The sequence below is a fragment of the Arachis stenosperma genome, chromosome 6 (genome assembly GCF_014773155.1).
Source record: "Arachis stenosperma cultivar V10309 chromosome 6, arast.V10309.gnm1.PFL2, whole genome shotgun sequence".
NCBI lineage: Eukaryota > Viridiplantae > Streptophyta > Magnoliopsida > Fabales > Fabaceae > Arachis > Arachis stenosperma.
In genome coordinates this window covers 142,704,302-142,776,390 of record NC_080382.1, presented here as the reverse complement: position 1 = coordinate 142,776,390, position 72,089 = coordinate 142,704,302, and the positions used below count along the sequence as shown (strand labels likewise).

Genomic DNA, 72,089 nt, shown 5'->3' with positions numbered 1-72,089 from the left:
AAGGCTGTCTCATCAGCCCTGATAAGAGAAGATGTGGTCGGATAACATCTAGTCTATTTCATCAGTAAGGTTCTACAAGGCCCTGAGCTAAGGTACCACAAACTAGAAAAGTCTGCCTACTCCTTAGTAATAGCCTCACGAAGGCTACGACCTTACTTCCAGGCTCACACAATAAGAGTCTGTACGAACCAACCCATGAAGCAAATCCTCCAAAAAATGGATGTTGCGGGAAGAATGGTCCAATGGGCAATAGAGCTCTCCGAGTTCGACTTAAGATATGAAACTCGGACAGCTATTAAAGCCCAATGCCTCGCCGACTTCGTTGCAGAATACACAGGAGAACAGGAGGAAAAACCAACTACATGGGAACTCTATGTAGATGGATCCTCCAACAAAACAGGAAGCGGCGCAGGCATAATACTGGTAGATGAAAGAGGAACCCAGATAGAGGTTTCTCTAAAATTTGAATTCCCAGCTTCAAATAATCAGGCAGAATATAAAGCCTTGATTGCTGGGCTAAAACTAGCAGAAGAAGTCGGTGCTACAAAGGTGATGATATACAGCGACTCGCAAGTGGTGACCTCCCAGATAAGTGGAGAGTATCAGGCAAAGGACCCAAATATGAAAAGGTACTTGGAGAAAACTTTGGAGCACCTCGGGCACTTTACAGAAACTGAGGTCAAACATATAACTCGGGATCTAAACAGCAGAGCGGACGCCCTATCCAAGTTAGCAAGTACCAAACCAGGAGGGAACAACAGAAGCCTGATCCAAGAAACCCTCCAGGAACCCTCAGTAATAAAAATAGAAGACAAACAAGAAGTACTTGAGGTAGTCGGTTTAAACCTCGGATGGATGAACCCCTTAGTCGAATACATAAAATTCGACATCCTCCCTAAAGAGGAGAAAGAAGCTAAAAAGATCCGAAGGGAAGCACAACACTACACCTTGGTGAGAAATATCCTCTACAGAAGGGGGATATCAACACCATTGTTAAAGTGTGTACCGACCTCAAGAACCGCCGAGGTACTGGAGGAGGTACATAGTGGGATCTGCAAAAATCATCTCGGGGCAAGGTCGCTAGCCAGAAAAGTAATCCGAGCTGGATTCTATTGGCCGACCTTGCAGAAAGATGCCACAGAATTTGTGAGAAAGTGCCAACCATGTCAGATGCATGCAAATTTCCACGTGGCTCCCCCAGAAGAGCTCATCAGTATCACTTCTCCATGGCCTTTTGCAAAATGGGGAATGGATTTGTTAGGTCCTTTTCTCCAAGCGCCAGGACAAGTCAAATACCTGATCGTGGGAATAGATTACTTCACAAAGTGGATAGAAGCAGAACCATTGGCCACCATCACCGCTCAAAGAAGCCGGGAGTTCCTCTACAAAAATATCATCACAAGATATGGGATACCTTATTCCATTACTACAGATAATGGAACCCAATTCACCGATGCTACCTTCCGAAGCTTAGTAGCCAGTATGAAAATCAAACATCAGTTCACCTCGGTGGAGCACCCACAAGCCAATGGGCAAGCCGAGGCAGCCAACAAGGTCATACTGGTAGGGCTAAAGAAAAGATTGCAAGAAGCAAAAGGAGCTTGGGCTGAAGAGCTCCCTCAAGTACTATGGGCTTACAGGACAACGCCCCAATCCGCCACTGGAGAAACGCCCTTCTGACTAGTCTATGGCGTGGAAGCAATGATACCGATAGAGATCAATGAGCAAAGCCCAAGGGTAATTCTCCACGATGAGATCGGAAACATACAGGGGCACAAAGAGGAGCTCGACCTGCTCCCCGAAGTTCGAGAAGATGCCCAGATAAGAGAAGCAGCATTGAAGCAGAGGATAACTACAAGGTACAACAAAAAAGTCATTCGAAGAACATTTGCCCCGGATGACTTAGTACTAATCAGAAACGACATTAGAGTCAACAAATCAGGAGAAGGAAAACTTGCCGCTAATTGGAAGGGACCATACAAAGTCAATGAAGTTTTAGGAAAAGGTTATTATAAAGTAACCTACCTGAACGGCACTGAGTTCCCGAGGTCGTGGCATGCTTGTAATATGAAAAGGTACTATAGCTAAAAGCGAACTCTACTCCCTGATGTACTCTTTTCCCAACTTCATGATTTTTTCCCAAAATCAATGGGTTTTTTCTGGAGAAGGGTTTTTAACGAGGCATCATAGTAGAGGCTAAGGGAAAATAGGCTATTAAAACCCTTAGTAGCAGGAAGGTACCTCCCCAATTAATAAAGATCTTTTTCATCTACATTATCTCTTATAAAATCCTTTTTATTTTTTAAGTCTTTCTACAAAACGCGCCGACTTAAGCTCGACAAAACGTGAAAATCCCATGAACCGACCTAGATGGTCGTCAGGATAAAACGGCGAGGTACAAGTCGGTGTAAAGAGGTTATATGAGTTGATCGTAGAAAACTCGGGAACAATCCGACTCATAAGTCGAAATGAGAACCCGAGTAGAAAAGCTCGGAAATACTTCAACCCGTAAATCGGAGTGAAGGACCGAGTAGAAGAAAAACGCATCGCAAAAATAACCTAAGTCACAAGAACTCACTAAAACAAAGTTGAGTATAAGGGATAAATAAAAAGAGATTGAAAAACCTAGGAAAAAGTTTAAAGGCTGTCCCAAAAATCCTTAAACAAAAGGCTCAGAAAACCAAACAAGCCTAAGCGAAAGGTTTTCAGGAAAAGATCAAAGGGACTTCGAAAAATAAAAAAAGCATACACGCATAAGGTAATCTAAACCCTTATCCAAAAAAGGGTATTCATTTTGTTAACTTAAAAACCCTTATTAAAAAGGGTATTTTTTAAATATTTTGTTTACGGCCTTAAAAGGCCAAAGGAAATTGTTCAAACCACACAACCAACCAAAAATAAATAAAAGAGTTTAAAAATGGGGAGCCCACAGGCCGGGCCCCCAAATAGCCACGAATCATTTTTTAGGAAGAAGAGTAGACGGATCACCACCACCGGAGTCAGGAGGAGCGCCACCAGAGGCATCCATGGGAGATGAGGAGGAAACGGGAGGAACTACTGAAGAACTCGGAGCATCCTTTCCATGAGGAGGAGACTCAATGATCCTTTGCCCTCGAGTCTTCAACTCTGATTCAGAAACGATCACAGGGACAGGAGGATCAACTATGGCCCCGTCGATAACAACTTTGTCAGGATGTAAAGGAGAAAGATCCAAGTCAGGAGCAATAACTCTGACTTGTTCCAGGAAAATCCTCCAAGACTCCTCGGCGCCATCGATAATAGAGTCCTCCAACTCGTCGTATGCCTTCCGAGAATTCAACAGGTCATTCTTCACAGACACAAGATCATTGAATAAACTTTGATAGCTGGCCTGTGCTGTTTTCCTCAAATCCATCTCCATGTTGCATTGGGCCTGCAAAACCTTCCCTTTCTCCCAGAGGGTATCTCTCTCCTCCTTCAGCTTGGCGATTTCCTTCTTCAACTCTCCCTCATGTTCTTGGTATGAACGAAGCCTTCCTTCCAGCTCCTCGACCCTCGAGGTCATCCCCAAAGAGCTGAGAGGAGCCTTCTCAAAAATATCCAAGAGTTTGCCGCAGACCCCCGCCGCCTTAAGGCTCTCCTCAATCATAGTGGTAAGGTGGCTCCGAACAGACATATCATCCATGCTTATACGAGCATGGGGATAGATATTCTTTCGGACGAACGCGAGAGCATCCGCCTTAACATCACCAGAAGAGCCGGACTCTAAGGTCTCACGCTTCTTTGGATCAAGGGAGGGTCGGACGACGGGGGGCGGCTGAGAGGGAGCTGAAGAAGAAATCACAATAGGCTTGGAAAGAGCCCCAACGTTCCGAGGAGGAGGAGGAGGAGAGATAACCATGGAACCACCAGTCCGGGCGCGAGACTTGGCTTTGGCCTCTTGGACCCTCTGGTAAGATTCCTGAGCATTCGTCTTCGCCATTTCTGAAAAAGAAAACGATAGGAATTAAACAAGTCGGAAAAATCAGTTAACAAGTCGGGAATCTAACAAACAAGAGAAAGCTACCTAGCTGTGCTTGAATAAAGGTCGGAGACCCTTGGAGAAACTTTTTAGTATCCAAATATGGGGCCCTCCCCCACACTTCTCGGAGGAACCCCACAATGGCAGCCTCTACTTCATCCAGGTCATCCAGACCATATTTCTCACAAGGAGAAGCCTCCAGCCAGTATAAAGGAAAGCGAGGAGAGGAATTATCATCCAGGAAAAAAGGGTGGTGACCCTCTACAGCTTGCACTTTGAAAAAGTAATTTTTAAAGTCGTGGAAGGATTCGTCAAAAAGGGTAAAACTTCTCCGACCTTGTATGGCTCGGAAGGAAACCCATTGTTGTTTATTGTTTAGCCCATTAAAGGGCTTGGTCATATGAAAAAGATGGAAAAAGATTTTCAGAGAGGTCGGGAACTTCAGAGCATGGCTAATAAATTGATAAATTTTCAAGAAACCCCAAGAATTGGGGTGAAGCTGGGTAGGGGCAACCCGACAATGCTGCAAAACAAACGTCTCAAAATCTGAAAAGGGTAGAAAAACGCCCAGACGGGTGATCATGCACTCATACATAAAGAAGAAATGAAGAGCCATTTCGTTGGCCCTCCCATGGCAAACTCGGTCCTCTGAACATGGGATAAGCAATTCATACTTAGGCTCATCCTCATCCGAAGTACAGAGCCGGTGGTAAGTGCGAAGATGAGTAATAAACTCCGCATCAACCAACGGCTCCTCCCCTAGAACAGTAACATCGACCCAATCTACGGAGGCCATTTTCTTTTTCTAAGGAAAATGAGGAAACCTACAAAGGGAAAAAGAAAAGAAAAAATCAAAAACAAAGGTCTCTAGAGGGGAGAAAAAAGAAACCAAGCAAAAGTCTACAAACCTACTTATCTATAAAGTAAAGGCATACGAAAGTTGTGAAAGATAAAAAGAAACTAACCTCTTTTTGAAAATGAAGGCCGGAAGAAGCAGAAATCCCCGAAGCACAAGAATGCAGCACGAGCAAATGAAGAACGAACGAGGAAAATTTTTTTTTAGAAAAATCGCAGAAAGAAGTTGATGAAAGAGAGGGAAAAGTATTTATAAATACTCCAAGGGCATAATGGTAAAAACGGAGCAGTCATTAATGAGAGTGCACCGTTACCAAAGCCATCAATCCCTAAGTGCATCCCTAACGGACACGACGCTTGAATAGACGTAACTGTCAGAAACAAAAGGTCGCGACAATCACGTCGGTTTAAAAACCCGCGTCTCCTCCAAGAAAGTCGGCTACGAACCCGAGTAAGATACTCGAACCCAAGTCTTATAGAGATCTTGGGCTCAAGTAAGGGCACTGTTCATACCCTGGCCCAATAATAAAGGCTCAGGTCCAAAAGAAAGGCTTAGTCCAGAAGATTGAGCCTTACTACGCACCGACCTGGTGTCAAGAAGTCGGTGTTGACTACGATTTGTCTTAAAGAAGTCGGGCACGAGATTAGTTGGCAGATAAACACTCATTCAAATGAGTAACCGCCCCTAAAATCTCTCTAACTGCTTCATCAAGCCATATCTTAACTTCCCTAAGATAGGGGGATGGTTAACACCCAAAAGATATGGCACTACTCCAACGGTGGTTATTGGCTCACCACTATAAATATATTGACACCCCTCAGGTATCTCTAAGCCCAATACTCTCTAGACCTGCTAATACCCTTGCTAACTTAGGTATCGAAGTGTCTTTGCAGGTACCACCCCCCATTCACTCACGCACACAAGTCGGAAGGAGGCTCCAGCGTGCAAACCAGCTCGGAGACTACCGTCCGTAGACGATTGGGCCAACTAACGCCATCCATTCTATTAATCTCCGGTTACCCACCGTAACAGTATGGATTATGAAAATAAAGTAATATATATACGAGGTACGAGGATAACATGAAAATTAATTAGTTTATATTAATTTATAGTTATATGTAATTAATATTATCTTTTAATTTATATTAATAGTATGATCAATTTTATTTACTTTTACTCCCAAATAATTGTCCCGTTATACTCAAATAATAATAATAATTATTATAATTATACACGGATTAAAAAAAAAGCATCTTGATTTGATATAAATTTAAATAAGTATTCAAAATTATTATTATTAGTTATTAATTAATTATTTTTTTGGTTCTTATAATTTTATAAAATTTTTAATTGGTTACTCATAATTTAAAGATTTATAGTTAGATCTTTATTTTATATTAAATTTTTTAATTAAATTCTTATATTAAAAAAATATAATAATATTAGAATATTTACTTTTAAAATATTATTCTACAATTCATCTTATATTAAGTAAAAAAAAAAATTAACAGAAACTTTAATTGAATTATTTTTATCAAATATAAAGATGTAATTATAATTTTTAATTATAAGATTCTAATTAGAAATTAAGAAAATTATAAAAATTAACATAATAAATAAGATAAATCACCCATTTAAAATAAATTTTGTCTTTTGAATTGACTTTTGTTACTGATATGTCATATATAAATTTTTTGAACTAAAACGATTACTAGTAATTTTTAGTAAATCGTCCTAAGCTAAAACGATTATGTACAAAATAAAGACATAGGTAAATCATTTTAAATGGGTGATTTTTCATAATAAATAACTTTTATTTAGTTATCATATTCTTATACTTACTCTTTTTTTCTAATTCACTTTCTATTCTTCATTTAATAAAATTACTAATAAAAACAATTAATAAATATTTTATAGTTTTTTTTTTCAAAAATATTATGTATAAATATATATATAATTTGTATATTTGTGTATAAATATATATGTTACGGTGGGTAACCGGAGATTAATAGAATGGATGGCGTTGGTTGGCCCAATCGTCTACGGACGGTAGTCTCCGAGCTGGTTTGCACGCTGGAGCCTCCTTCCGACTTGTGTACGTGAGTGAATGGGGGGTGGTACCTGCAAAGACACTCCGATGCCTAAGTTAGCAAGGGTGTTAGCAGGTCTAGAGAGTATTGGGTTTAGAGATACCTGAGGGGTGTCAATGTATTTATAGTGGTGAGCCAATAACCACCGTTGGAGTAGTGCCATATCTTTTGGGTGTTAACCGTCTCCCTATCTTAGGGAGGTTAAGATATGGCTTAATGAAGCGGTTAGAGAGATTTTAGGGGCGGTTACTCATTTTAATGAGTGTTTATCTGCCAGCTAATCTCGTGCCCGACTTGTTTAAGACAAATCGTAGTCAACACCGACTTCTTGACACCAGGTCGGTGCGTAGTAAGGCTCAATCTTCTGGACTAAGCCTTTTTTTGGACCTGGGCCTTTATTATTGGGCCAGGGTATGAACAGTGCCCCCTACTTGAGCCCAAGATCTCTATAAGACTTGGGTTCGAGTATCTTACTCGGGTTCGTAGCCGACTTTCTTGGAGGAGACGCGGGTTTTTAAACCGACGTGATTGTCGCGACCTTTTGTTTCTGACAGTTACGTCTATTCAAGCGTCGTGTCCGTTAGGGATGCACTTGGGGATTGATGGCTTTGGTAACGGTGCACTCTCATTAATGACTGCTCCGTTTTTACCATTATGCCCTTGGAGTATTTATAAATACTTTTCCCTCTCTTTCATCAACTTCTTTCTGCGATTTTTCTAAAAAAAATTTTCCTCGTTCGTTTTTCATTTGCTCGTGCTGCATTCTTGTGCTTCGGAGATTTCTGCTTCTTCCGGCCTTCATTTTCAAAAAGAGGTTAGTTTCTTTTTATCTTTCACAACTTTTGTATGCCTTTACTTTGTAGATAAGTAGGTTTGTAGACTTTTGCTTGGTTCCTTTTTTCTCCCCTCTAGAGACCTTTGTTTTTGATTTTTTCTTTTCTTTTTCCCTTTGTAGCTTTCCTCATTTTCCTTAGAAAAAGAAAATGGCCTCCGTAGATTGGGTCGATGTTACTGTTCTAGGGGAGGAGCCGTTGGTTGATGCGGAGTTTATTACTCATCTTTGCACTCACCACCGGCTCTGGACTTCGGATGAGGATGAGCCTAAGTATGAATTGCTTATCCCATGTTCAGAGGACCGAGTTTGCCATGGGAGGGCCAACGAAATGGCTCCTCATTTCTTCTTTATGTATGAGTGCATGATCACCCGTCTGGGCGTTTTTCTACCCTTTTCAGATTTTGAGACGTCTGTTTTGCAGCATTGTCGGGTTGCCCCTACCCAGCTTCACCCCAATTCTTGGGGTTTTTTGAAGATTTATCAATTTATTAGCCATGCTCTGGAGTTCCCGACCTCTCTGAAAATCTTTTTCCATCTTTTTCATATGACCAAGCCCTTTAGTGGGCTAAACAAGAAACAACAATGGGTTTCCTTCCGAGCCATACAAGGTCGGAGAATTTTTACCCTTTTTGATGAATCCTTCCACGACTTTAAAAATTACTTTTTCAAAGTGCAAGCTGTAGAGGGTCACCACCCCTTTTTCCTGGATGATAATTTCTCTCCTCGCTTTCCTTTATACTGGCTGGAGGCTTCTCCTTGTAAGAAATATGGTCTGGATGACCTGGATGAAGTAGAGGCTGCCATTGTGGGGTTCCACCGAGAAGTGTGGGGGAGGGCCCCATATTTGGATACTAAAAAGTTTCTCCAAGGGTCTCCGACCTTTATTCAAGCACAGCTAGGTAGCTTTCTCTTGTTTGTTAGATTCCCGACTTGTTAACTGATTTTTCCGACTTGTTTAATTCCTATCGTTTTCTTTTTCAGAAATGGCGAAGACGAATGCTCAGGAATCTTACCAGAGGGTCCAAGAGGCCAAAGCCAAGTCTCGCGCCCGGACTGGTGGTGCCAGGGTTATCTCTCCTCCTCCTCCTCCTCGGAACGTTGGGACTCTTTCTAAGCCTATTGTGATTTCTTCTTCAGCTCCCTCTCAGCCGCCCCCCGTCGTCCGACCCTCCCCTGATCCAAAGAAGCGCAAGACCTTAGAGTCCGGCTCTTCTTGTGAGGTTAAGGCGGATGCTCTCGCGTTCGTCCGAAAGAATATCTATCCCCATGCTCGTATAAGCATGGATGATATGTCTGTTCGGAGCCACCTTACCACTATGATTGAGGAGAGCCTTAAGGCGGCGGGGGTCTGCGGCAAACTGTTGGATATTTTTGAGAAGGCTCCTCTCAGCTCTTTGGGGATGACCTCGAGGGTCGAGAAGCTGGAAGGAAGGCTTCGTTCATACCAAGAACATGAGGGAGAGTTGAAGAAGGAAATCGCCAAGCTGAAGGAGGAGAGAGATACCCTCCGGGAGAAAGGGAAGGTTTTGCAGGCCCAATGCAACATGGAGATGGATTTGAGGAAAACAGCACAGGCCAGCTATCAAAGTTTATTCAATGATCTTGTGTCTGTGAAGAATGACCTGTTGAATTCTCGGAAGGCATACGACGAGTTGGAGGACTCTATTGCCGATGGCGCCGAGGAGTCTTGGAGGATTTTCCTGGAACAAGTCAGAGTTATTGCTCCCGACTTGGATCTTTCTCCTTTACATCCTGACAAAGTTGTTATCGACGGGGCCATAGTTGATCCTCCTGTCCCTGTGATCGTTTCTGAATCAGAGTTGAAGACTCGAGGGCAAAGGATCATTGAGTCTCCTCCTCATGGAAAGGATGCTCCGAGTTCTTCAGTAGTTCCTCCCGTTTCCTCCTCATCTCCCATGGATGCCTCTGGTGGCGCTCCTCCTGACTCCGGTGGTGGTGATCCGTCTACTCTTCTTCCTAAAAAATGATTCGTGGCTATTTGGGGGCCCGGCCTGTGGGCTCCCCATTTTTAAACTCTTTTATTTATTTTTGGTTGGTTGTGTGGTTTGAACAATTTCCTTTGGCCTTTTAAGGCCGTAAACAAAATATTTAAAAAATACCCTTTTTAATAAGGGTTTTTAAGTTAACAAAATGAATACCCTTTTTTGGATAAGGGTTTAGATTACCTTATGCGTGTATGCTTTTTTGATTTTTCGAAGTCCCCTTGATCTTTTCCTGAAAACCTTTCGTTTAGGCTTGTTTGTTTTTCTGAGCCTTTTGTTTAAGGATTTTTGGGACAGCCTTTAAACTTTTTCCTAGGTTTTTCAATCTCTTTTTATTTATCCCTTATACTCAACTTTGTTTTAGTGAGTTCTTGTGACTTAGGTTATTTTTGCGATGCGTTTTTCTTCTACTCGGTCCTTCACTCCGATTTACGGGTTGAAGTATTTCCGAGCTTTTCTACTCGGGTTCTCATTTCGACTTATGAGTCGGATTGTTCCCGAGTTTTCTACGATCAACTCATATAACCTCTTTACACCGACTTGTACCTCGTCGTTTTATCCTGACGACCATCTAAGTCGATTCATGGGATTTTCACGTTTTGTCGAGCTTAAGTCGGCGCGTTTCGTAGAAAGACTTAAAAAATAAAAAGGATTTTATAAGAGATACTGTAGATGAAAAAGATCTTTATTAATTGGGGAGGTACCTTCCTGCTACTAAGGGTTTTAATAGCCTATTTTCCCTTAGCATCTACTATGATGCCTCGTTAAAAACCCTTCTCCAGAAAAAACCCATTGATTTTGGGAAAAAATCATGAAGTTGGGAAAAGAGTACATCAGGGAGTAGAGTTCGCTTTTAGCTATAGTACCTTTTCATATTACAAGCATGCCACGACCTCGGGAACTCAGTGCCGTTCAGGTCAGTTACTTTATAATAACATTTTCCTAAAACTTCATTGACTTTGTATGGTCCCTTCCAATTAGCGGCAAGTTTTCCTTCTCCTGATTTGTTGACTCCAATGTCGTTTCTGATTAGTACTAAGTCATCCGGGGCAAATGTTCTTCGAATGACTTTTTTGTTGTACCTTGTAGTTATCCTCTGCTTCAATGCTGCTTCTCTTATCTGGGCATCTTCTCGAACTTCGGGGAGCAGGTCGAGCTCCTCTTTGTGCCCCTGTATGTTTCCGATCTCATCGTGGAGAATTACCATTGGGCTTTGCTCAATGATCTCTATCGGTATCATTGCTTCCACGCCATAGACTAGTCGGAAGAGCGTTTCTCCAGTGGCGGATTGGGGCGTTGTCCTGTAAGCCCATAGTACTTGAGGGAGCTCTTCAGCCCAAGCTCCTTTTGCTTCTTGCAATCTTTTCTTTAGCCCTGCCAGTATGACCTTGTTGGCTGCCTCAGCTTGCCCATTGGCTTGTGGGTGCTCCACCGAGGTGAACTGATGTTTGATTTTCATACTGGCTACTAAGCTTCTGAAGGTAGCATCGGTGAATTGGGTTCCATTATCTGTAGTAATGGAATAAGGTATCCCATATCTTGTGATGATATTTTTGTAGAGGAACTTCCGGCTTCTTTGAGCGGTGATGGTGGCCAATGATTCTGCTTCTATCCACTTTGTGAAGTAATCTATTCCCACGATCAGGTATTTGACTTGTCTTGGCGCTTGGGGAAAAGGACCTAACAAATCCATTCCCCATTTTGCAAAAGGCCATGGAGAAGTGATACTGATGAGCTCTTCTGGGGGAGCCACGTGGAAATTTGCATGCATCTGACATGGTTGGCACTTTCTCACAAATTTTGTGGCATCTTTCTGCAAGGTCAGCCAATAGAATCCAGCTCGGATTACTTTCCTGGCTAGCGACCTTGCCCCGAGATGATTTCCGCAGATCCCACTATGTACCTCCTCCAGTACCTCGGCGGTTCTTGAGGTCGGTACACACTTTAAAAATGGTGTTGATATCTCCCTTCAGTAGAGGATATTTCTCACCAAGGTGTAGTGTTGTGCTTCCCTTCGGATCTTTTTAGCTTCTTTCTCCTCTTTAGGGAGGATGTCGAATTTTATGTATTCGACTAAGGGGTTCATCCATCCGAGGTTTAAACCGACTACCTCAAGTACTTCTTGTTTGTCTTCTATTTTTATTACTGAGGGTTCCTGGAGGGTTTCTTGGATCAGGCTTCTGTTGTTCCCTCCTGGTTTGGTACTTGCTAACTTGGATAGGGCGTCCACTCTGCTGTTTAGATCCCGAGTTATATGTTTGACCTCGGTTTCTGCAAAGTACCCGAGGTGCTCCAAAGTTTTCTCCAAGTACCTTTTCATATTTGGGTCCTTTGCCTGATACTCTCCACTTATCTGGGAGGTCACCACTTGCGAGTCGCTGTATATCATCACCTTTGTAGCACCGACTTCTTCTGCTAGTTTTAGCCCAGCAATCAAGGCTTCATATTCTGCCTGACTATTTGAAGCTGGGAATTCAAATTTTAGAGAAATCTCTATCTGGGTTCCTCTTTCATCTACCAGTATTATGCCTGCGCCGCTTCCTGTTTTGTTGGAGGATCCATCTACATAGAGTTCCCATGTAGTTGGTTTTTCCTCCTGTTCTCCTGCGTATTCTGCAACGAAGTCGGCGAGGCATTGGGCTTTAATAGCTGTCCGAGTTTCATATCTTAAGTCGAACTCGGAGAGCTCTATTGCCCATTGGACCATTCTCCCCGCAACATCCGTTTTTTGGAGGATTTGCTTCATGGGTTGGTTCGTACGGACTCTTATTGTGTGAGCCTGGAAGTAAGGTCGTAGCCTTCGTGAGGCTATTACTAAGGAGTAGGCAGACTTTTCTAGTTTGTGGTACCTTAGCTCAGGGCCTTGTAGAACCTTACTGATGAAATAGACTGGATGTTGTCCGACCTCATCTTCTCTTATCAGGGCTGATGAGACAGCCTTGTCTGCTACGGATAAGTACAGGACGAGGTCTTTTCCAGCTACTGGTCGGGTCAGAATAGGAGGTTGGCTTAGAAACTTTTTGAACTCCTGGAACGCCTCCCCGCATTCAGGAGTCCATTCGAACTGGCATCCCTTTCTTAATAAGGAGAATAGTGGAAGGGATTTTAGTGCCGATCCTGCCAAGAATCTGGAAAGGGCTGCAAATCGGCCATTCAGTTGTTGGACTTCTCTCAAACAAGTCGGACTTTTCATTTCTAGGATGGCTCTACACTTGTCGGGATTGGCTTCGATCCCTCTTTGTGTTAGCATAAACCCTAGAAATTTCCCTGCTTCTACCACGAAGGCGCACTTTGCGGGATTTAGTCTCATCCCGTGCAGCCTTATGGTGTCAAAGACTTGAGAGAGGTCTGACAAAAGGTCGACTTCCTTCTTGGTCTTTACCAGCATATCGTCGACGTATACTTCCATTAGACTCCCCAGATGAGGGGAAAACACTTTATTCATCAACCTTTGATATGTGGCTCCCGCATTCTTTAATCCGAATGGCATGACCACGTAGCAGAAGTTAGCTCTAGGTGTGATGAATGATGTTTTCTCCTGGTCTGACTCATACATCGGGATTTGATTATATCCCGAGTAAGCGTCCATAAATGATAAGTATTGGTACCCCGAGCTGGAGTCCACTAGGGTATCAATACTTGGCAGGGGATAAGGGTCCTTGGGACATGCCTTATTTAAGTCGGTATAGTCGACACACATTCTCCATTTGCCATTCTGTTTTTTGACTAGCACTACGTTGGCTAGCCATGTTGGATACTTGACTTCTCTGATGAAGCCAGCTTCCAGGAGCGCCTGCACTTGCTCTTCTACTATTAGGGCTCGTTCTAGACCGAGCTTGCGTCTTTTTTGCTGTACAGGTCGGGACCCTGGATAAACCGAGAGCTTGTGGGACATGAGCTCGGGGTCAATCCCAGGCATATCAGAGGCCTTCCAGGCAAAGAGGTCGGAATTATCTCTTAGGAGCTTAGCCAATCCTTGTTTTAGAGTTTCCCCTAGGTTGGCTCCTATATGAGTATTTTTCCCTTCCTCTTTACCGACCTGTATCTCCTCGGTTTTTCCTCCCGGTTGTGGTCGCAGTTCTTCTCTGGCCCTTGCGCCACCGAGCTCTATTGTGTGAACTTCTCTGCCCCTTCCTCTCAGATTTAGGCTTTCATTGTAGCATTTCCTCGCCAATTTTTGGTCTCCCCTTACCGTTGCTATTCCCGCTGAGGTCGAAAATTTCATGCAGAGGTGGGGAGTGGATACCACTGCTCCGAGCCGATTAAGGGTAGCTCTGCCGATTAAAGCATTATATGCTGACCCCACATCAATGACTATGAAGTCTATACTCAGAGTCTTTGATTTTTCCCCTTTTCCAAAGGTGGTGTGAAGGGGCAAAAATCCTAGTGGTTTTATTGGCGTGTCCCCTAATCCATATAGGGTGTCGGGGAAGGCTCTTAATTCTTTCTCATCTAACCCTAGCTTGTCGAAAGCGGGCTTGAAAAGAATGTCCGCCGAGCTTCCTTGGTCTACTAGGGTTCTGTGGAGATGGGCATTTGCTAGGATCATAGTTATTACTACTGGATCATCGTGTCCAGGGATTATTCCTTGCCCATCTTATTTTGTGAATGAAATGGTAGGGAGATCGGGTGACTCTTCCCCGACCTGATAGACTCTTTTGAGATGTCTTTTGCGAGAGGATTTGGTAAGTCCCTCTCCCGCGAACCCTTCTGAGATCATATGGATATGTCTCTCTGGAGTCTGCGGTGGTGGGTCTCTTCTATCCATATCATCTCGCTTTCTCTTTCCATGACCGTCCGACCTTTCTATGAGATATCTATCAAGCCGACCTTTTCTATCACATTTTTAAGGTCGTAGCAGTCGTTTGTGGAGTGACCATATATTTTATGGTACTCGCAGTAATCGCTGCGGCTCCCCCCTTTTTTATTTTTAATGGGTCTAGGGGGTGGCAATCTCTCTGTGTTACAAATCTCTCTGTATACGTCCACTATAGAAACTTTCAGAGGAGTATAAGAGTGATATTTTCTTGGCCTTTCGAGACCGAGTTCTTCCTTTTTCTTGGTTTCCCTTTCCCTCTCTTTTGTTGAGGGAGGGGGCCCAGGTCGCCAACTCAGGTCTTTTAATTTGGCGTTTTCCTCCATGTTGATGTACTTTTCAGCTCTTTCCTGTACATCACTCAAGGAGATGGGGTGTCTTTTGGATATGGACTGCGAGAAGGGACCTTCTCTAAGCCCATTGACTAACCCCATTATTACTGCCTCAGTGGGCAGGTCTTGAATCTCCAAACATGCTTTGTTGAACCTTTTCATATAGGCTCGTAAAGATTCTCCGACCTCCTGTTTTATTCCTAGGAGGCTCGGTGCATGTTTCGCTTTGTCCTTCTGGATCAAGAACCTCATCAAAAACTTCCTTGAGAGGTCTTCAAAGCTAGTAACCGACCTCGGGGGGAGGCTATCGAACCACTTCATCGCTGCTTTCGATAGAGTGGTCGGGAAGGCTTTGCATCGTGTAGCGTCGGAAGCATCGGCTAGGTACATCCGACTTTTGAAGTTGCTCAGATGATGCTTTGGATCCGTGGTTCCGTCGTAGAGGTCCATATCAGGGCTTTTGAAGTTCCTTGGAACTTTTGCCCTCATTATGTCCTCGCTGAAAGGATCCTCCCCACCTAAGGGCGGCTCTTCTTGTTCGTCACGGGAGTTGCGACTTTTGAGGGATGATTCCAACTTTAAGAGTTTTCTTTCTAACTCTTTTCGTCGTTCCATCTCCTCTTTTAGGCTCTTTTCAGTTTCCTTTTGTCGCTCCCGTTCTTGTTCCAACTGTTCCAGGCGGCTGTGGACTAATCCCATGAGTTCAGTCACATGGGAGGGTCCTTCTTTTTCTGACTCGCGCCCTTCTGAAGAGTTTACCTTCGGGTTTTTTACTCCGGAGGTGCCTTCTCTGTGCTGATTATCAATTTCCTGGTGGAGGGTAAAGTCCGCATCGTTATTGCCTGTGTCCAGATTCTCTTGCTCAGAATCCGTCTCCACATGGCCTTCTTCGTAGGGTCTGTCCGCCATCGATGGATGATCTCTCGGGTCCCCGGCAACGGCGCCAATGTTACGGTGGGTAACCGGAGATTAATAGAATAGATGGCGTTGGTTGGCCCAATCGTCTACGGGCGGTAGTCTCCGAGCTGGTTTGCACGCTGGAGCCTCCTTCCGACTTGTGTGCGTGAGTGAATGGGGGGTGGTACCTGCAAAGACACTCCGATGCCTAAGTTAGCAAGGGTGTTAGCAGGTCTAGAGAGTATTGGGCTTAGAGATACCTAAGGGGTGTCAATGTATTTATAGTGGTGAGCCAATAACCACCGTTGGAGTAGTGCCATATCTTTTGGGTGTTCACCGTCCCCCTATCTTAGGGAGGTTAAGATATGGCTTGATGAAGCGGTTAGAGAGATTTTAGGGGCGGTTACTCATTTGAATGAGTGTTTATCTGCCAGCTAATCTCGTGCCCGACTTCTTTAAAACAAATCGTAGTCAACACCGACTTCTTGACACCAGGTCGGTGCGTAATAAGGCTCAATCTTCTGGACTAAGCCTTTCTTTTGGACCTGGGCCTTTATTATTGGGCCAGGGTATGAACACATACCATATATATAACGATACATGATTATTGATTAATAATAATGTTTAATAAGTTCTTGTTACTTAGCTAAAATTTATTAATATTAAATAGTCAATGTTAAATATAAGCTCCAATAATTGATAACAACAAATTATTTGAAAAGGACAAAAAAACGAAAAATAAAAATTGTTCTTGGACATTTATGATAAGATGACTGATGACATTTTATCATTTTTAACTCTCCAGTAAATATGTAATTTTTCACCACTTGATCGCTGACTTATTCAACTACTATTTTACGTACTATACTTAAATGTTCTTTTAAAAAATATATATATAGGAAAAGAAAAGAAAGACGAATTCCAGACCAAAAAGATAAGATAAAATGATTCCTTAAGATTTGAAAATAATAAATTCCTTTTTTACAATATTTAGAAAATAGTGGTTAATATTAATTCTTTTATACAAATTTCATGCATATATAAAATAATTAATATTACTACTTTAAAATGATTAATATATAATAATGAATTACACTTTAAGAAAATTTTGGGGAATCTTAATTAAAAAAGTTTCTCAATGAAGAGCATTATTGATGAACATATAGCCAATTCAACCACCAACTATAACAAGAAGAATAAAATAATTAGAACCGAAATTTAATTGTACCAAGTATTAATAACTTTACAGGTTTCTCATCATATTATCTATAATCTAATAATCTAATTAAATATTCAATCATACTTCTTGTATATAAAAATTAATTATCAATTACTTATCATATTTAAAAATACATATTGAGTATCTCATAAAAAAATATCATAATATTATAAATAAATTTAATTATTCTAACAGTTAATTATTTAATTAAAAATATTAAATTAATATATATAATAATAATAATAATAATAACTTATTTAATAGTTGATATTTGTCGTATTTTTTTTAGTATTATATTATTTACAATGTCGTGTCCCCAATAGTTGACTGGGTCCCCCTCTAGGGTACCACCACCAACTTTTTATAAGTTATAACCACCTTCACTAGATAGATAGAAGCCTCAAATCAAAGGGTCACTATATTCCTATCATTATTATTATTATTATTTATTATAAATTATTATTGTTATTTCATTTGAGAATAGTATAGTGTTGCGGCCATGGGAAGAGCTCCTTGTTGTGACAAAGCAAATGTGAAGAGAGGACCATGGTCTCCTGATGAGGATGCAACACTCAAGAACTATCTTCACACTCATGGCACTGGAGGCAATTGGATTGCATTGCCAAGAAAAGCTGGTTCTTTTTCTTTTCTTTTCTTTTTCTTAAATTGTGATGTCTCTGTTTGCATAGAATTAGAGTAGATCGTATATTATAAATTAAACTTTTTTTAAGAAAAAAAAAATCATGGGGTATTGTTTTGATCATTAATAATTTTGGTGGTGATCTTCTTTCTTTCGTTCTTGAGAAGGGAAAAAAGTGAAATTTTCTCCCCTATAATGAACATTATGATCAGTGGGGATTGGAAGAATTATTGCTTATTAAGTGTAATTAAGTTAAAGGTTTTCAAATTTGTATCTTTAATTTGTCTCAATATTGTGCTTTGATTGAATCCAGTGTTTTACTTTGTAAATTTCAATTCAAATTGCTGAGGTAGGTGCATTCATCTTCAAACATATTTTTAAATAAATTTGGAATAAATTTTGAACAAATTAAAGACAGATATATATCATATCAAACACTACAAAAATTCCGACAGATAATGGCAATTTTTAAAACGAATATATAGCGGCGGTTTTCGACTAACGCCAAAACGGATAGCACATATACATACATGAGATTGATCATGATGAAACAAATATATGCTTTAATTTGATATTTTCTCCCCCTCCCCCCCTTCTAATTTTGTGTTATGCAAATTAAAATTGGATTATTTGATGATATGATATAATATATGCAGGTCTAAGGAGGTGTGGGAAGAGTTGCCGTCTAAGGTGGCTGAATTATCTAAGGCCAGATATAAAACATGGAGGATTTACTGAACAAGAGGATCAAATCATTTGCACTCTCTATACTCAAATGGGAAGCAGGCAAGTCCATCTATAACTTGTAAATTATTAATTTCATTACTACCACTAGTGGTATATATTTATTAGTAATACTAAGAAGATAACAAAAAATTAGTTCAAACAGCTCAATTTTCTCTTATTTAGCATATATTTATTGTAAGATGTATTAAATAAAATAAAAAATAATAAATTTTTATAGTTTTTAGTTAAAATTTTGTTTTTTCAAAACTTTTCATATATTTAAAGACACTAAACTTGTTTATTAATTCATTTTTTCTAAATCAAAAGTGTGTATTATAATAATAAATATGAGTTCAGTTAAGATGATAAATATTTTAACAGACGATTTATGATATAAAACATGATAATAATGAGACAAAAAATTCTCTCGTTGACTTTATTGTGTATAAAATTTAAAAGAGTATTCATTTTAAGATATTTATTTGAGAAATGTCAGTAGAATTTGTTTTTTTGTTCAGTAATTAGCTAGTAATGTTTAAAGGATTTGAATCTTTTAAAATTTGAATTTTATTTTAAAAAGTAAAGTGTGATTTTCTACTTTTGAATAATTTCTCTTTCATATTTATTCTTGGTCCCAGCTATAAAATCAATGGTGAGAGATTACACTTCACTTTCTAAAGTAAAATTTAAACTTTAAATAATCAAAATTCATGTTTAAAAATGTGGACTAAAAATATATTATTAAATTATTAAATTAAAATAATTGAATTAATTTCTAAAAGTGCGTGCAAAATAAAAACCAATACATTTTGCATGCTCTTGAATATTTTTCTATTTACTTTTCTGTATATATATTATTTATATCTTGACATAATTACCAAATCTATTGTAAAAATATTAATTACTCAACAAATAAAAGAAAAATTTTAAATTTCCATGAGTTGAATGTTCCAAAAGCTTGATACTTTTACTTTTTTTTCAAATGCAAGTATACTAGTAATATATAATTTCATCAGAAATGTTATTTGTATACTAAAATCAGTCACTAAAATCAATTACTAATATATTTGTGTATAAATACATGTGTAATTTAATTTATTTTAAACATGTATTTATATTTCGACATATATTTTATACTGATAGCTGACTTTAGTAGCTAATTTTAATATACACGTAACATAGTCCTAAATTTATTATTGTAATATTGTATGTATATTTATATTCAAATTTATAAAATATATAAAAAAAAAAACTATGGGTATTCACATGAAACTTGTGTGCTTGTCCTAGATGGTCTGCAATAGCATCTCAACTTCCTGGCAGAACAGACAATGATGTCAAAAACTATTGGAACACCAAGCTCAAGAAGAAGCTCATGGCAGCAAAAGTAATTTCCCCTAATAATAACAATAATAAAAAAACATTATTGACTACTCAACAAAACTCAGATTTTCAAGATAATAAAAATTATTGTTCACCACCCTCATCATCATCATTAGTGCATCTTCCAATTTTAAGCAATGATATTACTAATTTTAGTTCTAACATAAGTCTTGACCTAATTCATCAACAACTCTATAGTCCACAATTTATGAATTTACAAATTGGTGGTGCAAATTCAAGGAACAACAAGAATAATGATAGTAGTAGTAATATTGAAGGTTCAACTTCTTCTTCATCACTTGCATTATTGGACTACAAGGGTGGATCATCATCACTTCTAGAAGAAGAAAAACAACATGGTGTTGGTGATAATGATGAATCTAATAAGGAATTCTTGATGGATTTAGGGTTTGATGGTGAGTTTTCTCAAAGTATTAGTAGTTATTGTTACTCTGAGTGGGTTGATTTCAACTGTGCTGAAATTAAGCCACATTGAGTAATTAAATTAAAAATTAATGTTGTATTATTGGATACTCTTCTTTCTATTTTATGTATTTATATATATATATATTTATTTTTGACAAATTGACATATCTAGATATATTCATTTTTTAAAATATATGTTAATTTTGTCTAAAGTGATGCATGTTTTATTTGAAACAAAAAAGAATGTGACTTTGTGGAATTTGTAAAAAGAAAAAAAATTAAAAAACACTAATTATAATTAGGGAATGGAATAACACATGTATTGAAGATTTATGTGCAGTTGATTTCATTTGAAGTTAATAATTGAAAATCGTTAAATAATTTGATAAATTTGATTAAATTATTATTTAACGACTCTTAACTATCAACAACTTTACACGAAATTAACTGCAACTGGATTTTTAAAAGAAAAAAAATTATTAAAGATTATGAAGATGCAATGCATGCATGATGCTCTCTTCTCTTTGTCTTTTCTAAATTAAAGGTTCATCATTGATCATACATGATTCATGCATGGTGGAATGTGGGGTCAATGAGAAAAATAATTAAATTCAGCGCCTATTACATTATATATAGGGAAACAAGTTGTCATATTATTCTGTCTCATTAAAATTTTTCAAAATATAATTATTTATTAATTATTTGTATATTTAAATTATTTGTTATTTGTTCTTGTTAGAAGCTTTTTTGTCTATTAATTTATTCTTCATAACAATATCGAAAAGAATGACTAATATTCATGAAAGTCCGTTTTGCTATCTTATTTTTGTGTCGCATCATGAAAAATTATTTAAAAAAAAATTGTTAAAAAAATTTTATATCAAATTAAAATAACATTTTATCTCTCACCTAAATTATAAGTTTATTAAAGAGAAAAATGAAAATGGAGCCACCATCAAATTTACCATTTAATTAAAGCAGATAAAGAGCTTTTCATGAACTTTTGAAAGAACATTATTTTCAAATATAATAATTAATATAATATAATTCTTAAAGCTTTTGTTAGTTTGAACACATGCATGCACATAGACTTGAACAATAATTTTAATATAATATAATAATTTTAATGACATAAGCATGTTTGTTTGTTTGAATCATAGTGGTCACGAAAGTTGCATGGGATGGTGGCCAATTCAAACCTAATAATATATAAGAATTGAATAATATTTAAATAATTTTAAATATTTATGTGATTATGTCCCTCTCATTCATGAGCCATAAAAGATTCTGTGTCTTTTTCTCTCTTTCCTCGCTTCTCTCGTGAAATAATATTCATTCATGTTGTAAAAAAAATAATATTAAAATGAAAAAGATAAAAGAATCCTAGTACGAGTTTATAATTTAAATTTTAAAATAATTTTAAAAAATTAGTTGGAAAAATTAATTTCTTAATAATATTATTTTATTTTATATAAACGGGTGATTGTGCTATTCTTAATTAGTAATATTTTATTTTTAATAAAAAACTATGAAAAATAAAATAATAAAAATAGGAGTAAATTAAAAAACTACATAAATTTAAAAAAAAAAGAGTGACATTTTTCTATTCTAGCATTGAAAAAATTACTCTACTATCTTATGTTGATTAAAAAAACTAATCTAAACATATACTTAAAATTGAAGATATCAACCGAATCAATCCCTAGCTAGTTTTTAAATTGATCGATTTAGTTTTTTACATTAATTACGGATCAAGTTTGTATTGTTTCAATCAATTTGGTCATTCTAATTCCTAAACATTCAAATTGCTCTCCTCAATTTTTCATCTCAGAATCAAATTGATTAAAATGATTTTTCTGCCGCAGCAACTTATATATAATACATGACAATTTAGAAACTAGAAGATTAACTTAATTTACAATTTGAAATTAGAGACTAATTTTAATTAATTTAAAAATTGAGGGACTATTTTTAGATGATAGAAAATCTCCCAATATAAAATTGTCCACAAACAGAATTTAACTATGAGCTAAGGATTTTGTTATCTAGCTTATGATGTATATATGTAGCCATTTCATATATAAACTATGAACTTTAATGAACTTTAATTTTAATAGCTACTTAGGGTTGTTATTAACAAAATCATTTTTTTATTGTTAGCTATTAAAATGTTGTGATAAATTATATTTGATTTTCTTTCATAAAACTTTCAATTCAATTGTTTAATAGCTAACAATAAAAATAGGTATTTGTCAATAACAAGCTAATAATAGCTATTAAAATTCCAAGTAATAAGTGTCTAATGTACTAAAAAACAGATATCTCACATATTAATTAATTCATTAAAAAAATCAATTTGGATTCATCAAGTATTTAACTCATTATTCGTTTAAATAAGTACGATCAGAAATTTAAATTTTGTCTTGTGTAAATAGTAATTTATCAGCCAATAATAGATCTTTAAATGAAGCTCAGATTTACGATAATTAATCTTTAATTTATCGAATTAATAAATATTATGGACAACAAAAATGAGTTAATTCATTAAAAAAAATACGGTTATAATATAAGTTCATATTAATATCTCATCATTCCTATCCCACTATATGTTGTTGTTTTTGCTCCTAGTCAAGACCACAGTTTATGACTTAAGATCACTACATACATAGTTAATTATTAAATTAGTATTAAGTTTTTGGAATCTTATCTATAAATGGAGAAAATCACTCATAATGGTAATTGTTCATGTGCCAACCAATATAATTGGCAGCCAAACCTTACTAATTGACCATTTTCTTTATTCCTAGTCTTACTTTGATTACACTCTTGACCCATATTAAGGGGGTCATTGTTTACAAATTGGATAAAAATCAAAAGTTGAATTTGGAACTGACTTGTTTAAATTAATTTTATTATGGATTTTTTTTTTATAAAAAAAAGGATGCTTCCAAAGATGGCCAAAACATTTTGTTTGTTCTAATGTTTGGTTATGTCTATTTTGATAAAAAGCTTTGTTACTTTGTTAGTCTTTTAATTTATTATTGTTCTACATTATCTTCTTCCTTTTGGCATTTTATGCATATGAAATTATGGATGAATATTCCTTCACAAATAGCTTTGATAAAAAAGAGACATATTCTTATTTGTTCTCAATAGGGTACACTTGTACATTTTTGCTCACTAAAGAATGCCTAAAGCATGCTTGTACTTTAATTTTATATAAAAAATGGGAAAAAATGTTTAATTAATAACCAGAATAAAAATTATATTATCTCATTGATCTCAACTTTTATTATTATTATTATTATTCCATGTCCTTGTTCAAAAAAGTACATACCTTGATCAGAAGTAAACCAACCCCACAAACCTTGACAATTTGGTTGGGACAAAAGGTTATTATAGACCAAAAAAGTTGTCATTTTTTAATGATGGAGGTGCAATCGACTTCACGTGAAGTTGATACTTGAGAGCTGTTAGATGATTTGACTGATTTGACTAAATTTTTATCTAACGACTCTCATATATAACTTCACGTGAAGTCAACTTCATCTGAATTTTCACCTTTTATAATAGCTTTCTATAAATAAATAAAGTTTGAATGCTTTTTAATTTTACCATTATCACATGCTAGAATAAGACACAGTTTTTATTTTTTATTTTCCATATATGAAGAAGACAAACTACTTGCTTTACTTCAAAGGAATGAAAAACTCTGGAAATGAAGTATTTTTTAATTTTTTGTTTTTTTTTCTCTTCTATTTTTTATTTTTTTTTTCTGTATTAGGAAGTTTTTAAGTTACCTACAATCTATTATTGCTGAATTATAAATGGTTCATGAGATAATGGGACATGACACGAATTGCAATAATTTTTTTTGTTGACAAGGGATTATAAATTTATAATATTATTATTTTTTGGACGGGAGATTATATTATAATATTCTTTTTTTGTTTTTTGTCCACCGGATTATAATATTCTTAAAAAAGAAAAAATGTGAATCAATGGACTTACACTCATGCCATCAGTTTTGGGCTAGTGATCTGTTCAATCATTCTTGGGCCTAACATTTTTGTTCCTCCATCCAATAAATATTTGAACAAATTTTGGAGCATCTTTACATGAACTTTACCGAGAGCTATTTATCCCGCTTAATTTGTGATTATTTTATTTTGATATTTCTGTAGTCCTGTTATAATACCAAAAAATATATATATATATATTGAGAGCTAAATTTCCTTCATAATTATAGACAAGAAAATAAGTGTGAGAATTGGCTAACTAACAAGAATCTTACGTGTTCGGTGGCTAAATATATTATTTCTTAATATATTACATTCGAGTTCAAATTTTAACTGTGATTAAGTAGTAGATAAAATCTTTAAATGTGTGTAGAGCATGTGTTGTATGTAAGTGTGTAATATTTAGAATTAGTGGCTGTTTAATTCGACCAAAAAAAAAAAAAAGTAAAGTATCGTTTTTGTCCTTAACATTTGGGGTAAATTCTATTTGTGTCTCTAACGTTTAAATCGTTCTATTTGTATCCATAACGTTTGTAAAAGTGATTCAATGTTATCCTGCCGTCAATTATGAACGCTTAGAGTTTGAGTTTTAAAAATCTATTTTTGAAGTTAGAATACAAATGTTTGGGATAGAATCGATGATCCACTTCGAAAAATAGCTCATCAAAAGTTGAAACTAATTCTTACAACATTTACATAATTTACCTTTTTAGGGACATAATTGAATCTAAACACAAATAGTGAGTATACTATTAAAATCGAATACATTCAAGTGTGAGACCTAATTGAGAATGAATATATCCAAATGAGAATAATTGAAAAATATAATCTAATTTGTTAGTATAATTAATAGTAGGATAACATTGAATCACTTTTATAAACGTTAAGGATACAAATAGACGATTTAAACGTTAGAGACACAAATAAGACTTATCCCAAACGTTGGGGATAAAAACGATACTTTACTAAAAAAAAGGAGAAAAAAGTCTATATTAATTCTGGGATTGAGTTTTGTTGATCAACAGCAAAGTGTCCTGAGAATGATAGTGAATGATGATTGTAAAGGGAGTATCTTAAAAAAAAAAACTTAAATTAAACAATAAACTTTCCAGAACTTAATAGGAGTCAGTCAAAGCAAATAACGAAACAGTGAGCTAAGTATCATTCACATGTTTTTAACAATTGCCTACTATATCTATACCAATATATAATGGGGATATGGAAGTTTGGTATCCAAATCTTTCTTCCTATTTTACCCCTTTTCTTTTTTGACTCATGACAAAACTAAAAAATTGAACTATTTCTAATAGATGAAACTGACACCACATACTCAAAAGACATAATATATTTTAAAATTAAATTTATTAAATGTATTTTTATCTATAATTATTCATGATAATTTTTAAAAAATTATTAAAAAATAAATAATTAATATAATAACATTATACTACAATCATAATAATATAATAAATAAATTACGTCAATAAAATATTAATTATTTATGATTTTTTATTTATAATTTTTTCATAAGTATTTTTATATATAATAATCCATAATACAATAGTATATAAGTGATCAATATATCATTATAGTACAATAACTGATAGTATATAAAATATATTTATTTTATTAATAGTTATTTCAATGGGACAATAGTATTTAAAGTATCGAAAGAATTCAATTTACAACATGGTTTACATATTTTTTATGTCCAATATTTATTTTTAAACAAAATTACTCATTAATTAAATTTATACCAATATATACAATACAATATTAATGGACTATACCAATGTATAATGGGAATAAAAATTTGGTTCCCAATTTTTTTACTATTTTACCCCTACTTATTTTTTATTTAGACTGAATTCAATATATAAAAAACTGTTACTACGTCATCCATATTTCTTATTTTTTATCAAGGAAAGAATTTACTCCACGATAGAATGTCAAACTGATTCCCATCAACCCACGATATACTGTTTACTTCATCCATATTTCTTATTTTTTATCTGAAATTTACTCCACGATAAATGTCAAACTGATTCCCACAACCCACGATATTTTTAAACTAACGTACAAAACTCGCTAACTCGCTTTAAAAACTAACTCACTTTCAACTCTTAAGAGACTCTTTTCCTTTCAATCGTGCTCTCACAAATGTTTTTTCTCTGCATATTATTCCTATCTTTCTGACAAATAAAAATGGAAACTTCACGAAATCGACAGCCACGTCAACGTCGACCCAGTTGGACAGATTATGCTAGGCGAAGAAGACAGAACATGACCGAAGAACAGAGACAACAATACCTGGCTAGAAGACGTGCAAGTTATCGGCAGATGATTCGACAAGGAAAACAAGTTGCCATATCAACTGATACAACTTCAATGCCAAATACTGGTGGAGGTGCCCGATTAACTACAAACATAGGGGTAGCCAGATTGACTACAATTAGACAAATGGCCAGAGCTACCACTTATCATCAATCTATTACAGGTAACACGATAACATAATTTAAATTTCTTTGTTATAAATTGAATTAGTTCTTAATAATTATTTTTTACTTTTTAAAAATGCAGGAATGGAAGCGCATGGCAATAGAACTGCCACAGGTACAGAAATAAAAATACATAATTGGTTGCTATTTTATCATTAATATTTTGTAACAAAAATAATTAATTAATATTACTATACATGGTTTACCATCCAAGCAGTATCTTTCTTAATCAACAACATATTAATCATATATGAAGTTAAAAGTTAACATTCCAAATTTTTTAGACATCATTCATCTATAAATTTTTTTTTGAAAAAATTAATGGTCGATAACTAATAATAATATTTCTTTAATATATTTCATTCCCGTCGTCCAATATAATATATATCGTAATATATAATTTTTATATATTTATATTAAAAAAATATAAAAAATGATGCCATGTAAGACTAACGACAAAAAGTACTCTTATATTAAAGTTTTTGATAATGATTTTATAATCAAAAATAAAATTTATATATTAAATTAATAAATCAATGTAACATTAAAATTCTTAACAACACTTTAATTTAATTTTTTTTTATTCTTTGTATTCTCAATTGGTAATGATATATAATTCTAAGAAATCAAAAATAAAATTAGGATATATCTCATTTACGTATAAATATAACAGCTAAAAAAATAACAAAAGCTATCTATTTATATCTATACCAATATATAATGGGAAAACACGTGTTCTCATTTTTTTTATCTTTTTTTTTATTAAAAAATGAACTTACCTACGAACAAAATTTAAAAATTGAACCACTTCTAATAAAGAAAACACATACTACGTACTTAGGATAAATGATATTCTGAAATTAAATTTATTAATTATATTTTTATCTTTAACTTTTCATGATAATTAAAATTAATTAATTAATAATATTATTATAATAATAATAATAATAATAATAATAATAATAATAATGATATAAATAAAATTATGTCATCAACAAATACCAACATATAATCGAGATGCACAGGTTTAGTATCCAATTCTTTTTTTAGTATCCAATTCCTTTGTCTCTGTTTCTTTTTTATTAAAAATGGATTTAACAGAATTTAAAAATTGAACCACTTATAATAAAGAAAACTGACACTACGTACTCCATATACATAATATTTTAAAATTAAATTTATTAATTATTTTTATCTTTAATTTTTCATGATATTTTTTAAAAATTATTAATATAAATAATTAATATAAATAACGTTATACTATAATCATAATAATGATATATAAATAAAATTACGTGAACAAATAATAATTATTATTATTTTTTATTAGTATGTTTCATACATAATAGCCTATAATACAATAGTATATAAGTGATCATATATTATTATAGGACGATAACTGATAGTATATAAATATAATTATTTTATTAATAGTTATCCAATGGACAATAGTATTTAAATTATAAAGAAACATAAATCATTATTAACTAAAGTCATTGGAATAATTAAATTCACAACACATGGTTTACATATTTTTTATGTCCAATATTTTTTTTTTTTAAATTACATATAAAAGTGTACTCATTAATCAAATATATATCAATATATAATAAACTATACATAATGATTAAAAAATTACAAGAGTTATTAATTTTTATTTTCTGTGATTAAAATAGCCCTACATAAATAAAGATTAGTTCCTTTTATTTTATAAAGATTAATTTCTTTTATTATCAACATAAACAAAAAAACAAGAATACATTACAGTATAAAAATAAATTATTCTTTAATCATATCTTTGTATTCTTAATTGTCTTAATTGATGAAATACTCATCATATCATCAATTTAAGGTAATAATTAAAAAAATAAGTTAAAATATGTCACGCATTAATGGACGAAATTCAAACCTTTGAGAAAAAGTACTATCAAAAAAATAATAGAAGCATAGAAAAACTATTTATATTATAATAAATAAATCTAGATCAATTCTAAATAATTAAAGTTATGGATATTTATTTCTTGCAAACAAAGTTAACTAATATTATGATAACTAATTCTTTTCTTATGAGTTTAATTATGCTTATTTTATATATTGCTCTTTAAAATATAGGTACCGAAATATATGGTAACGGAGCTGGTCCAAGTAACAGATCCCCTGGTTAGTATCTTAATATGCTTTAAATATGTAAACACATCGATATAAGTTATTTTACCTGCACATTAAATCTTCTTAACGTAGAATTTTATCAAGATTAACCAACTTAATTAACACGCTTTATTTTTGCTAGATACTAATTTGTTATAAATTCTAAAATAATTAAAGTTACCGATATTTGTTTCACACAATCAACGTTAACTAATTCTTCTCTTATTAGTTTAACTTATGCTTATTTTCTATATTGGTCTTTAAAATATAGGTACGGAAATACATAATAACAGAACTGGTCCAAGTAATAGATCATCTGGTTATTTTTATATGCTTTAAACATGTAAATACATCGATATAAGTTAATTTGTCTGCACATCAAATCTTCTTAATGTAGAATATTAACAAAATTAACCAACTTAATTAACACGCTTTATTTTATTGCTAAGCGCTAATATTCTATTTTTTCAAAAGGTAGATAACATATGAATTTTGCATTGTTTTTAAATATAGGTGTAGATCAAGACACCGTTACAACTACTAATTCAATTTCTCAACCAATTGCTTCTTATGACCAACTATAAACAATACTAGAAGCCATGCAAATATAAATGGTGAGTACTCTATTTATATTTTTAATATTTTATCATCATCATCATATAATAATCATTGCTATATAAAATGTGATTAGTTAAACTTATTGTATTATTATGCTTATTAGTTATCGTAATAACAAATGAATTTTTATTATATTTATTATCTGTACTGCTTATTATATATTGTAACCAAAATTTTGAATTTAACAAAAAAATTTTCATAAAATTAAATAGCAATAAAAACACAATAGAATTATATCATTTTAAAAATATTCTTTGTATATTTATATATAACTCAGAATAAAATCTGCTCTATTAAATATATATTTAACTTCATATATTACCTAGAACTTCAAACTTTGACAATCTTATATGAGTTTAGGCAATAGAAAAATAAAAAAAGACACATGTTTAAAAAATACGTTTAATTTTGAAAACACAAACCTCAATTGAAAAGTTGTATATATATTCTTTGTTCACCCTTGATTTCACTATCTAAATAATATGAATAATTAATAAATTCTACCCGAGTACCTAACCATATAATTATTGGCACATGTAGGAAAAGAAATCTATAACATAATATTTTAATATTCCTATGCGAGTGCAGAAATTAGACACCATGTTCGAACATCCCACAATTGTGCTCGAAATTTTCAAGAGAATACAATAGTGCTTCAAACTACACTGCCTCCTACAAGGACATGTACACACTGTAATGCACGTCTGTTTCACCATGAAACATTTGACATGTGTTGCAATGGAGGAAAAGTCTCTTTGCCCCAATAAATGCTCCTCAGGAATTACTAGACATCTTCTTAGACCCTTCTGCAGAAGGAACAATTTTAGGAACACATTCGTGGTTACAATCATGTTTTTTTCATTCACTTCGTGTGGTGTACACATAGACGAACAATTAGCTTCAGCAAGTCATGGTATATATACATTCCGTGCTCAAGGATCAATGTACCACAGTATAGGAGGATTTCATCCGGATCAGGGGGCGCGGCCACGCTTCTTGCAACTATATATACGATACTGATCACGAGTTACAAAATAGGATGCTGGAGAACACACAACTGCATGAAAGTTTGGTTTTGAAGCTACAACAATTGTTACACCGATATAATCCTTTTATCCATGTATTCCGCCAGCTTGCACAACGACTAGATGTGCAAGAGTGTAGTTTGGTGATCAGAGAGCGACCTGCTAATCAACCACAATACAGTCTCCCAACTGCTTCACAAGTAGCAGCCATAATAGTCGGTGATGATATTGAAACAATGGTGCGAGGACGGAATATCAAGGTTCAAACTCATGCTGGTAATCTCAGAAGGATTCAAGAGTTTGTTGGGTATTACGATCCACTACAATATCCTCTTCTTTTTCCATTTGGAACCCATGGATGGGATATAAATACTCGAACCCAACGTGGAAACAAAGTATCATGCCGGACATATTATAGCTATATGCTCCAGGTACAAACTTCTATATTTGTTACATCATTTATAGACTTCCGTAGATGATAGTTTGTACCAATAAATCATTTCACAATTTCTAACAATTTTCTATAATCCTCAATATTCGTAGATCCGCCCCAATGATCACTCAACAGTTTTGCAAGAGGGGCGACTTCTTCAACAATATGTTGTTGATAACTATGTGAAAATGGAAACAGGCAAGTTAAGATGGGTTCGACAAAGACAAAAGGAACTTCGAGCTGAACTGTATCAAGGCTTGCAAGATGCTTTGCACACAGGAGAGAATAATGCTGGTAATTATTCAACTGAACGGCCACATGATTGATCATTACGTGTTCCTAAATTTAAACTTTAAAACTAACAATACTTTTCTCTAAAATCTGTTTTAGAAAATGTTGGCAGAAGAACGATATTACCATCGTCGTTCGTGGGCAGTCGTCGAGACATGACTCAACGGTACGAGGATGGAATGGCTATTGTTCTTAAAGAAGGCAAACCGGATATTTTTCTAACTATGACATGCAATCCATCATGGTCAGAAATAGCTTCGGAACTCAGTCCTACTCAAACTCCACAGGATTGTCCGGATCTAACAACTAGGATTTTCAGAGCCAAGTTCGAACAATTAAAGCAGGATGTTATTACCAAAGGTGTATTGGGAAAGGTGAAAAGTTATATTTATGTCACCGAATTTCAGAAAAGATGATTGCCACACGTACATATGTTGCTAATCTTAGAAAACAATGACAAGTTGAGTGATCCTGACCAATATGATAGTTTGGTCCGAGCGGAAATACCATGTAAAGAAACAGAACCCCACTTACATGAGGCAGTGCTAAGGCATATGGTCCATGGTCCTTGCGGAACACTAAATCAATCTTCACCGTGCATGAAGAACGGTCAATGTAAACGCAACTTCCCAAAAGAGTTCGTACCAAAGACACGACGAGGTGATGACTCATATCCTCAATATAGGAGGCGATTTGATACTCCAATCCATATAAACCAAAATGTCACAATTGACAATAGATGGGTGGTTCCGTACAACCCTTGGCTACTACTGAAGTATGATTGTCATATCAATGTAGAGATATGTAGCAGTATCAAGAGCATAAAATATCTATACAAGTATTGCTATAAGGGACCAGACCGTGTGGCAATGGAGGTTCACAGGAGTTCTCATTATGATGAGGTGCAACAGTTCACTGATGCAAGATGGATTGCCGCTCCAGAGGCATGTTGGAGGATATTTAGATTCAACCTTTACCGAATGTATCCATCAGTTGAAAGGTTGCAAGTTCATTTGCCAAATCAACATCAAGTGAGCTTTTATGAGCACCAAACTATTTCTGAAATAGTTAATAATGACTATTTCTCAAGAACAATGCTCACTGAATTTTTTGCACTTAATCGGGCCGATGACCATCAATCTAGGCATCTTTTGTACAGGAAAATCCCAGAATATTACAGTTGGCACAACAAGGAAAAAGAATGGCGTCGACGCAGGTCACAAAAGAGAGCTATTGGTCGGATCTATACCGTTTCGCCAACAGAAGGTGAAAAATTCTATTTGCGTATTCTGTTGTCAAATGTAAGAGGCCCAACTGGTTGGGATGATTTGCTAACAGTCGATGGTGTCCAATATTCGTCCTTTAAGCAATCCGCTCAGCATCGAGGACTGTTGGAGAGTGATAGTAGTATAAGATCATGTTTGGTTGAGGCATCCATTTTGAGAATGCCATGTGCTCTAAGAAGGTTGTTTGCCACCATTCTAATTTTTTGTGAGCCAACAGATGTAAAAAGTCTGTGGGACGAGTTTCTTTCATGTATGGTGGATGATTACGCATCAACAAGCACTACAACCTGCAATGGGTTGACAAATCGTTTGCTTAGGGATTTAAATGACATCCTCCTACAACATGGAAAACATATTGCACACTACGATTTACCAGCTCTAACCTCGGACAACGACAACGATAACTTCATGCCTAGAATTATTCAAGAAGAAATGTCCATCGAAGTTCCTCAAGAAGACCTGTGTTCTATAGAAAGATTGAATCATGACCAGTCTGCAGCTTTCAGGTGCATTATGAATACAATTGATCGAAGAGAAAGTGGAGTGTTCTTCGTAGATGGACCAGGAGGAGCAGGTAAGACATTTCTTTACAGAGCTATAATTGCAGACTCAAGAAGTAAAGGGCATATTGTCTTGGTAACTGCGTCCTCAGGAATAGCTGCAACTTTACTGCCTGGTGGTCGAACAGCTCATTCTAGATTTAAGATCCCAATCAATGCAGAGCCATCCTCCACGTGCAATATAAGTAAACAATCTGATCTTGCAAAACTGATTAGGCAGACGACTGCGATAATTTGGGATGAAGCGCCAATGACTAATAAAGAGACAATGGAATCACTGGACCGCACATTACGAGACATCTTAGAAAACAATAATCCATTTGGAGGGAAGGTGATGGTTATGGGAGGGGATTTTCGCCAAGTACTACCTGTTGTGCCGAAAGGAAGTAAGTCGCAAATGATTTCAGCTTCTATTGTTAAATCACATTTGTGGGCATTCACCAAAATTCTCCACCTGCGACAAAATATGCGATCTCTTAATGATCGTGATTTTGCGGAGTATCTTATGCGCATAGGGGATGGGATTGAGCCTACCATATGTGAAGACTTGGTACAAATAAAAGTAGGCATGGCAATACCATGGGAAGGTGAGGCATCATTACACAAATTAATAGAAGAAACCTTTCCAAATTTGCAATCTCATGGGTGGGATGCATCTTATATGGTGGAGAGAGCGATATTGACACCCAAGAATCATGATGTGCAACAGCTTAATGATATAGTCATCAACCAATTTCCGGGAGACGAACGAATTTTAGCATCCTTTGATGAAGTAGAAGGAGATACAAATAATGTGTATCAACAAGAATATCTTAACTCGATCTCCACAGGTGGATTGCCACCTCATATGTTGAAGGTAAAAAAAGGTGCTCCTCTGATGTTACTGAGAAACATAGATCCTAAGGCAGGCTTATGCAATGGCACAAGGCTACTGTGTCGAGGAACTTTTCAAAATATGTTAGACGTGGAAATCTTAACAGGCCATCACTCTGGAAAAAGGGCTTTCCTGCCACGGATAAAACACAAAACAACTGAGAACTCAGGACTACCCTTTGTGCTTATTAGAAAACAATTTCCTGTAAGGTTGAGTTTTGCCTTAACGATAAATAAATCACAAGGGCAAACTATCCCTAAGGTAGGGATCTATCTCCCTAAACATGTGTTCAGCCATGGTCAATTATACGTTGCTCTATCTCGAAGTGTTTCTCAGTCAACCACAAAAATCTTAGTCAAAGAAGGAACAGTAGATGGAAAAAGGGGACAATTCACAAAGAATGTGGTGTTCAAAGAAATTTTGTTACCTGCACCTTAGGTAATTTATGTCCTTGGCAAATATGTGAGCCTTTTTACAAGTATAATCCGTGTATTATGTAATTTTATCATTACAATATCAACATTGGAATAGATAGTTTTGTTCACTAATTTTAACAACTAATGACTAAGATTTTTAACAGATAAATTGATATCAGGAGAGCTCATCAGCATAATAAAAGAGATAAGAGAAAGGAACTGGAACCTCTACTTTACCCTACAGATATGCACCAACTACGATTCACATATAAATTATTGGTTTTTAATAAAAACAATAGAAAAGCGGCTGAACAGGCACGTTAGTGCCTGTTGAGCCGCTAGTATATATATAATAAGAATTGAGAAGAGACGTAGTACACAATTTTATTCTCCAAATAACTTTTATCATGTTTTTACTATAATACATATGAAAATATATGAATACATGAACTTCTTTAGGCATAGAATTAAACATACAATAATATCCATTTTGGAAAAACTAATCTACTCTTAAATTGATGATACTATTTATTCAGCGAATTTTACACAAATTATTAAATTATTCTTCTACCTTAGTCCATGACAATAATAAAAAAGTCTCATGACCCACAAATTTAGTCCAACAGAATATAATTTTAGTTTTTATTATCTTATTTTTATCTTATCTTTAGTTCTTCTTATCTTATCTTTATTTGTTTTTATTTTTTATAGGACAATACTCTATATATATTTAATTTTACTCTCATAATTTACAATACAATTCAATCAAAAAATATAAAGTACAATATTTTTCATCTTTCCTTTTTTTATTCTTTCACAATTTTATCACAAATAATTATTCTTATATTATCATATCAATGAAAATAACAATTTTTTAATTTATTATTTAAAAAATCATTTAAATACATAAATTTAATTGAATAATTATATAAAATTATTTACACTATTAGGTTGTTAAAATTAAACTCATCAAAATTAATCATATTGATAATAAAATTTTATAAAATTAAAATAACATTATTAAGGCCAGAGTGAGAATATCCATTATTTTTTTATTTAACATAATAAAAAAAGGAAAATTGTCATGGTAGTGTGACCATATTAGATCTAAAAATTAATATCAATAAAAAAAAATTGTTGCTACTCAAAGAACCTAAGCCATCGAAATTTTGCTGCAATTATATACAATATGATATGATTTTTCATTCGTAACTTTCTTCTCTTCCTTTGTTTCTTTGTTTATTTATAAAATCACGCTGCGGTTAGATCAGATCCGATCTGCAACTTTCTTCGCCATGGATTTCATGAAGGTCTTCGATCAAACCGTTCGAGAAATGTGAGCAATCTGTTATATTTTTTTTAAATCTTCTTGTTATGCGAATTAATTCATGTGTTAATCTCTAATCCACGATGTTGTGATTTTTTTTTTCTTTTTCCTTTCCTGATGTGTGTGTGGAAATCAGAAAGAGAGAGGTGAATCTGAAGGTGCTAAAGGTTCCCGAGATCGAACAGAAGGTAAAGTTAAATTCTAATTGCTGCTATTTTGCTTGTTATTTGCGTTGATTTGATTGGAATGTTCATGAGATTGCTGTTTGATTTGTTCTTTTGTTTATCAGAAATATTTTTTCCCCTTCCTGAATTTAATGTGAATTGCGGGAGTGTGTGAATTGAATTGTGTTGTGTTGTTCTAGATTTGATTTGTATGTAAAATGCATATGTGAATGTGAATTGTCTCTGTTTATCTTTGTGTTCATGCCTCATGGGAAGATGGGGCAGAATTGTTGCATAAGTCTCGCATAGACTGTATAAAAAGTAGTGTTGATGAAATGCACGTTTTTGTTTTAAAACTCATAATTTTATGTAAGATGCTTGGCAAAAATGTACTAGAGAAGCCAATTTTCCGTTTTCATATCATATTTCAGACTTTAAATAAGAAGTTGCCACTTCATTTTTTACCCCAACTTTGTTAATTATGAAGTCATGGACCAAGCAGCAACATTTTGAGGAATGTTTTTTTTCATGTTAAAACTTGAAAGTAGAAACAGGCAACATAAAAACCAATGGTGTTGCTTTTATTTACAGAATTTGTATCTCCTCGTTGCATAATCTGATCTGTTTCACATAGAAAGATGCTTGACTTTATCAAACCAAACTGCAAGTCTACAACCTTCTTCTGGGAAACTAACTCAGGGAGTGCATACAGAGAACGAGAGGAATGAAAGTTATCAATATATACACCAAATGCCATATCAAAGTCAATTGCCTATCCGTTTGCATTTCATTGCTTTTCACGTCTTGTTGGATATACAAATAGTTCCTGGTGGCTGGCTTTCACCAAATAGATCATTTTCATAGTATGAAATTTGTAAATTGTCATTGGGCCTTCACTGAATAACTTCAACTTCCGGAAGAGTTGCCATTGGAGTTCTTACCTGACCCAATTTATGGAGAGTATGTAGTCTATATTCTTTTTCTCCACTTTGGGCATACCCAACCCAGCAATTCTATACCATTATTGGAACTTGAAATTTTTTTTAGTTGTGAGCCTCATTCATCTTGTGCAAATACACCAGCCTGGCAGCCTTTTGTCGAGAAGATGGAAGATATCAGATATTACATAGCAACACTATATAAGAAAATTCTTGTATGGTATAAATTTGATAGGTAGTTATAAATTGTTCTAAGTTATGGTCATTCTTTCAGTTTCAAACTTAACAAATAAGTTTTAACCTTTAAAAGATGGTGTTATAAGTTGAATTAAGCAAGTGATATGTTGTTGGTTTGTGGCCCTGCTCTGTAGATGTGTATGGTAGATTGGATGTATGGCTCCAACGTTTGAATTATATGATTAATAAATCTGCTGGTTTTATTTATTGGAGTTCTTACCATTATTTATGATTTAGGTGTTGGATGCAACTGATAATGAACCTTGGGGTCCTCATGGTTCTGCACTGGCAGAGATTGCACTGGCTACCAAAAAATTGTAATCATCTATCTATTTCTGTTCTAGTTATATTATACTACTTTTACAAGTTCTATTTTTCCTTCTTATTTGGAGGAAATTTAGTGTTATTCTTAAATTATTGCTTCTGCTATACTTTTCAGTACTGAATGTCAAATGGTCATGAATGTCCTTTGGACAAGATTGACTGAAACTGGAAAAGACTGGCGCTATGTTTACAAGGTAACACTTTCTGCATAACCTTGTTATTTTAAAATTTAAGTTACAAAGGGAAGGCCTTCCATTTTATTTGTTGTTACATCACACCCAATAACTCAAGTACTTTTACGTCAGGCATTAGCTGTTATAGAGTATTTGGTAGCACATGGGTCTGAACGTGCAGTTGATGACATTATAGAGCATACATTTCAAATCTCAGTAAGGATCCTTCTCATGTATTTGCTATTTGAACTTGCAATATTTAAACAGACTGGCAATAAGAATGAACGATAAATTTCCTTACATATAATCCTTTACTTTGGATTGGTGAAGGCACTTTCTAGCTTTGAATATGTTGAGCCTAGTGGTAAGGATTCGGGACTAAATGTCAGGAAGAAGGCAGAAACCATTGTGGCCCTTTTGAATAATAGAGAAAAGATACAGGAAGTGAGAAATAAAGCTGCTGCAAACCGTGACAAGTAGGTCGAATATGTCACTACCTTAATCCCAGAATTGATTTTAATTAAACTATGATATAGATTGTGTTGTTGGTAAATAATATTCTTGTTTTTCTTTTGGATGAGTACTTTAGATACGTTGGAGTTTCTTCTAGTGGAATCACGTACAAGTCTGGGTCAACCTCATTTAGTAGTGGCAGCTATCAGAGCAGTGGTAAATATTCGGGCTTTGGTTCAAATGATGGTGATAGGTTTAAGGATAGCTACAGAGACAAGGGAGACTATGAAGAAGACAAATACATTAGAAGATCACGAAACATCAGTGACGATGAAGAGAACTCCTTCAAAAAGGGTACTGCACACTCTGTCAGGTGAGGCATATCTTACTGCTATTCTCGTCTGTAAATTACTTGTAAGTGTACTTTATGTTTATGCCATATTATTGTCTCTACACATTGGCATAACCCTAGGTACTAGTTAGAATTTGGGGGAAATACTGAACTTAGTTTGTAAATTCAGTCATTATGGCATATATTTTGTTGTACATTGTTAATTTAGTTATTACATGTTAAGTTGCTGTCTGAAATATCTAGAATTGTTTAAGTTCCTTGCACTAAGGAATTTGTATGGTTTTGACTAATTTTCCTTAAATGTTTTTGGTTTTTTTTTTTTTCATTAGTTCTTTAAAAGTGTTCTATAGAAATTTTGCCAGATAATATCCCAAAGGAATATTAAATCCCATCAAACTAAACTTGTTGGTTTGTATTTGATGTGTTCGGAAAATTTTATCTCCTTTTACCTTTAATAATACAGGTTATGACTCAAATACTTCCGTTGTAAAACAAATAAATAAGTTTGTGTATCAAAGCCAGACTCAAGCTTTTGACCTTGCATTTCTATTCCCAGTTTAACAAACTTGTTCTGACTTGTGAGAAATGAGAACTCTCTTAAATGGGACTCTTGGTCAATGGTTGAGATGCTCATCTCATTTCCCTTCTCTTACATGCATCAATTGCTCAGTTTTTTGGTTGCGTAGGGACATGCTATTTCTTCTATTCTAATTCCAGAATCTCTATCTTGCAGCAAAAGTCAGGAGAATGCACCATCCAGAGTATCTAAGTCATCTACTGCTAATGCCCATGATAATTACAGTTCAGTTGCTTCTCAAAGTTCAAGTGCACCTGCAAATAATACCGAGGATGACTTTGACGACTTTGATCCAAGAGGAACTTCTGCTAGTAAGTATTCCCATAAAGTCTAGTGCATCCCAGTCGCTGATTTTGTTCATTTAATTTAAATAGTGATATTAACCTGTTCCTTCAAGTTAGATTTAGGATGAAACTAAAATTATGCACATTTTGCTGTTATGTACATGATAATACAAGCTTTCCAAGTAAAATGACTGGTCCGGTAGAGTGATTATCTCTATAGGTTAAGCTTGTTAGATTGGAAAAATGACAGTTCTAGTCTTGCCCCATTTTGACGTAGTTTTCTTACTACCTCTCCTGTTTTTGTTTCCTTTTAACTGGTCGCGGGGTTGGGGAGGATGGAGAGTGTGTGCTGGAGTCTGTTTCTTGCTTGTTTGATTTTCATAAAAGGGAAATGATGTAAAAATGGTGCAGTAAAAGTTCCATTCAAATAATCCCCATTTTTTCATTATGATCTGTTTATTCTTGAACTGTATACCCAGTCCCAGAGCAGCTAGTGACAGAAAATAAGATAATCAATTTAACTATCCATTTGATGACAAGATCTGCCACAATATTAGTCATTTTATTATTCTTCTTCTCAATGTGTCAATGATATTGGGTTTTCATTCCAACAGAGCCTTCGGCTGGAAGCTCTAATCAAGTTGATCTCTTTGGACAAGATTTAATCAGTGACTTCATGGATGCTCCAACATCTGTTTCTACAGAAAAGGCTGCTGCTAATAGTGTTTCAGAGGTTGATCTATTTGCAGATGCTTCATTTGTATCGGCACCACCTAATGTGGACAAGGGAGCTAGTTCTCAACCTCAGGTTAGATTTCTTCACTCTTTACGACTGCAGTTGGTTTTCTCATGCCTGCACCAGCAATTGCCTGCAGATTCAAAGGCAGGAACCTCTACTAATTAGTGGTCCTAAGCTCAGAACCTCTCTTCCATTATCAACTAGGATTGTTTGACTGAATAGTACTTAACTGAAATAAACATTATTGACGTGTCCTTTATTATGAATTACAATATCAATTTCATCTTCTGAAGTAGTATGTTAATGATATTCAATTGTACAAGTTAGCTTTCTGAAATGATCAGGTAGGAGGAACCAATAATGAGTGGGATATGCCATCATTAATGGGGATGCACAATTTTTGACATTATTCTGGATGTTCTTATTCATATCTATAGATAAATTGCACTCCTTAAAAGCTTTAATATGTGATTGTGAAGAACTGATGAAAGAGAATAATACGTGCCTTGCCTTCTTTTTTGCACATTTTACTTCAATGTGCTGAATTTTTTTCTTTATTCCTTTTGGCACATAGTTAATAATTTCTATTTTTTCATGTCTGTGTTGACTTATGTATAGGAAGAAGTGGATCTATTTGCATCACAGCCAGCCATTCCTTCAGTTACACCAACAGTTGACTTGTTTTCCATTCCTAAACCAGTTGCGCAGCCAGACAAGAAGTCAGGAAATTCTTCTTCGGCGAATAGTAGCACTTTTGATCCCTTTGCTGTTTCTGAACCAGTTGTGCATACAGACACAGGAAATTCGGCTCCTGTGAATAATAGCACTTTTGATCCCTTTGCCATTCCTGAACCAGTTTCGCAGCCTGACAATAAGTCAAGAAATTCTGCTCCTGCAAACAATAGCACTTTTGACCCCTTTGCTGCGATTCCACTTAATAATTTTGATGGATCTGATGTTTTTGGTGATTTTACTTCTCAACCTGATTCAGCATCTTCACAGACCTCCAATAATGTTGCCAGTGACATCAGCCATGATAAGATGAATGGTAAAACTTCAGTAGACTCTAAAGTTTCACCTAAAAAGGATCCATTCCAGGTGAAATCTGGCATCTGGGCAGATTCACTTAGCCGTGGACTGATTGATCTCAATATATCTGGCCGTAAGTTTATCATCTCAATATATTATTGTTGTTTTTTATTTTCCCGTTCGTGCAACATTGTGAATACACATTTTGGTTTTCTTTCTGTAATATAGCAATTGGTTGAGCAATTGAAGTTTCCATAATTTTATTTGTCTACCATTGTTTTTGCAGCCAAGAAAGTAAATCTTGCAGATGTTGGGATTGTGGGTGGATTAAGTGATGGATCAGATGAAGTGGTGAAAGGCCCTCCTCCACCTTCATTTTACATGGGTAGAGCTATGGGTTCAGGTTCTGGTCTTGGTAGATCTGGATTCACTCCTTCACAGACAGAAACCGGAAATGACATGTTCTCAAGCCTTAGCAGCCAACAATATCAATTTGGTGGATTCCAGAAGTAAAATTCTCTGATTATATACTCATTCTTTGTGTGCCGGCATTACCTAGACTTGAGCTTCTTGCCATTGTGGGTTTTTGTATTTTGTTTATGTATATTTCTCACACTGCTGTGATTTAATTGTACTAAAGGGTAAGAATTTACTATCGTGTTTTTCACCCACCCTGATCGGATGCAACATCATCGTGCAGTGCCCAAAGATTTGGTGGTATTGCTTTGAGTTGTAAAATATTATCTTCCGACTTTAGGTTGCTGTCTTTTTTAAGTCCTTAAATTCGTGAAGATCAACTTAACAATTCCTCCCCTCCCTCTCTCTTACCCCATACCCTTTTGTTCTGTTCGTTTATGTTACATTATAGCAAACTACAGTGTAAGGGGTGTTTTTCTTCTAATTTCTGGTGATCGTCTGAACGAAAACGGATGCTATCATTAAAATTAGAGGCCAGCTGAATTGGCTTCGGCTTTCCACTACAAGTCTACAACCAAAAAAGTATTATTATTATTATTATTCTATATATATATATATATAGTGGGTGCTTTTGTGTTTAGAATCAGTTTTTAGAAAAGCCAATTTAATTATGTTTGTAAGTTAGTAATTCACTAATTCTTAGCTTCGAATGAAGTAGAAATTTATTTCAGTATTTCTGTATAAAGTTTATAAGAGTATTATAAGATTTCTTTCTTAAAACAAGTTTTTTTTTTTTAAATTAATGTTCGAAGCTCTTTAGGATATACAATATTAATGCTAAGTACAGCTGTGAAACATAATATATTGCAGTAGTTTGAATCTGGTGAAACGAGAAGAGAAATGAAACAATTTTTGGCAGTTCTGTGATTGAAAAAATTTCAAAATGTTTGTATCCTTCTTTCTCCCCGGCAGATGAAAGGGGAAAGTGGGTCGAAGGCATTTGATCAACTCCAACCCCCGAAATTCAATCCAAGACACACTATAGACTAAGAAAATTGTATGTATCAGAATTGAGATGCAGCCATAGCATTTTCCTCACTATATATCTATGATTCTACCCCTAATCAATGCCGCAGCTTTCAACACCTGCTTCACTGGTCCAATGATGAAGACCTACATAATAAAACACCAAACAACATTGAAAATTGGTAATATAATTTTTAATTTGTCATTAAAAAATTCAGCTGCAAAAACTAGGATCACCACAGCAGGTACGTACGTAACAAAACTCAAAAACTGTCTACATCTCCGCAAATATCATGTTCATCATTCATAAAAATAAGATATAGACTATGAATAAATCAACAACCCCTGGATTGAAAAAAGCCAGGCACTGGGGAACTGGAGTTAGGAATTGTAATGGTGAGTATACTGACCTTGTCAGGTGGGCCCTTCGAACCTCCAATGACAATTTCCGCACTGCAAGAACAAATGCATTTAAAATCAAAGTATTTAGCAATTCGCCCACAAAAATTATTTGCAAAACCAAGGAAATGGAAAGCGCACAGAAAAATTCGTACTTGCATCCCTCCTTAATTGTCAAGATTGTAGCCCCCCTTCTACCAATAACTCGTCCCATCATTCCTCGGGGAATGTCTACAACTGAAAGAATTTCTTCCTCCAGATCATTTCCATCAACTTTCAGCGTATCTAAAAGGGAAAAAAAACTGTGTTGCTTAGCAGTCAATATCATTAACAAATCATACAAGCATTCCAGACACTATATGTCTATATCCAATAAATTGACCTAAAGCATCACTAAACAATAATCCACTTGCATCAACATGTTTGTGTAGATGATGCAACAGAAAGTCCTCCATAATGGGAGCTGCAATATTCACCTATCATGGTTATTTCAACGGGCAAATTATTCCATCAACAGTAAGTAAAATTTTAATAGCATCAATGATATCATGTTTGAAATTAAGGTTGGCAATGTCAGGAAATAAAAGGCAACTGGGAATATCATGCATCCATGTAGTTTTTGTCATAGAAGGTTCTTGTCAACATTATCTAGACCTGGGATAGGAGGCAGAGATGGCCAATCAGCATAATCATTATTGTTCACACAAAAACATCGGCAATACAGCGCACCACGAACCGCAAGATGCCATAAGGACCGCTCATTCAAGTTCACCATCATTCGGTGATAAACATACAGAAGAAAACGGACATCATCAGTAGCTGTGCGGACCATACGTTCAGAAAAAGGTCTATATCTCCAAAACTTGGGGTCCTGAGAACACAAGACATTGAGAAATAATATCACATGATAGATTAGTTCAATGACCCATACAAAAATATTTTATAGGTGTAACATGCACATAAAGGAAATTCAAATATTGTCAAAAAGTGGTATCTCAAGTCAATCAAGTGACACCTCCCTTGACCAATGAGCCAGGGGTTGCTGGCATTGGAATTTGGGACAAGGGTTTAAAATCCCCAGATGCTCATCACTTCCTTCATCCCACTAGCCTTCCGAACAAATAAAAATCACATAATGATATGAATAATTATAATATAACTAAACATATTCATGATGCTTTACAGTTTCTTACTTTCTATACTACAACTTTAAGAATAATATGATGAATTAAAACATTCACGCTGGACCAACAATTTAAATTTTGAAGTAGAAATGTGTAAATTGGATATGTCTGCACAACCAAGATTCTAAAACCAACCTGTCGAAGGAGAACCCGAACCTCTTCCTTCTCATCATACGATATGCCTGGATGCAAACACTCAAAGTGAATATGGAGGAATTAATTATAATTAAGAATTTATTAGGACAAATTGAATCATATCATCCAGAGTAATATGGTCAACAATATATAGAAACGTGGATACCACGATATATATACTACCACAAAAACGTGGATCAGCTAGGAGGTCAACAAAAGAAATGTTGTCATCTCTTTTCCGCTTCCCTTCTTGCTCGTCGATCAGTGCATATGCAATCTGAACCAATAGAATAGGATAAAAAATTCAATATGTATAAATATATACCACATCAGCATAAGTATCCTATGAAATCGAAAGCAAACACAAAGAATAAAGATCAAAGACTTCTAAGGATATATATCTGCAATATGATATGATCTCCATTTCCTGTTTCCAACTGAGAATTAATAAAATTAAAATGGATCACCCAAGGAAAAGGGGAATAAAAAAGAAGTCTGTGTTCAGTAGGGTGACAGAATCATGTGTTTCAACTTCAATGATGATTTAAGTCTGAGTTATAACTTGTAATATGATTTATCTTATGATTGTACGTTATTTTTTTTTTATCTGTAAAGATTATGATAAATTATGTGTATCTTTTTTTGTGTGATTGAATTGGACAGATAGACCCAATAGATTATGTATATATTTGGGTGTGTTTGGTTATTATCCCACAACAATAGAGATAGGGAAGAGAAACAAAAGGTATTTGGTTGTTGAGATAATAAACACTTGGAGACAAAAACCAGATGAAAAGGAACACAAAATTTGTAGTCTTCCACTGGGTGAACAACATGGATTGAGAGGCAGAAACTAGGTTGATTAATAAAATTGCATTCCCAATATACACACACGCACACGCACACAATAATTTACCTCTTTACATCTTTTATGTTCTATCCACTTTAACCAAACATGATACAGATATGCACATAGTAGATATCCAATTCACTAACTGTAATCTCTACCTAGGTGCCACCATCCAGTTAACATTGATGCCTAATGTATTATTCATAGTATGTATACAATAAGATGACAAGACGATTATTATCATCATGAAGCAAATTACTCGCTAAGTTACAAGAACCAAACAAATACAATTGACCAAATGATACTATTCTAATCATAAATGGAAATATTCTAACATGTTACCAAAAAAAGGACAGTGATTAGCAAACGAGTGATGAGTAAATCAAAAGTTGATGTACAAACACTATCACACTTGACAGAAGACAATAAAAGTCAAGTGAAAATGATATAAACCTCATAAATTGAATGTTTTAATAATCATATTGCTGAAAGTGATCAAAGAGCATGAGAAGCTAAGGCAGTTTAAATTAGATTTATTTGATTTAAGTTCAACTAGATTTATGATCACATTCAAATGAATCATATATAAAATAATAATAAAAAGTCATACACAAACTGTATATTTATAAAGCATCTGGGTCTATATATCAAAAGCAAGCTAACGTTGAAGCAATTCCACTGCAAAATTAACAAGACCTAATACATTGGCTGGGTCTGGAGAGTTCACCTGGGTATCCATCACGTTGTTCAGCTTGATGTCAAACTGGAAGTACAATGCCTAGAATGCAAACATTACCATTAAAGTTTGTTCTTACTTGATCAAAAGCATCTAAACTTCAACAAATAAAATAAAAAGCAATAAAGAAAAAAGCAAGAAATCGACCTCACTATCCCTTTTGCAATCATGAATTACTTTTGTGATGAAATTAGACTCGAGCGCAGGCTTACAGGCTTTGATCAGCGCTTCCCCACCTTCTATTGCGTCAACCAAGTAAATGGCATCTGGGAATGCAAGCTGTATTAGACAGAGCGCTCCAGTTCGACACAAGTCTTCGCCCTCACAATCGAAACCAATGATGAACTGGTCCTGAGGCGATGGTTCCAGAAACTCAGCTGGGAGTTGAGATGCAGTTGTCACAATATGGATAGGAACCAGAGCTGAATTAGATTCAACATTAGGAGGGCTGTCACCTAATTAGAAATCAGTGTTTGCAAAATCCAAGTCAATGATCTCGAATAACATCAAGAAGTGGAAAGAAAATGGAGAAGATCACCGCAGCTCGATCAAAATAGTAGATTCGTGCAGGAATCAAGTAAAAATATTCGTGCAGAAAAGTAGTTACAAACAAACAGCAGCTCTATCAAACGGTAACCGGCCATTGTCTAAGTAAACAAACATCAAGAATGCGATTAAAAGATAGAAAGAAAAATGCTAAAGACAAAAAAAAAGGAAAAAACTCCAAGCAGCTCGATCAAATAGTAAGTTAGAACAGAACGCAATCAAGCAAGAACGTTACAAAAGTACGAACAAGTAAACGCACATTCTGACAAATAAGCGGCAAAACGAATAAATATGAAAGATTAAAAAGAAAACACGAAATTGAAATTCGAAAAGGCGTAATGAAGGAAAATCGAATCCCTAGATCGATCGAAAAAGGAGGAAAGTATAGTAGAAGCTAAACAAAGAGAATAAAGATAGGTTTAGTGGAGAAGACGAACCTGATGGAGGAAGAGGAATGCGAGCGGTGAAGGAGGGAGAAGGAGTTGTAGGCGCGGAAGAAGAAGAAGAAGAAGAAGAAGCCATTGGTGAATCCGGTCGTCACATGAGAGGTTTCTCTCTCGTGAAATGAAATGAAAATGAAAATGAAATGAAAATGAAAACGAAATGAACGTTGTGTTGTGTGGTCTCTCTTTCTGGCTTTTATAGGAGTCTTCAGAGTTGAGAGTAAATGAAAGAAAATGCGAGCTGAGTTCTCAGTTCTCACTTCTCAGTCACTGCTTTTGCTTTGCTTTGTGTTCTTCCAAGTCGTTTTGTTCTTTGAGAGGTTTGAGAGAGGGCTCCGCAACTGTTTTCAACGAAGAAAAAGAGAGAGAGATTAATTATTAGGAATGCTTGTAGGAAAAACCAAAAAATATCTCATATTAGAGAAAAATATATTTTTGAAAAAAAAATAATTTTAACGATGACAAAAATATAATATTTTAAATATTAAAAATGAAACTAATCATACACAAAAAATAACAATAATAACGAAAAGTAATATATTAATACTAAGGAAATAAAAATAGAAAATATAACGCATTACACAATTGACTTATTAATTATACAAAACTTGTTTCAGAACAACAAAATAAAAAATTATTATTTTCAATAAATGATAAAGGATAAAACATAAATCCAAATTCTTAAAACAAACTTATACCACTAAAATCCTAAAATACTACCTTGTAAAATTTAAAATCCGATAAACTAAACCATAAAAATAAACTATAAAATTATAAACCGAAACTCTTAAATCCTAAAATCTAAACCATATACATAAATCCTAAATTTTAAATATATAAATACTAAAGTAATATTGATGTATATTAAAAAATATTCATAAAACAAATGATTTATCTAAAAAATATTAAATGAATAATATTTATACTATGAAAATTGAATTTAGAGATTTTGTTAAAAATTAATTAAATGATATTAACAACACAAATAATTTATTTGCAAAATTAATAATATAATAAAACTATTATAAATTAACAAAAATCATTTATAATTTTTTCAAACCAAAGAATTAAAATTGGAATTGGACAATTATATAATAATAAATATTTTTAAACGATGCATCTTAGTATATTAAATTATATATTTTAATAAATAAAAAGACTAATTATGTATAGTCATATCGTAAATTATATAGAAAGTAATAAAAAAAAATGATACAAGTACTTGTTTTTAAATGATGAACCTTATTTGAATTTTCATCGCTAACCTAACACCTTAAACTAATCATGGATTTAATAGTAACTAAAAATTAAAGTCGTAACTTGTGAAACTAACATATAAGTTTAATTAGTTCAATTCCTCTAATTTCACCAAATTTTTAATTAATTCTTTATATATATATATATATATTAAATTGAGTCTCTATCTATCATATCAAATTTTATGATTAAATCCTTATTAACAATAAACATTAAAAAAATATTTATGTAATATAAATTTACTAATTTATTCATATGTTCTGCATTATATGATTCTTTTGGCTTCAGTGGTTGAGAGATGGCGGTATGGTATCATCGGAGTAGCAACAACAACATCATCAAGATCCCAGATTTTCGCTATATATACATGAAATTGATACTTATTATTTGAGATCAAAAAGAAAAATTTTCAAAATCTGAATTAAAAAACCTTAGCATCATGGAAAAAAAAATCCAAAACAAACAAACTAATAATGACAATGTTCTCAGGCTACTCCAACACTTACAATAAAATCTTCCAACGGAGAATTGGAGATTGGCTTTGATGGACCTTGAAATTGTCTTTTTATTGGGACAACCGCCTCTTCTTCCGGCGGCTTATTTTTTCATTTTTTCGAAAAGACTGTCCATGGAGACAAGTTTACATAGCAAAGAACGAGCTTTTTTGGGTGATGATGATGGTAGTGGTGGAAGAGAGTGTCTCATGTTTTTTTTTTTTTTTTTGATAACGAATCAAAGCAGATAGATCAGTCCGACATGGAAATTACCCTAAGACCTACTCAGTGACACGCCGATTCTTTTCCTCTTGCCAATTGCGACGTCCACCAACCATTCCGGTGCTGCCGTTCCTCATCGATCCGGCGCCGCTTCTGTCTTCTTGGGGTGATAGAAAACCCAGAACCTAACACAGCACCCCCCTTGCAAGACCTACGAGCGCTTCCCAGTTGCAGATCTCAAGCCACCACCATCACTGCTACTGGCTCCCCAAGATGCTGAGATAATCGCCAGTCTCCTTCCGATGCAGGTTTTGCTGGCACCTCAACTTCACTGCAGCAGTGTCACCCTTTTCCACTGTCACCTTCTCCCACAACCTCCATGCCCTCCTTTCTCTTTTTCTTTTAACCAATTATTTTACTGAACCAATTGGGTTGGTCGAGTAGTAATTGTTGGGGAATTTTTTCGCGCATGTAGCAATTCATTGGCTAGCAGAAAACTTTTAAATGGAGCTCAAATCTACAAAGATAAAGGGTAAAATTGTAAAAAAATAATAATGATATAATTAATTAAATAAATATATTTTTAAAAATAATTTTAATTCGAATATATCTTAGTATATTTCATTAATTTTAACGTTTTTATCACTATAGAACTTAATTACAAGAATTAATATAATATAAGAACTCAATTAAAAAAAATATAAATTTAATTAAAAATTTGATAAAATTATAAAGATTGATAAAATAATTAAACCAAAAATGTATTAGAACCAAGATTACATGAGCAATAAAACAATTATAGGAATTGACAAAATCACAAATATATGAAGCAATAAAACAAATTATATAAATCCATGTTTTCAATTGGTCAACCCTAAAGTTTATATCGCTTAGCTAATCACTATAAACAATAATAAGACCTACTTCTTAGTATATTTAATTATTAATTATATATTCCAATAGAAAAAAAATTAACATTATATACTTATATATTAAGTTAATATACTGTAAAATTAATCTATAAAATGTTTGTAAAAAAAATATAAATATTAAGTGCACCATGAAAACTGAATTTGATAACTTAGTTAAAAAATTAGTTAAATAATATTGATGAAACAAATAATTTATCTAAAAAATATTGAGTGAATAATATTTACACTCAAATAATTAGATTTAGTAGTCACCAAAAAAAAAATAATTAGATTTAGTGATTTAGTTAAAAAAAATTAGTTCAATCATATTGACAACATAAATGATTTATCTACAAAATTATTAATATAATAAAAATATTATAAATTAATATAAATCATCTATAACTTTTCAACAATAAGAATTAAAATTGAAATTGTATAATTATGTAATAATAAATATTTTTTAACGAAACTTTTTAATATATTAAAGCGTATATTTTAATAAATAAAAAAACTAATTATTTATAGTCATATCCTAGATATATAAAAAGTAATAATATTATAACCAGCTAAAATATTAAATGCTAATTCTATAATCTTAGAAAATAGTTTCGGAAACTACTCTCTTAGAAGTTTAGGAAAAAAAGATCATTACAAGCTATATATAAATTTTGGATATTAATTTTTTCATCCTTTGTGTTTCAATCTTTAAAAATTTTTTCAACTTAAATTAAATGTTATATAAATTTTGCTATTTTAAACTGAATTTAAAATTTTTTTTAAATCATTTCGAATTTTCGAAATCAAAATAAATTGTTCCAAACCAAATAAATATTAAAAGAGTCAGAAGGTATTAAAAAAATAAATTGACATGAAAGCAGCATAAATTTCCTTTTGAGGCTCCATTGCTACTGCTGAGTGCTGAACATGGGCTGTTTTTTTCTTTTTTCCTATTAACAAAATCCAAACAAGCCCTGACACCAGTTGATCTGTGAAAGAATATCTGTATCAATTTGTATTTATACCGTCCCTCCAACTTATCCAAAATATTAGAATATAGCCAGCAGAATAAAATAATAAAGAGTAATTATTCAAATCAATTTCTAAAAATTTTAAAAACAGACATTTCAATCGTTAAAAAAATATTAATATACAGATCAATCCTAATATTTTTTCATTAAATATAATAATTCACCCTCTATTTTCCAACGTGAAAAAATTTTATTATTCGTACATCTCCTTTTGTTGAATTTATAATTGTGTATATAATGAGGATGGTTCAGTAATATTTTTTTTTTTTTAAAATACCACATTAAAAATCAAATAGATTTAATTTAAGTTTAAAAGTTAATTTAATTATAATATCTATTAATATTCTTTTAAAATCTTTAAAGACTGATTTAAGTAATTAATCCACCAAAAAATAAACTGAAAATTAATTTATCTGTCAAAATAAAACCTTAAGAATATTTTTGTATATTAATTTTTCTTGAAAACTAAAATATTTACTTTTTCTAATAATACTTTGTACGATACTGTATTGTCTAATTGTGCTATCTGGACAACAAGCAAACAGAAACCAAGACTAACGATGCAATGGATCAAGAGCCTGCAAACAATAAGAAAAGACAAGTACCATTAACTATTATTAAATCTAATTATTTTCGGAAAAAGTGATTTGTCTGGGATTAACTTTAGAAAAAGAGCTTAGGAATATTTTTGAATTACAACGTATGTTCATTCTCTCTACTCTAAATGGTTTTTGGAATTCCCCATCCATTGGTACTTTTAAGATTAATTGTGATGCTAGTTATTTTGGTTCGGGTGATAGTGTTGGTTTTACTTGTGTTATTAGAGATTGTAATGGGAGTTGGCAAAGGGGGGTGTTTGAGAATGATTGAGACTTCAAGGAGAATTGTTTGCTATTTGGAGAGGATATCTCTTAGTTTGGGATGTGAGTCAACGAGATGTTATTTGTGAGACGGATTGTGTGGAAGCTTTTAATCTTGTTACTCAAGATGGTTTTGGGTTTATTGATCCATTGGTGCTCAAAATAAGAGATATTATGCATTGGAATTGGCGTGTTGACTTTCGTTTGATTATGAGAGATGCAAACACGGTGGCAGATACTATGGCAAAGATAGCGATGAAGTTACAACTTTCGCATGTGGAACTTCTTTCACCTTGGGAAGAGTACGGAACTGCCCCTCTATTTAAGAGGTTCCTTGTTTTGTTTGTTTTATTTTTCTTTGTTTAATTTATTTCAGTCACAAAAAAAAATCTAATTACTTCCAAAATATTATTAAACACTATTTCCTATTTTCCTTAAATAATGAAAATAAAACCACACACATGAATAATAATAGAAATAAAACCAAATCTAGTTATCCAACATTCCAGCAACAAACAAGTAATAATAATACCTATTTTAATATACCAACACTCCAAAGTGCAACACAAATTGCAAACTAAACCAACTTAAATATACATAACATAAACTTAAAATTGCATAATTGCAGTATTGCACGACCCAACATAAAAAAACTTCTTCAATTGACATTTCTCTTCTCCATCAAGTGAAGCCTTATTCATCTTAGCAACTATCCACTCCTATTAAGAAATACCAATTGAAACTGAAACTTGTTAGTGGTTAGAATATTTTAAAAGAAGCAAACTAAGTAAACTATACACTAATACAAGAAAGATGTGATACATATTTTAATTAGTGTTACCTACTTTAAATATTACATATATTTTAAAATTTAATTTGCAGATCCGTGGATCTGCGGATCAAACCGGGAATACAGGTGGAAAATCTGTGATCCAAACTTATTTATTTGCGAATCGAATCGGATTAGATGGACGAACCCGGTCATATCCGCAAAAATTAAAACGGATGCAAATAAATATCGTGGATGTGCAAATTGGACCCGATCCATAAACAACCTCAGGCAACGGAAAGTAAATGAATAAAAGAATATGAAAACACTAAGGCTTAAAAAAAGGGCCCCTTTTGGTGTCTAATGGGAGCTTCTACCTTCTGCTCCTAAAGTACTGTACTACAGTGATTGATAGAAAAATTCTTTATAGAACATACAATATTATCTTGCCATCAATTACTCCAGTATTGTGTTAAAGTAGGAATACAACCTGGTTGATTCAAGATGCTGAAGAACAGTAAGTCCAATGCCCCATGTTAAAACAAAGGTTCCTATGCAATATTTCATAACATCATATTGTGCTGCTTTCCACCGTTTCTCGAGATCAACAGCGAATTCAGATTTCTTATACCTGCGTCACAATCCTGAACTTGCAATTTAAAGAGGATAAAGTGCAAAAGAAACTAGTAGCGACCCTGGTTAATTAGTTAAATTAAAATGTACCTTGATTCACTGGAATTCTTCCTCATGGTAGTCCTTAGTTTCCCAATATCATGTAGCAATTGCATCTACATTATAAATTTTTCATCATGTAACAGCACAAGGCAAGTGCAAATTAACAACCTCAACATAACTAGAAGTTGAGAAAAAATTACATGAGCAAACAAGAAATAGTGTAGAAAGAAAATTATCAAGAACCAAAGTAGTTTCCATAGTTTAGAGCCGCCCTTTATACAATTTTACATATAAATGTTGCAAAGAACGAATCAAACTTTTGAATATATGTACTCTTCAACGCATAATTTGTTTCAATAGCAATAGCCATTTGAATTACTCATGCTCCCTAAATCCATGCATCTACTTTAAGATGCAAAGACATAGATATATATCAACATAATCAAATATCTCATCATATGATTAAATGAGAATATGAGACATGCCCCGTTGTTATTTAAATGAGATGAACATTGAGAATGATTACAATATGCAAACCATATTTTAAATTATAGAGAAAAGCAATTTACCGAATGACATATATTACTAAATTCTTGTGTTTAAAATCATCATCTTTCATCCTTTGCTTTTCATATTTTCATGTGCCAATATTAGTTATTAGCAGTTAGCATAACCCGATATCAACTAGGATAAAACTAACATCAGAAATATCGCTACATTTAAAAAGACGAAGAACTAAGTTGTTAGTCTCAAATTCCAACATCATTTAATGAGGTAACTTAACAATCATACCACTGTATTAGAATGTATCACTGTTGTCCAGGACAATGGCTAAAAACAGATGCTTTGCAATTAGTAAATAGCAACTAAAAAAAAGTGGAATACACATATATCCTAATGCCCAACATCAGTATGCAAATGTGGAAAAGAATTCCTTGGCAAGGATTACTATTATTTGTCAACTACATTAGTAAGCAATATTCTAAATATCACTTATACTACTAGTTTCATCTCATCACCATAATTGCAAACACAAATTCTAAATACCTTTGAGCTCTGCACTTCTGCTTTCAATTTGGATAAGCTGGACTCTTGGGTCTTTCAAAATTCAAACACATGAAGAGAAAAAAAAAAAAGAAAGAAAAAGAAGAAAAAAAACCTTATGTTAATAGTAGTAAACGAAACGTGTATTTTAGATTACAACAAAGGAGCATAAAAAAATATATAAACATCAAAAGGGCCTCTGCCTCTGCATCTCTGCTTTTGGTACATTATCAAGACTATCATTCAAAACTTCAGTAAAGGCATCAGTTATTGCCTCAGCCTGCTTTCTGGGCACTCCTTGCGCCTCGAGTTTATTTAACAATGACAAAACCAAACTACTCATTTATTTTGACATATCCAATCGTTCTTAAAATTGTAAATTTGTAACTAGTTAGAAAATAAATAAGTGAGCAAAAAAGCCATGAAAGGAGAAAGAATAAAAATTGGTAAGAAGATAAGCGTAAATTACAAGGGTTAATGTGTCAACGAAGAAAAAGCGTCGTCCATTTGATTTCAACAATTGGGAAAATGATCGGAGACTTGAGTTCGAAGAAGACGACTTTGAGGCCCCAAAGCACGAAATCCCCGAACTCATTCTCAATTGTGCCAATCGCTTGCAAGCCACGGCCATTATAATTTTCTCAAAAATAAGAAGATTGGAAGCCAAGAAGAATTTTCGAGCCCTAAATGTGCACTAATCCCAAATCCTTGTCTTCAGCCACTATTCAAATAAAGAAGAAACAGAATCCAAGTACGAAAACTTAATCAACACGAAAGAGGCCAGGAAAGCAGAAGAATTTTTCCAAGATTTGATTTTGATTCCTCACATATCAATCCAGTTTCTATGATCAAGTAAATTTTGGTTTGAGTAAAAGACAAATAGGTCCCGGACCTTTTAAAACGAGAACATTTTTGTCCCTTAAGATTGGAAAATACATTTTGATCCCTCACGTTTTAAAACAGTCGTCAATTATACCCCTCCGTCCATTTTGAGCAAAAAATGGCAACAGAGCCCGTTGACATGGAGGAGTAGAGAATGACGTGTCCGTTACACTTACTGAAGTGGATTGGGACAAATTATTAGTGGTCAAATTCGTCCCTTAGGTAGCGTTTATTTTGAGGTACTGAGACAGAGACCGAGAGACTGAGATTCAGTATCGTGTTTGTTAGTTCAGAGACTGGTACTAAAATTTCTGTCTCTATCTCTAAAATTTCAGTATTTTAGTACCTCCAAAAAATAGGGACATAGGAGACTAAAATTTTTAGATATGGAGACTGAAATTTTAATAACATTTTATACATAAAATACTTTCATTTCAATTAATTAATTCCAATTTTACCCTTTGTGCAAATTAAATTAGAGTTTCATTCTTGTTTCAATTCCTGTCTCCCATTTTGCACCAAACAGAATACTAAGATTTATTTCAATCCCTGTCTCTTAGTCTCTGTCTCTCAGTCTCAGTCTTTCCGTCTCTGTCTCTCCACCAAACGCTACCTTAAGGCCAAAACAACACCATTCTTCCGATGAATTCAATATTTAGACACTCTTCTTCTCCGTCGCGTTCAACTGCCGCCATTATCACCCTTCTTAAGGCCTGCAAGACCATTCATCACCTCCACCAAGTCCACGCCTCCATCATCCAACGAGGTCTAGAGCAAGATCACCTCATCATCTCCCGCTTCATTTTCCTTTCCGCCTCCTTTGCCGCCACTGCTTCATATTACACCTCCGCCTTCGACCGCGTCCTTGACCCTTCTCCTTTTCTCTGGAACTCCCTCATCAGAGCCCACACCAAAGGAAGTTACTTTTTTGATGTCCTCTCTGTTTTTATTCGCATGAAGGCACATGAGTCTCTTCCCGATAGGTACACTTATTCTTCTGTGATTAAGGCCTATTCAAGTATGTGCAGATCCTGCGAAAAAAAATTGCTCCATGACTCGGCATTGAGGTGTGGGGGTTGAAGGTGATATGTTTGTTGGAACCTGTTTGGTTGATATGTATGGGAAATGTGGAAATATTGGTGACGCTCGCAAGGTGTTTGATGGAATGTCTGAGAAGAATGTAGTTCATAGACGGCTATGGTGGTTAGCTATGTGAAGGTTGGGGATATGGTGGAGGCAAAGAGGCTGTTTGATGAAATGCCTCAGAGGAATGTGGCATCATGGAATGCGATGATATGGGATTTTGTTAAGGTGGGAGATTTGGACAATGTTAGGGTAGTGCTTGATGCTATGCCGGAAAAGAGTGTTGCTTCTTTCACGATCATGATTGATGGCTATGCAAAGGCTGGTGATATGGCTACCTCAAGGTTCTTGTTCAACCAAGCTCCGAAAAAGGATGTTGGTTAGCTTGATGTTGGTTTCTTCTCAGTTGGTTGTCTTATATGTATGTGCCATGTTCGGATATACCACTTCAACCATACCAAGAAGGTGATGGTAAATTAACAATTTGTATATTTAGTGGTCCCAGTTTAGTATGTTTGTGTGTATATTTCAAGGTCAATTTCAAGCATCTGGATGATGCTTTTGATATATCGAATGATCTCTAACCTTTGTGCTTCCAGAAAATAGTGACTTAATTCTTGAAATGCAATTTTTTATGGTATTGCACAGGTGATACATACACGTATAAGGTTGCTGCTTTTTTCGAAAAAAGCCTAGCAGGTATTAGTGTATGTGTTAGGATTAGAATTAGTTTAAAACTCTCAAATTTAGGTCTTCATTTTAGTGCTAGTGTTTATATATATAGTCTTACATAAATATGGTTAGGGAAGAAGTGTTCTATTTCTACATTGCAAAGATTTGAGCATGTATATATGGTGATATTGTGAGTGGGGTCATAGATGTCAATGAATTAAGGTTTTTGGTTAAGTATATGGAAGGTATGGTTTGGAAGATGGATAGGTATGTTAGTAACACTAAGAATTTGTACAGTGAAATTGAGGTTTTGAATCAATAGGAGCAAGTTATGAATAAGGTTTAGAATAATAAAAATGAGGAGAGTAGGAGGGTCTTTGAGCAGAAATTGATGGCAGAGGCAAGATGTTAGGCATCAAGAACTAATTTGTCCATTAAAAATTTGTTCTCCATCCACAACAGCAACTAAAACGAATACCTAACACTCTACCCTTCCAGGTCAGCATGTTTCGTTGCCGTTTTGAAGCCCAATTCGACGGAGGGATCTAATTGTCACGCGTTTTAAAACGTGAGGGATCGAAATGTATTTTCCAATTTTGAGAGACAAAAATGTCCTCGTTTTAAAAGGTTAGGAACCTATTTATCTTTTACTCTTTATGTTTTTTTTTTGGGTGAGCTTATAATAAGAAAAGATGTTTTTTAATTATCTTTTTATAAAAAAATTTATAAAAAATTAAAATTAATTTATTTTATGTAAAAAAATTTATTTATTAATTATATTTAGATATAATAATATAAAAATATTTTATTATTTATTTATTATATAAAAAATATCTTTTAAAAAATAATTAAAAAAATATAAATGGTAGTTTTTTAAAAAAAAGTTTTTTTTAGTATTTTTATTTTTATTAATAAAAATTTACCAAATACGTTAAAAATAAATAAAGAGTCTTTTTTTATTAATTTTTTTACCAACTTAATAACACTCAAATAAATACTTAATATATAAAACAGTTGGGTGCATATGATTTTTAGGAACTCATAAAATATAGTTAGAGCAAACCAAATCTTAATATATATCATTTCTAAAGTCTCCTTACCTATAAAATTTTGCTCAATTTTGATCAATTAATCTCTCTAATGTCTGCTACAAAATTGTTACTAAGATTATTGCAGAAAGAATAAAACCGCACTTGGGATACATTGTTTCTAATACCCAGGCCAACTTCATCCCAGGAAGAATTAGTGCTGATAATATCATGGTAGCACAAGAAGTGATCCATACTATGAGGACGAAAGTTAGTGGTAAAGGGCTCATAGCAATCAAAATAGATTTGGAGAAGGCATATGATTGTCTTAATTGAAACTTTATCATTGATACTCTCAAAGATATTGGCATCCCAGAGGATACTGTGAATGTTATTCACTTCTGCATCTCCTCCCCCATTATGAGCTTGCTTTGGAATGGATTCCATCAGAGAATTTCAACCCAACAAGAGGCATTAAATAGAGAGACCCCTTATTCCTTTATCTTTTTGTTTTATGTATTGAAAGACTTTCTCAACTTATTAACTCTTTAATAGAACAGAAAAATTGAAAACCTATTAAGTTAACTAGGAATGATCCTCATTTGTCTCGTCTTTTTTTTGCTGATGACTTCATTCTTTTCGCGGAAGCAAAAGGAACAGGTTCGAGTCATCAAGGAAGTGCTAAAGACCTTTTGTAAAGCTTCTGGTCAGAAAGTCAGCCCCAGTAGATCCTGCATCTTCTTCTCTAAGAATGCTAATCACAAGTTCACAACAGAAGAGAAGAGTTCAGTGACGATCTCGATATTCTACTAACCAGCAATTTAGGAAAGTATCTCGGCATACCGCTCATCCATGAGAAGTCCGGAAAACACCATTTTCAACCAATTCTAGACAAGATGCGGGCCAAATTGTCGAGTTGGAACATGAAGACCCTTTCCCTTGTCGAGAGATGCACCCTTGTTCAAACGGTTTTGACTACTATTCCGAGCTATACTATGCAGACGATGAAGATGCCCAATGAAGTTTGTAATAAAATTGATAAAAATATGTAAATATTTTTTTTGGGGGTCTAATGTGGAGAGCAAGAAGATTCATCTCCTGAATTGAGATACCATTTGCCAGCCAAAGGAATTAGGAGGGCTAAGATTGCGCAAGGCACAATAATCAAATAACCATTTTTTCGTGAAATTGGCTTAGAGGTTGGTGCATAATGATCAAGCTCTCTGAATAAGAGTAATGAAGGTGAAATATGGTTGTGGAGACATCTTTATTCCAAAGGTTATTAAAAGAGCGAACTGTTTTAATGTTTGAAGAGGTATTGTTAAAATTTAGGACCAATTTCAAAGCAACTTAATCTGGAGAATTGGGGATGGTAAGAGCATTAAATTTTGGAAAGCTCACTAGATTTCTAGTATATCAGATTTGAGCGAGTTATCACCGGAACAAATCGAAGAAGACAAAGCTGATAAGGATTTAGCAACCTATGCTACAATGGAAATGGAAGGTTGCTGAGATTGAAAGAGGTTAGCTCAACTACTCCCATAGGAGGTTATAGATATTATTCGAACTTATAAAGCTCCCCAATTCCTTAGGATGACTACCAGAACCAAAGGGCAGTTTCTCTATCAAATTAGCTTACAAAAGTTACTATGTTGAAAAGAGGGATCTAGACCAGATTTACAAATTTTGCTGGAAAACCAGGTTTATTTATAATTATAATCATTGTTTATAATTGTAGTTATAATTGTAATCATTGTCTAGGAAAACCAGGTTTATTTACAATGTTTACAATTATAAATAAACAAATAAAGCTAAGGCATGAATTATGAATATATTGTAGTTAAATGAAGACAAAGGTGGTGATGGCGAGCATGAATGGATGAATGGTTGGTGAGGAAGAAAAGAAAAGATAGAAGAAAGATGGGGACATGGAAAGAGCAAAAGAAGGAGCACAAACCCAAAATCCCACTGCTCAACAAACACATCACACTTCACAATCCTTATCTGCCTCCCATTTCCTAACTTACCTTCAAATCTCCATCATTATACTCATGCAAATTTCATTTTCTTTAATTTGGTGCTCTATATATGATAGGAAGTTTTTAACTTTTATTTTTTGAATAATTTATTTAGCTTCTCTTTGATTTTTTTTTTTAATTTCAGTGTTTTTTAAACATTTCTTTTTTATCATTGAGACTTTAAGGTTACCAAGTGTAGTAGTTAAATTTTAATTTTAGGTGATGAAATATGTTAAAGATTAGAAAAAATTTTAACTGTTTAAGAATATCATACTATTTTTATGAATTATTTTAATATATAGCTCAATTTGTTTGTTTGAAGATATTGTCCATTTTAATACTATAAACTATACAATTTTTTTTCCACAGAAAGTCTTGGGGGCTAGTGTTTTTTAATAAATTCTAGCTTAACATTTGACTAGTATTTAGTCTTTAACACTATTGTATTTCAGTTTTTTCTAAACTTATATACAAAAATATTAATATTAGTTAATTGATGATCTAAAATAATAAAATTTGTTAGTCCTACAACACTATTATACTTAACCCATCAAAGTGCTTCTAAGGGACATATTTACCTTCTTATTGTCAATGTAAAATAACACATAGCAGTATAGCACAATAAAACTAAGGGGAAATAAAGGTTTCTCTTTTGGTTAAGATCATAGCTATTATTGAGTATTGACATATGATATATTAAGCAATAAGCATTATTCTATAAGCGGAAGCTCAAAAGTGTTTAAATTTGAGTTAATATTTAAAGTGGTTTTTGAATTTACAGTCAAATTTCAATATCATTCTTAAACTTAAAAAGTTCTAAACTTATTTCTGAATTTAATAACGGTCGTCTCTAAGATATTTTCTGATGACGGAGTAATGACGTGGTTGAACGGAGACCACGCCTAAAAACTACGCTGTATTAGTAAAATGTCACTTCCATTTTAACACCCAAGTAAAATATAAATGACATCCTTTAGAGTATTTTCAGCGGTTTTAACTTAAACGATGTCGTTTATGTTCTATTTGAACACAAAAAATAAAACGACGATATTTTACCAATCCAGCGTGGCCTCCGTCCAACCACGTCATTATTTTGTCATCGAAAAATATTTCAGGGACTATCGTTGTTAAATTTAAAAATAAATTTAGGGTAATTTTAAGTTAAGAGATGACATTAAGGTTCGACTGCAAGTTCAATGACCACGTTAAGTATTAACTCGTTTAAATCCAAATTAATTCAAGAAAAAATTGCTTTAAAAGACCATTAAAAAGACTTAATTATTAAAAAGAATTTTTAATATCAAATTATTAAAAAATACTAAATCTTTTTATAATATTTAAAAAGGACCAAATTTTTTTTAAAAAATAAATATATCCTTAATTATTTTTTCATTTATTTGTTATAATCTTTATACTAATAATTTTTATTTCTTCTAAAATTTTAGCAATTTTCATTAATTATTTATTTTTATATTTTTGTGATTTTTTATTTTTTTCTCTCATTGGGTATAACAACATAAACCCAATATACAAATCATGCTTGGTTACGCCAATGGTGCAAGCATTGAACATAGATCAAAGGAAAAATGTCACATGACTCAAGATGCATGAAATTTCGAGTTCTACTCTAGTATATGATGAAACCCATAAAGTTTCATAAGAATTATCCATTATTTGGTGTAGACAAAGTGAAAGATAACCATCATCATAAGATCCTAAGAAAATGTCATGTCTACGTAATTTTACTTTCAGAGAACATGTTTTTTTTTTTGGGTGATATAAATCTTCACATTGATTCTCATTCCGTTGAGATGTTCATAACAGTTGGATTTGTATATTGAGTTTTTATTATTATTTAGAGAAAAAAAAATGAAAGATCACAAAAATTAAATAAATAAATAATAAAAAATATTAAAATTTTAGAAGAAATAAAAATTATTAATATAAAAATTATAAAAAATAAATAAAAAATAATTAAGAATATATTTGTTTTATACGTGCACCAAACTTAAATTTTAATACAAATCTTCATTTCTTTTTTGTTTTTATTTTCTTTTCTTTAACATATTTTTCTTGGACATTGTTTTTTTTTTTCAATGCTTTGAGGCCCAATGGACATTATTTTTTATTTGCTTGTTGCGCTTATTTTCTTTTGGCCTACACAAAGATGAGGAATATCCATGACAAAAAAAAAAAACATTAGAAATTCCTTAACCAACTTGGGTTGGTCGAGTGGTCAGCTCACTTGTTTGCTTAAACAAGTGTCGAGAGTTTGAATCCTGCCTTGTACATGCAGTAACTTATTGGCTAGCGACAGACCTTAAATGGAGTTCAGATCCGTGACGTATTAGTTCTTAACCTATCGGGTTGAGGGATACTGTAAAAAACAAAAAGGTCAAAATCCTTGTATTTTGTGAAACTCATAAAAGAAGCCCAATAAGTCATCAGTAGTAGCTCAACGTTTTATTTTCACCACGTTACATTTTTGACAAACCTTATAAATTAACTCAGCTAAGACTGTGATGGGATTTAAAAACCGAACCAGAGATAAAGAAAATAGAACTACAAATTCAAAAGTTTAAAAGTTTAACCAAAATTAAATCGAATATAATAAAAAATATATTTATGTATAAAATATATAATAATAAAAAAAGTTAATCCTTTGTACTTAGATTTTAAATTTTTACACCGTAAATGTTAATCTATATAATATTTGTAAAAAAAGATACATATATTAGTTACATTATAAAAATTAGATTTAGTGACATAGTTAAAATCATATAGAAGTGCTAACTATTCTTTATTAACAATACAGAAAAATGATGATATAATTTAAACAATCAATTTCTTACGAAGTAATAATTTATTAAATATAATTTAGAGTAAAAAACCATAATAAGCCATTGCTCTCCCAAATTTACGTATATCAGCCAAATCGAATTTCATTTCAGCAATAAGCTAGATCATATATTTATATAATTCGAACCAGATTGCGTTTGGTAATAAATCGAACTAGGCCAGTTCGAATTACTTGTTGTGGGTTGTTAATAAATCGAACCAGCATGGTTCGAACTAATAATGAATGTAATTCGAATTATAGAGAGAGATGCTTGTGGAAGTAATTCAAACCAGGCCGGTTCGAATTACACAAATCCTAGTTCGAACCAGACCGGTTTGAATTAGTTGGAGATTGAGGCCTATATATATGGGTGTAAACATGAGTTAGTCTCATTAGAGGGAGTAACATGGCTAGTGAGGAGAGTTTTGTTGTTTTGGTTCACCACAGAAGATCTGTTAAGAGGAAAACCCGTTCCGGAGTGAAGTTCACAGATAAGAATCCTCTCTGTATTGTCGTTACTCCTACGACGAGCTATGATGACCTTGTTAGAGCTGTACTGACGAAGCTCGGTCTGGAGGGTGCAAAGCGGGTTAAGAAGTTTTTCTATCGCATTCCAATCACGGTGCTACAGAATACCGTGAAGTATGATTGCTTCACGATTAGTAGTGATGTGGACTTGCAAGTAATGTTTCTTTGTCGGCGGCAGTTTCCGGAGGTGAGGACACCAGAGTTGTTGGCACGGCTAGTTGATGTGGTATCCAGCTCAGGCGGTTCGAACCGGAATACGACCAGTTTAGCCACTCCAGCAGGTTCTAGTTCCCGGCTTGCCGTTGCTTCTTCCTCCGTCCCTGTGTATCCACCAGTGGTCCAACCTGTCGCCTCTCCGTCTTTTGCTGTTGACCTCAATGGCACCGTAGGCGACGAGGGAGGGGCAAGGGAAAATATGCCGAACGATTTAGTGGGTGTTGCACCGGTTGGCGTTGGAGACGGATTTTTGGGTGATGCAGAGGAGGATGACGTCGAGCCGGATATGATTGACGATGACAGCGGTGATGATATTGGAGGGAGTGAGCCTGCATTGGCGGTAGGTGGTTCTAGCTTTGGCACACAGCAGTATCCACCACATTTTTCCTCTCTGGACTTGGATGCCATGAGGCAGGAGGGGGTTTCTGGGCACTCAGTTGGATTCGGAGCTAGAGATGCGGAAGGGACTGCTGGTCTGACAGAGTTCCAGGTTGGTCAGCAATTTCAGGATAAATATGAGGCCATGTTAAGTGTCAAGACTTACAGCATCCGGCGAGGGGTACAGTATAAGGTTGTGGAGTATGATTATCGTCTGTATGTGGGCAAGTGTTCTGAGTTTGGGAATGGGTGCACATGGTTGATTCGACTGAGTCTGCGGCAGCGCAAGGGCATTTGGGAGGTCAAACGATACAATGGACCTCATACTTGTCTTGCCACCTCCATATCCAATGACCACAGGAGTTTGGATTATCATGTGATATCGGTGTAGGGCTGGCAATTCATACCCTATCCGCGGGTACCCAACCCGGTCCAACCCGTTCGGGTAGGGTAGGCTACCCTACCCGCAGCGGGTAGGGTAGGGTACGGTCCGGGTATGCCTGCGGGTAGGGTAGGGTACGGGTTTAGGGTGTACCCTACCCTACCCTACCCGCATCTCATATATAACACATATTTTATAAAAATTTCTCTATATAATGAAAGAAGTGAGAGTTGAACCCATAACCTCTCTTATGTAATGACTTATAATAAGTGAACAACTATTAAACTAGTTAGTTAATTTAGTAATTTAGAGCATTAGTTTTTTATTTTTTATGTTATTAATACGTATAAAATTCGAAATAATTGAATTTTATATTTACTTTGAAAAAAATTGATATTTCTGCGGGCAGGGTAGGGTAGGGTAGGGTTTAGAATTTTAGGGTGCGGGTAGGGTTAGGGTTAAGAGATTCTCAACCCGCGGATAGGATAGGGTAGAGTTTTAATGAAAATTTTAACCCGCGGGTAGGGTTAGGGTAGGGTTTAAACCCTACCCTACCCAACCCATTGCCAGCCCTATATCGGCGTTCATTATGCCAATGGTTAGGGCTGATGCATCCGTTAGCATCAAGGTGCTCCTGAATGCCACGACAGCACACTTTGGGTTTAGGCCGACTTACCGGAGGGTCTGGATGGCGAAGCAGAAGGCTATTGCCCTCATCTACGGTGACTGGGATGAGTCATACAACGAGCTATCCAGGTGGGTTTTAGGAGTCTAGTTGACGATGCCTGGAACTGTTGCAGTTCTAAGGACTAGCCCCGTTCGAGTTGGAGGGCAGGTAGACGATTCTCAATGTTATTTTCACAGGCTTTTCTGGACGTTTCCACCTTGCATCGAGGCATTCCGCCATTGCAAGCCGTTAATCAGCATCAACGGCACCCATCTGTATGGCAAGTACGGGAGAACGTTGCTCATCGCAATTGTACAGGACGGGAACTCCAACATTCTACCTGTTGCATTCGCACTAGTAGAGGGTGAGAATGCTGAGTCCTGGACATTCTTTCTCTCCCACCTTCGTCAGCACGTGACACCGCAGCCGGGTCTGCTGGTTATATCGGACAGGCATAACGGCATCAAAGCTGTGCTAGAGGCTCCTGATGGAGGTTGGTTACCTCCATCTGCATACCGCGCATTCTGCATTCGACACGTAGCTGCTAATTTTGCCCTAACCTTCAAGGGCAAAGATGCACGGAGGCTTCTTGTGAATGCGGCGTATGCCAAGACCGAGGTTGAGTTTGATTACTGGTTTGATATACTGCGGTCTGAAGACCCGGCGATGTGTGAGTGGGCGAACCGGATTGATTATTCATTGTGGACTCAGCATCGTGATGAGGGTCGAAGATTCGGTCACATGACGACGAATATCTCGGAATGTGTGAACTCAATCCTCAAGGGTGTCAGAAACCTACCTGTATCCTCACTAGTGAAGGCAACATATGGTAGGCTTGTCGAACTATTTGTTTGCAAGGGGAGAGAGGCTGAGGCCCAGATGGGAACCGGACAACAATTCAGTCAACACTTGGTAAAGTGTATTGAGGCAAACCTGAAGATGGCGAGGTGCATCACGGTGACTTTGTATGACAGGGATAATTCCGAGTACACCGTGGCAGAAACCACTCCGACTGGTTCCTTCTCATTAGGTAGCTACAGAGTATCGCTTGCCTCTCGGACATGTGACTGCGGCTACTTCCAGGCGCTTCATTTTCCCTGTCAGCACGCGCTTGCATGTTGTGCCTACTCACGGGTAAACTGGACTACTTATGTTCACGGGTAAACTGGTCATGGGCGGGTACACCGACGAAATAATCCCCAAGAGGCCCAGACCCAAGTCCAATGTCACCAGGCTCACCCCCATCACCCATGCCTGACCCATACCACTCACCTCCATGTCCGCCATCGTGGGTACTAACACCACCAACTACAACAGCCTCGGGACCATCCCCGCCCTCCGAACCATGATGATCATCGTCATCGTCATGGGGGTCACGACGACGTACGTCTGCCGCACCATGCCCTCTCTGTCTCCCTCGCCGGCCTCCTCATCCGCCTCTAGCAGGACCAGCATCGTCATCATCGTCAATAGCCGCATCTAGCCACCTCCACTCACGCTGGCTCCATCGTGTGCCCACACGAGCTCTCCTCTCAACCCTCCGCCTGTCAGGCACGTCCTCAGGACGATCCATGTCAGGAACTCGCCCGGCACCCCGCTGTGAGGCTTCAACTGGAATAGGAACGGCTCTCGAATCCCCCAACTGCATATCCGGAGACAAGAACCTCTTACCATGCTGACTCTACCACTCGAGAAACAACTGCGAGGGTCTAGGATCGGCAACAACATCAAACCTCAGCACCATGTCCGCACGGGACTCCCAATGCAGATGCCACCTCCGAAGATCGTACGGGAACCAACGATCGCCGCCTCTGCCGTCCTTCAACATCAGAAAGTCGATGTTCAGTGCGGGATTCGGAGGGGGCTGCACCCCTCCGAACTGCGGAAGAACCCTATCAATCTGATGCCACTCTATGACGGCAAAGTAGATCAGCGACGTCACAGCCCGCCACAACTCCATATGCCTAGGCTCCAGAACCTCTGGATGCACAACCTGAAGTACCTCGGGAGTGCTGTACGGCATCCAGATAAACTGCACAGAAAACTCTCCATATTCAGGGCATATCATAAAGTCTGCTAAAATAAAGAAACTCATTAAGTAGCGTACTCACCTCCCTGTCCTGTAACCGGTCTATCCTAAGCCTCCACATCTCCACTCTAGGACCATTCTCGCTAGCAGAAGGGTTGTATCCTGACCACCTGCATAATACATGTGTCGTATGGCTAGTTAAATGTATCTTAAGGGTTTCTAATACATTAATAATGAACATGGATATATTTATACTAAAATGAAATAGAGAAGGCTGGGTAGAGTACCTCGACGCCAGTGGCCAGCTGATCGTGTCAAACCCAGAAGGCCTAAACCTAGGAAATCGCCAGAAGATCCAAGACTGAAGTAGCTGAAGTGGGCCCGCTAACTTGACCACATGTCTGTTCGCCACTCGGCACATGCATCGGTACAACCATGCCAGTGCTGCAGAACCCCAGCTATAGGTACCCATCTCCTCCAGCCTGGCTACATAGGGAAACCATCTAATGTGAATGTGGTTGCCAGACTTGTCCCCAAACAGCTGCGTACCCAACAACATCATAATGTATGCATGGGCATATCGCCACACAGTCTCGTCATCTGCTCCATCGGGGCACTCACCAAAAGTCTCCTGAAACCAGCTGCAGTTCACTGCGTACTTCTGAACCTGGCTGGGAGGAGGAACCACTCCAAGCAGCTCCTGGAACCACACCCAGGCTGGACGGCCACCCTGGATGTATAAATGGAACTCTGACAGGCAGTCGCTCACGTAACGCCTGTCCACTAGCAAACCCAACTGGTATGTCACGTCCTGAAGTGTGATCGTGCACTCTCCGAACGGCATGTGAAAGGTGTGCGTCTCCAGACGCCATCGCTCGACAAATGCACTGATAAGGGCCTCGTCTAACCGGAGCCATCTATCGTTCAGCCTTGCAAGATGGTATAGTCCTGCCATCTATAAGTACGGAACGTATCTGTCATCTAGTCGCATGCCCTGCTGCCGCCGCATGCTCCTAATGCATCGCTAGGGCTGCACATGACATTAACCGCATTGTTATAACCAACTTACATAAAATAATTAGCACATTCCACTAACATAAACCACCAACATAAAAACAGCTAACATAAAACCGGCTAACATAAAACAGCTAACATAAATCCGGCTTACATAAAACCGCTAACGTAAAACCGGCTAATATAAAACTGGCTAACATAAAACCGGCTAACATAAAACCGGCTAACATAAAACAACTAACATAAAACAACTTGCGTTAACCACTAACAAAAACTGCTACCAGAAACCACTAAAAGAAACCGCCTACATAAACCACCAACTGAAGCACCATCTAGCATGAACATGCCACTAAAACCGCATGCAAAACCAATAACTCAAAAATACCACTACCACGAACTTATTTCTGTACTAACCTCCTCGTTGATGACCCCTGCTATATGAGCGACTCCGTCCAAGCGATATAACCGTGCCGGATCGTCCCCCATTCAGCAGAGTATTCCGTTCAGCTCTTCGTCGGAGAGAATCTAGGTCGTTTTCTCTGGGATTTTGTGGGGTTGGGGAAGGGAAGAATGGTTCGAATGAGGCTGATTCGAACTCCTTATATAGCCGAATCATGAATAAATCGAACTAGCTTGGTTTGAATTACTCTTCCATAAAATCGAACCAGCATGGTTCGAATTACGTGCAACGCTTTCCAATGAGTAATTCGAACTACCTTGGTTCGAATTATGAGCGTTTTGAGTTCGAACCTCCTTGGTTCGAATTATGCTCATACCATTCTTACCCTAATTCGAACTTGACTGGTTCGATTTATTCACGTTTGTAGTTCGAACCACACTGGTTCGATTTATATATAAATATCCCTTGGCTTATTGCTGAAACAATTTTCGTTTTGGCTGATATACGTAAATTTTGGAGAGCATTGGCTTATTATGATTTTTTACCCTATAATTTATTAATATTGATGCTTATTAAAGAAATATTAATTTATACTTTAAGCTCAATTAATTTAATTTTTATTTTTATTATAAATCTTATATTTCAATTGGCGAACTCTAACATTGACATAAATAAACTAACTACCATAAATACTAATCACATGACGACGTTTTTATTTTTTTATATATGATTTATCATATATATTTTATTAATATTATGAATATTGATGTAATATAAAACAAAATAAAGCATCGAAATAAAAAGTTAAGACAAAATACAAAATCACATATTTCATGTATTATTTAAAATATACTAAATTGTAATTTTCAGTTAAATACTATGCAATTTAAGCTAATAGATTTTATCCGTAAATATTAAAATTTAAATTTTAGTTCAAATTAGGTCCATTTAATTTGAATAAAAAAATATAAATTTAGAGAATTCAAAATTTATAATTGAAAATAACTAAGGTAGGATATTGATAGGATTAGTATTGGGCTAATCCAATTAGAGAATTATACTATAAATAGGAGGATGATATAATAATGTAGGATATGCATGATGTAATTGAAAATTATGCTTTTTCTCTTTAGCCCTAATGTTAAGAATTTCTCTTCTATTCTCTCTAATTATCTCTAATTCTTTCTATTCTTGATATAAATTCGTATCAAATGGTGCTTTCATTGAACACCGTACCAAACTCCCATGTAATTCCCAAATCAAATTCAAACTAGCTTACAACAAATGAATTCAAATTATGAAAAACAAACCAAAATACATGAAGAAATTAAAAAAACTTGTACCAGCATTTGTGCAACCGTGTACAAGATGATTTAGGGGGAAGCCGATTGTGCACCAGGAGTAGAAAATTCAACCAATAAAAGCAGCAGCATCCAATGTTCCAGATTCAAGACAAACCACAAGCAGTAAATTCAACAAATCTTGAAGCCGATAGTTCCACATATTTACAATTTCATATTTCAGATTTAGATTATGACGATGCAGAATCAGAAAATGCAGCAACCAATTTTCCAAAATTTAACATGACTTTAGTTCACATAGAAGATCATATTTCAGTTTACAAGTTCGACCACAGCAGCAACAATCAAAATCAATAGAAATTGCAGATTCAACAAGAAATTCAGCACTAAATTCAACAACAATAGATCAAAAAGTCAATTTCACAAGATCAGTGTGCAAATCAACAAATTCATATTGTGTAATTGATGCAGAAGATGTGGTGCCACCATTTCAGTAACAACAAAATTCATGCCAAACTTCAAAAATCATGGATGCAGAAGAAGAAGAAGAACTCGATGTAAATTTGGATTCAACAAATAATTCAGCGACAAATTTGTAGAAGGTATCAAAAATTTTATATCCAGATTTTTGAATCCACATCCAAACAAAATCGCATCAGAGATATCTTATTCCAAAAACAAGTTCAACCGATTTGAACACACAAGCAACCAGAATTTCAATTATGAAATCAGATTTCCTGATTCAGGGACCAACTTACTTGTATGCCGAAATGGAACCTCTGGATGCCAGTGGTCGTCTGTGGCGGGGAACAAATCCGGTCGAGTAAACAATGGGCTTTGCTAGGTAGTATAGAAAATACGGTTTTTGTAACGACCTAATTTTTAATATGTCTAGATCATATAAAAAACTGAGCGCTACCAATTTGTCTTCCTAATTATTATATATTATTTATCATATGAGCCTGATTCGTTGTTAAAAAAAAGTAGTTAACTTGCGATGTATTTTTTTAAACGTTTAGCTTAATAAACGGAATCATTCGTAATCAATTCACAACTGATAACAGATAAAACAGTTATAAACAACCACACATAAATACATCACAAGCAGTCAACAACATTCAGTGATCCAGCCTTTATTAGAGTATAGACTTTTAGTTAGAACACCCCTAGATATAGCTAGATAATAACTAGATAATATCCCAGACTCTGACCTATTCAAGAAGTCCCTAAGCTGGCACCCAGGCTAGCCTAGACTCTATACTCACATAGTCCCTCTAAACTACTAAACTGAGGGAAAGTACGTTCTAAGTCTTCAAAACTCAAGTCAGGCGGAACGTCATCAAAAGGTGGAACATCATCTACTACTCCTCTGCACGATCATACATTGCCATATGATGTCTCTCTGGTACCTCATCAAGTAGTCACATAACAGGGTCTCGTACACAGGATTTAGGTTAAAGTTTGCATACAAACGGGGTGCAGACGATGGCTGGTCTCACAGTATATACATATAAACAGATAATGAAGTTTACTCTAGACACAAAAGACTACCTAGAGCGGAATCCTCTTTGCGGAACTATCATCAACGAACTACAGAATGGTACTCTTACGTCCATCTGAAGGGGGAAGGGAGAGAGAAGGGGTAAGAACTGGGGAGTTCTTAGTAGGGCCGGGGTTATTAGTTAAGTTCATTAATTCTATATTGTTTAGCAGACTAATAGCAGAATACAAAGAAGCAGTAAACAGAAGACACAAATAAATAGAGAGAATAGAAAAAACAAAAAACAGAACATGAATAGAAGAATACAAGAAAATAAAACACATATATAACATACAAGCAGACAAACATAAAGAAAGAGATCACACATAAAAGGAATGCAACAGAGAATGATGCGCAGACAAGAATGATGCATGTCTAGCCCTAATGCAGGTAATAAGCTCATTTGTCGGTTACATACCCGCTCCCGACATTACCCGGAGTCTTCTGACTAGGTAAGGCTTCCCTATTGGCAATGCCCCTCACAAGAGTCATTTGTCTTGCATGGCGGAGCTAGTTAACTTATATCTGCTCAACACACTCACTGTAAGAGTCCTTTGACTTACAGGAGTACATGCTAGTTGTGTTTTCTTGATACTTTTGTAAGAGTCCTCTGACTTACAGAATAGCATTATAGCTAAGTATCGCAGGAAAACGCTCTCAGTGGTCATACCACTATCTATCTGACTGCCTCAATGCAGCAGATGAACATACAAATAACTCTGGAGTTGGCTTAATGCAACAAATGACCTTTCAACATGCCCTCTGTTTGTTCTCTAATCTATTTATCATATTACTCTTATCTCTTTGTCTCTTTACGTTGCTCTAGTTTCTCTGTTTAACATTTATATTTAAAGCTTATGTAAATTCCGGTATGAATAGATAGCCTGCCCCAAGTATAGGTTCATTAAGTCTATACTGAAACAGTTTAACTTTTCATATTATACCTGACCCTAGTCGCAACTCAAGGACCAACTATGTTGACCTAGTTCGTTCACTAATCTCTGTCCGTTTTTCTGTCATTAAAACTTTATAGAATTTTTTTTGGTTTTTTATATTTTCTTTATCTTTGCCTCACTATCATGATATTACCACTCCCTAGGTGTTTTATAAAGGTAATTATGAGAT

At 35.0% G+C, this 72,089-nt stretch overlaps 6 protein-coding genes and 1 pseudogene across 6 annotated transcripts; 5 read left to right on the top strand and 2 right to left on the bottom strand.

Moving 5' to 3' along the window:
• The first annotated feature begins 17,452 nt into the window (after nucleotides 1-17,452).
• Nucleotides 17,453-20,343, top strand: LOC130936224 (transcription factor RAX2-like). The gene is made up of 3 exons (XM_057866261.1): nucleotides 17,453-17,683; nucleotides 18,345-18,474; nucleotides 19,705-20,343. The coding sequence occupies exons 1-3, from the start codon at nucleotides 17,548-17,550 to the stop codon at nucleotides 20,291-20,293; spliced, it is 855 nt and encodes a 284-aa protein (XP_057722244.1). The 5' UTR covers nucleotides 17,453-17,547; the 3' UTR covers nucleotides 20,294-20,343.
• Nucleotides 20,344-32,124: 11,781 nt separating this feature from the next.
• Nucleotides 32,125-34,413, top strand: LOC130934885 (uncharacterized). The gene has a single exon (XM_057864409.1). It carries the CDS (start codon nucleotides 32,125-32,127, stop codon nucleotides 34,411-34,413), a length of 2,289 nt encoding a protein of 762 aa, XP_057720392.1.
• A 1,078-nt stretch (nucleotides 34,414-35,491) lies between these two features.
• On the top strand, nucleotides 35,492-41,793 carry LOC130935268 (clathrin interactor EPSIN 1). The gene is made up of 11 exons (XM_057864949.1): nucleotides 35,492-35,727; nucleotides 35,855-35,906; nucleotides 37,295-37,374; nucleotides 37,497-37,575; nucleotides 37,687-37,770; nucleotides 37,885-38,030; nucleotides 38,144-38,380; nucleotides 39,093-39,247; nucleotides 39,835-40,028; nucleotides 40,578-41,121; nucleotides 41,275-41,793. Exons 1-11 carry the CDS (start codon nucleotides 35,687-35,689, stop codon nucleotides 41,499-41,501), a joined length of 1,839 nt encoding a protein of 612 aa, XP_057720932.1. The 5' UTR covers nucleotides 35,492-35,686; the 3' UTR covers nucleotides 41,502-41,793.
• Nucleotides 41,794-42,235: 442 nt separating this feature from the next.
• On the bottom strand, nucleotides 42,236-49,101 carry LOC130936828 (uncharacterized). The gene is made up of 10 exons (XM_057866988.1): nucleotides 48,488-49,101; nucleotides 46,719-47,065; nucleotides 45,883-46,190; nucleotides 45,727-45,777; nucleotides 44,333-44,426; nucleotides 44,150-44,196; nucleotides 43,485-43,701; nucleotides 42,986-43,115; nucleotides 42,842-42,884; nucleotides 42,236-42,578 (listed from the first exon to the last, which is right to left on the bottom strand). The coding sequence occupies exons 2-10, from the start codon at nucleotides 46,801-46,803 to the stop codon at nucleotides 42,504-42,506; spliced, it is 1,050 nt and encodes a 349-aa protein (XP_057722971.1). The 5' UTR covers nucleotides 46,804-47,065; nucleotides 48,488-49,101; the 3' UTR covers nucleotides 42,236-42,503.
• A 2,909-nt stretch (nucleotides 49,102-52,010) lies between these two features.
• On the bottom strand, nucleotides 52,011-54,834 carry LOC130936513 (uncharacterized). The gene is made up of 5 exons (XM_057866592.1): nucleotides 54,457-54,834; nucleotides 53,991-54,041; nucleotides 52,992-53,056; nucleotides 52,759-52,899; nucleotides 52,011-52,218 (listed from the first exon to the last, which is right to left on the bottom strand). Exons 1-5 carry the CDS (start codon nucleotides 54,616-54,618, stop codon nucleotides 52,209-52,211), a joined length of 429 nt encoding a protein of 142 aa, XP_057722575.1. The 5' UTR covers nucleotides 54,619-54,834; the 3' UTR covers nucleotides 52,011-52,208.
• A 677-nt stretch (nucleotides 54,835-55,511) lies between these two features.
• On the top strand, nucleotides 55,512-56,336 carry LOC130934884 (putative pentatricopeptide repeat-containing protein At5g37570). Its single transcript, XM_057864408.1, has 3 exons — nucleotides 55,512-55,887; nucleotides 55,952-56,022; nucleotides 56,088-56,336. Exons 1-3 carry the CDS (start codon nucleotides 55,512-55,514, stop codon nucleotides 56,334-56,336), a joined length of 696 nt encoding a protein of 231 aa, XP_057720391.1.
• A 6,579-nt stretch (nucleotides 56,337-62,915) lies between these two features.
• LOC130934883 (uncharacterized) lies at nucleotides 62,916-69,781 on the top strand (annotated as a pseudogene).
• The last annotated feature ends 2,308 nt before the right edge of the window (nucleotides 69,782-72,089 follow it).

Bases quoted from the DNA above. Each gene is read 5' to 3' on its own strand.
- LOC130936224 (XM_057866261.1), top strand. From the start codon at position 17,548: ATGGGAAGAGCTCCTTGTTGTGACAAAGCAAATGTGAAGAGAGGACCA. The intron at 17,684-18,344 runs GTTCTTTTTCTT...TAATATATGCAG, and splicing joins TGCATTGCCAAGAAAAGCTG to GTCTAAGGAGGTGTGGGAAG. The intron at 18,475-19,704 runs GCAAGTCCATCT...TGCTTGTCCTAG, and splicing joins TATACTCAAATGGGAAGCAG to ATGGTCTGCAATAGCATCTC.
- LOC130934885 (XM_057864409.1), top strand. From the start codon at position 32,125: ATGGAGGTTCACAGGAGTTCTCATTATGATGAGGTGCAACAGTTCACT.
- LOC130935268 (XM_057864949.1), top strand. From the start codon at position 35,687: ATGGATTTCATGAAGGTCTTCGATCAAACCGTTCGAGAAAT. The intron at 35,907-37,294 runs GTAAAGTTAAAT...TTTATGATTTAG, and splicing joins TTCCCGAGATCGAACAGAAG to GTGTTGGATGCAACTGATAA. The intron at 38,381-39,092 runs GTGAGGCATATC...TCTATCTTGCAG, and splicing joins GGTACTGCACACTCTGTCAG to CAAAAGTCAGGAGAATGCAC.
- LOC130936828 (XM_057866988.1), bottom strand. From the start codon at position 46,803: ATGGCTTCTTCTTCTTCTTCTTCTTCTTCCGCGCCTACAACTCCTTCT. The intron at 45,778-45,882 runs GTCGATTTCTTG...TTTGCATTCTAG, and splicing joins ATTGCAAAAGGGATAGTGAG to GCATTGTACTTCCAGTTTGA. The intron at 42,885-42,985 runs GTACGAATTTTT...TTGTTCTTGCAG, and splicing joins ACAATTAAGGAGGGATGCAA to TGCGGAAATTGTCATTGGAG.
- LOC130936513 (XM_057866592.1), bottom strand. From the start codon at position 54,618: ATGGCCGTGGCTTGCAAGCGATTGGCACAATTGAGAATGAGTTCGGGG. The intron at 54,042-54,456 runs GTAATTTACGCT...GAATTTTGAAAG, and splicing joins TCGTTGACACATTAACCCTT to ACCCAAGAGTCCAGCTTATC. The intron at 53,057-53,990 runs GTATTTAGAATT...TTTATAATGTAG, and splicing joins CAGAAGTGCAGAGCTCAAAG to ATGCAATTGCTACATGATAT.
- LOC130934884 (XM_057864408.1), top strand. From the start codon at position 55,512: ATGAATTCAATATTTAGACACTCTTCTTCTCCGTCGCGTTCAACTGCC. The intron at 55,888-55,951 runs GTATGTGCAGAT...TGGGGGTTGAAG, and splicing joins TGTGATTAAGGCCTATTCAA to GTGATATGTTTGTTGGAACC. The intron at 56,023-56,087 runs GTGTTTGATGGA...AGCTATGTGAAG, and splicing joins ATATTGGTGACGCTCGCAAG to GTTGGGGATATGGTGGAGGC.